This window comes from Zingiber officinale, chromosome 8A (genome assembly GCF_018446385.1).
Source record: "Zingiber officinale cultivar Zhangliang chromosome 8A, Zo_v1.1, whole genome shotgun sequence".
NCBI lineage: Eukaryota > Viridiplantae > Streptophyta > Magnoliopsida > Zingiberales > Zingiberaceae > Zingiber > Zingiber officinale.
In genome coordinates, this window is record NC_056000.1 from 138,214,429 (window position 1) to 138,286,517 (window position 72,089).

The 72,089-nt window shown below is 37.1% G+C and overlaps 1 protein-coding gene and 1 long non-coding RNA gene across 11 annotated transcripts; both read left to right on the top strand.

Moving 5' to 3' along the window:
• Positions 1 to 28,170: 28,170 nt before the first annotated feature.
• On the top strand, positions 28,171 to 31,606 carry LOC122010400. 10 transcript variants are annotated; one of them, XR_006119877.1, is made up of 8 exons: positions 28,181 to 28,727; positions 29,543 to 29,614; positions 29,719 to 29,787; positions 29,864 to 29,927; positions 30,053 to 30,121; positions 30,333 to 30,574; positions 30,748 to 30,874; positions 31,578 to 31,606. It is a non-coding gene; the product is annotated as an uncharacterized LOC122010400 (long non-coding RNA). The 10 variants fall into 10 exon arrangements; XR_006119873.1 differs by having other exon boundaries at positions 28,176 to 28,727; positions 30,053 to 30,574; XR_006119870.1 differs by lacking the exon at positions 29,864 to 29,927 and having other exon boundaries at positions 28,183 to 28,727.
• Positions 31,607 to 48,962: 17,356 nt separating this feature from the next.
• On the top strand, positions 48,963 to 49,298 carry LOC122011336. The gene has a single exon (XM_042567721.1). The coding sequence runs from the start codon at positions 48,963 to 48,965 to the stop codon at positions 49,296 to 49,298; it is 336 nt and encodes a 111-aa protein (XP_042423655.1).
• The last annotated feature ends 22,791 nt before the right edge of the window (positions 49,299 to 72,089 follow it).

Below are 72,089 nucleotides of genomic sequence, written 5' to 3' on the forward strand. Positions count from 1 at the left end.
TACTACCTTCCGTAGCGGCTGGCGTGTCTTCGTGCAAAAACCGTACAAGGTTTAGCGTTGTTAGATAAAACCACATCTTTTGCTGCCATCTTTTGAAGTCGGTTCCGGTGAATTTCTCCGGCTTTTCTCGGTGTGGAATGGTTGTCGGAATGGCGGTCGGAACGACGGTCAGAACGGCCGTTGGAATGTCGTTGGTAGCCATATCAGTTTGCATGGAATATCGTTTACGACTGTTGTTTGTGGTAGCTTCTGGAGTATGCAAACTGATCGTCGAGGCTAGTGTTCGACACTATCTCCGTAAACGATATTTCTCCGCTACGGTGCTTAACGGATTGTTGCAATTCGTTCCCAAGATACAACGACGACGAACGTCTCAGAATCGTAGCACTCCGACTTCCGAGACCAGCGAACCTTTTAGTAGACTTCTTGGACTCTTGAATGCACAAGATGAAATGAATGCTTGAGGAAGTGCTAGAGGAAGTGTGTGTCGTCGCTTCCACGGACACACTATCACTGACGAGCCGCCGACCTCCACCTCTAACCTCCGACCTCCGCCTCCTTCCAGTTACACAGCCAGGAGAACCTCCGTCTCCTCCCAGGTACATAGCTACCATAACCTCCTCCTCCTTCAAGGTACACTATTTGACCTTGCTATCGTCGCCAATTCCTTTTGTCACTATTTCCAAGTTTTTATTTATTCTGTTGCTTATTGATTTTGGAAGCCTTCTACAGAGGATTTGACCTATTTCCGATTCCGATATGCTGTTAGGGTTTTTATCCTGCAACCTCTCTTGGCCCTATCTTGATCCTTCAACCTCTTTGTGCAGGTAAAAGCTTTTATTTTTGGAATTTGTTTAGGGTTTTTTACTTTGCCCTGTCTTGATCCTTCGACCCTAGGCAGTTCAAGGCAAAGGATGTTTGATTTAGAAGCAATGTCAAGACAAATTCGCTATCAATGTTTTTGATACTTTTTTATGGAATTTGAGAAGTATACAAATATTCCTGTACCATGGAATACAAATATATCCTGTTGGAATTAACATGGTCCGATTCTCTCTTATTATCACTGTTAGTTAAAAAAAACATTTGGTGACATGCATCAAAGTTAAAAAAAAAAAACAATGTAGTTAGCTCATGCAGAGAATTTGTGATGGTTTAGCTCAAAGTCAGTCCTATCTGACATTTTGTTCCTAAACCTATTGATCTAAATAAGATGTCTGATAAATTCACAGATAATATAATAACAACCCAATCTTATCCCACTATTTGCTTTTACAGATATTAGATTCCATTTTTGATACTTTTTAGTGAATAGAATAACTATTGAGAATTCACTAGCAATGTTTCCTTTTCCATTATCTTTATTTATAATTAAATCGAAGCTAAGCCGCATACTTTAAGACAGTAAGAGTTTGGCGTGAAAGAAGAGAACAAATCTAAAGCTTAATTACCTCCCTTTTTACTTTTGACATGCTGCATTTATAATTAAATCGAAGCTAAGCCGCATACTTTAAGACAGTAAGAGTTTGGCGTGAAAGAAGAGAAAACAAATCTAAAGCTTAATTACCTCCCTTTTCACTTTTGACATGCTGCATGCTAAAGAAAAAGAGAGAATAAATGTGTTTGTAATTCAATATAAGAATTAATGTGTTGGTGTAGAAGAGTAACAATCATACAACTGGATTTCTTCTGTAGTTTTATGATTAATTAGTTTTAGTTCATTCATCTTACTTGTTTACTTCCGGCAGAGTTGCAACTCATGACTACTTCTAGTTTATTCATCTAGAAGTTGTTAGTTGATCTTATGTGCATTGAATTTAAATCTCTAATTTAAAAGAGAGTGGTTAAAATTCTTATTTGAGTTGGTCGAGCATGATTTACCTTCTAGATTGCTTATCTTTTTTAGCAAAAAGTGATGGATAAAATGTGATTATTATGCTTGAACATTCTATGACAGTTTCAGATTTTACACTTCAAAGTTCATTCATATTTCTATATTGTGTTTTGTAGGTAACTTTCGAAAATGGCAAACAAAAGAATGCGAAAACTAATTGAAAATAGTGAAAGACGATCTAGGAGAGAAGAATCAAGTAACAGAGGAGTTGATGATGAAAATGAATCATAATACACAACATCTCATTCACCATTGGAGATACAAAATGAGGAGGTTAATGAGCAAGGTGAAAAATGTTTTTGGATATGAACAGTAAATTATTTTTGCAACACTAACTAATAATTTTTTTTTTTTTTTGTTGAAAATGAGGTCATGTCTTCATCCCAAAGTCAGCAAAGAAAACGTGGCAAGACTATCATGAGAGATATTCATGCATTACATCCCGATCATGTGCTCATAGTGGAATTCAATGAAAGGGGGCAACCTTACGGTGATCTACAACCGACGTTTGCAAATTTTATTGAGACAATTGCACAGAATGGACTTGTATCGCCCCTACACAATTTAGATTGGAGAAAAATGCCGACAAATTGCTTGAATGATGCATGGAAACTTGTTACCGTAAGTTTACAAGTGTTTAGCTTCCATTTTAAATTTAAAGCATGAACATATTTCATTTTATGTTTATAGGCACGTTTCTATATCCCCAATTACCATAGAAAAGTTATAATGCAAATGATGGGGGCCGCATGGAGATGGTGGAGAACTAGAGTGAAAGCTACATCTTATGATTCAAATACTCCACTAGAAGAGCTTGTTGCAATACAACCCATTCCTCATGGATTGACAGCTCAAACTTGGGAAGTTTTATATAACTATTGGAAGTCTATTGAGGTATAACTAATATGAATTATTTTTGACATATGTTTATAAATGTTATAATTTCATTATAAATTTTTGTGCCAGCAAACTTCAAAAATCAATAGAGAAAATGAAAACAAAAAGAAAGGGACTCATGCACAGGGACACACTAATATTCTGTCATTGGAATATAAATTTGTAAGAATCAAAATTATTTCTTTTCTTCCTTATAGTTAGTTTCTCACTGTTCATATATTGTTTTACACTTTAATGCTCTTATCCTTGAATTCCAAGGTTTTATGAGATTCTAAATATTGATTACAAGCAATGTAATGTATATTAGTTAGCTTTTAATGAAATGTGTAAATTATCAATATAAGTTGTTGCACATATAGAATAATTTATACTATTAATATTTGGTGTTAAATGTGGATTTCTTATCTTGGTAGTTTCAAGAGAATGGTAGAAAACCAAGTCGTATTGAAATACAACAATTGAGTCGGAGAAGTAGAAAGAAAGGAGGTGCCGCTATTGACAATGAGGCAATACAAATTGAGGTAATAATATTTTACTTTTTAAGTTAATTTTTAAATATTTTTTAATTATATTAACAATTTATTTTCTTGTTAGAATTTACTTAAAGAGGCTGTAGTCCATGTGGAGGTATTTCAGTAACAATTTACTTATAATTTCATTTCATTTTTGTAAAGGTGGTTACATATGGTTCGACTTTAATTATATTCTTTATATAGTGAGGTTTTTGGACCTGAGCATTCTGGTCAGGTACGATGTTTAGGAGCTGGTGCGCAGCCTATCCAATTGTTCCTAGAGCAATGTAAACACAGTTCAATGTATTGACAAGATTATCACTCTAATTCAGATTTGAAAGACAAAATAAGGAAATGAGAGATAAAATTAAAGATATGGAGTTGTGAGAAGCACAAGCACAACGACAAACGGAAATAGAGCAGATGAAAAAACAAATAAGTATGATGTCGAGAAGTGTTGGGGGCCCTCATGGACCTGAATTATTACCGGCATAAGAAATAACATTTCTCACTAAAAAAAATAATTGTTTAAAATTATTTGTATAGTTAAGTACATTAATAGCAAATTTATTTATTTTTGTAGATGATAGCTATATTTGCAAATTTTATGCAACAACAAGTTCCATCAACTGTGGAAGAAGATAGGTGTAGATCCTCCCCATCACCAAAATTAGATAATAACTAGAGAGGATGGTTTTTAATTACAAATATTTTTATTAGAGTATTTCTGACTTTCTATTTTTTAAAAAAATTGATGTTTAAAATAAGTTAATTCATAATCCTAGTCATATGAGTTGTTTTATACTATTCTTGCACACTTGTTCCTCTGAAATTTACATTTCAATAATCCTATTGATTTAAATTGATTGGTTTAGTGGTTTGTAAATGAGTTGAAAGTAATTAGTAGTTTGTAATTATATATATATATATATATATATATATAGAGGAATGATATTTGCCGCGACAACTCGCAGCGACACATATCCGCGACTCTGTTGTCAGCCCTCGTGGCCACCTCCACCTCAGCGCTCTCTCTCCGCGACGCGAATGAAATCCACTCGGCCAAAACTTGTTCCTCGCGTGCCCTAACAAGCCCTCCCCTGCCGTTTTCATTCGCCCTCCCCAGCCCTAACTTCTTCGAAAGCGCCGCAGCCCCTTCTTCCCCCTCGCTGAAGCAGCAACGGCACCCTCCCCAGCCCCAACTCCTTCGAAAGCGCCGCAGCCCCTTCTTCTCCCTCACTGAAGCAGCAACGACACCCTCCCCTGCCGTTTTCTCTTCTCCCTCCCCTGCCCTAACTTCTTCTAAAGCGCCTCAGCCCCTTCTTCCCCTTCGCTGAAGCAACAACTGTTCTTCCTCAGCGAGGCTTGTCTCCCTCAGCGTTCGAAGAAGCAGTAGCAACAAAGAGCAGTAGTTTTGAGTACACTTTGAGGTAATTAACTTCTTCTTCTACATCTTTTCTTTCTTCAATTCGTGGTAACCAAATCTTGAGGGATTATCCAAGCAACTAGCAAGCAAATGAATTTTAGTTAACAGGTGGCACTCAACAGAATATTTAGGACAAGAATCAGACAATCAATATAGTAAAAAGGACATGTAGAATAACAAATAAAAGGTCTTACTTGCATAAATTTCAAGAGTATCAAATCCTCTTGCATATGATCTTAGTGGTTCAACGTCCTTAGAGTATCAGATCCTCAACAGAGGCACTAGAAATGGATAGTTCATATTTTTAGTGCTATTTCATAGTCAATTTCTGTTCTTTATGGGTGGGAAACACAACATGATCCTTTAGAATAATATGAACCAAAATAAATTATTTTGTTAGTAGAAAGAAACTGATGATCTTGGATGTACATCATCTTCTGTTATTTGCTTGTATAACATAATAATGCAGTAGGAAAATATGTGCAATGCTATTTCTTAGATCTCTGCTAAGATGTATGTGCAGTGCTATTAAGATGATCCCTCCTAAGTTGTATGTTCAGTTTCTAAGTTGCATACTATTTTTCTCTTAATAAATGTAGGTGAAGAAATTATCATGGAAGAAGAAAAATTTGATTCAAATGAGATGAAGGATAACATCGACCCATCTCCATCTACCGTCGAAAAAGTCAAGATACCTGAGATTGGAATGATATTTTCCTCTGAAGAAGAAGTTCGTACTTTTTATAATTCCTATGCTACCAATGCTGGTTTTGGTATTTCAAAATTAGGTGGTAGGAATGGAGATGATGGAAAACAAAAATATTTTTCTATAGGATGTGCCAAAAATCGTAAGAAAGTATCTCAAGCTAAAAATGTTTTACATCCTCTACCTTCTAGTAAGACAAATTGCAAAGCTAAGATTAATGTAACTGTTCGAAATGATGGAAACTTTGTGATAACTAGTGTAGACCTTGAACATAATCATCTCTTGAGCCCTGGAAAGTCACGACATTTTAGATGTAATAAAGTATTGGATTCTTCTACGAAGAGAAAATTGGAATTAAATGATCAAGCTGGAATTACTTTAAGCAAAAGTTTTCACTCTTGAGTAGTTGAGGCTGGAGGTTGTGAGAATTTATCATTTGATGAGAGAAAATGTAGAAATTATATTTCAGAAGCTAGAAGGTTGAGGCTAGGGGAAGGAGATGCTGAAGCTTTGAGTAATTATTTTTGCCGCATGCAAAGTAGGAACCCAAACTTTTTTTATGTGCTGGATTTAGACGGTGAATCTCGAATAAAGAATATTTTTTGGGCAGATGCAAGATGTAGGGCTGCGTATGATTATTTTTGTGATGTCGTGACTTTTGATACAACTTATTTGACTAATAGTTATGACATGCCTTTTGCTCCATTTGTTGGGGTGAATCATCATGGGCAATCTATTCTGTTGGGATGTGGATTAATATCAAGTGAAGACTCAGTAACATTCACATGGTTGTTCAACTCGTGGTTGACATGTATGCACGGATGTGCTCCAAAGGCTATAATCACAGACCAATGTCGTGCAATGACAATCGCAATTGAAGAGGTATTTCCGAATTCTCATCATCGTCTATGTCTTTGGCATATTATGAAAAAACTACCAGTGAAGTTAGGCGGTCATGCTCAATACAAAATGATAAAAAAACAATTGAACACCATTGTTTATAACTCTCTTACAGTTGATGAATGTGATGAGAATTGGTTAAAAATGATTGAGGAGTTTAAGCTGGAGAACAATGATTGGTTGAAATCTTTATATGAGGAACGGAATAGATGGGTACCAGTGTATGTTAAAGATCACTTTTGGGTTGGTATGTCCACAACTCAAAGAAGTGAAAGTATGAATGCATTTTTTGATGACTATGTTCATTCTAAAACATCTTTGAAGCAATTTGTTGAAGAGTATGATAGTGCATTGAAGAAGAATATTGAGAATGAAAAAAAATTGGATTTTGTTTCTTTTAATTCCATCATGCCAGTTATTCTTGGTCATTCTATTGAAAGACAATTCCAAAACGCCTACACTAACAATATATTTAAGTTGTTCCAAGATGAAATAAGAGGGTTGATGTTTTGCGATGCCTCTTTGTTGAGGGAAGAAGGGACAACTTTAATATTTGAAGTAGTAGAAAATATGTTGGGAAATAATGGACATCCTGGAAGAGAAGTTTCCTTTAGGGTACATTATACCGAGTTAGATTGCCAATTGAAGTGTGTGTGTCGTTTGTTTGAGTTCCGGGGAATTTTATGTAGGCATGTGATCAAAGTGTTAATGAGAATGAAGGTTATTGAGGTTCCTATGCGTTATATTATGGACCGATGGCGCAAAGATATTAAACGTGGGTATCAAAGCATCAGTAACATATATGATGATTATGGTTGTGATGGAAAAAGACTTCGGTATAATACTCTCACCCCATTAATGCAAGAGGTTCAACAACTGGGAGCTGAAAATGACGACATTTGTTCTGTTTTGGTGAAAATCATGAAAGACACTAAGGAAAAACTTATTATTGCTATGGAGAATGGGCAATCAATGGTTGAACAACTTGAAGAAGCATCTACATCTGGGGCAAAAGTGATACACTCTCCATTGAAAGTAAGAACCAAAGGTCGTCCACCCATAAAGAGGAAGCAATCTAAGGTTGAACAAATAGTGAAGAAATCAATTGCAAAGGCCCAAAAGAAGGTATGTGATGCATATAATAGTTACCTAAAATAATTGTGTTATGGTTTTGTACAAGTATATTCATGTGGTTTTAGATAGTTTAAAGTTTGTTTATAATCTATCTTGCAGCTATGAGTAACCTAAACAAGTTTCTTACTGGCTGGACCACATGATTCATTTTTGCTGTAACTCACAGGTAATTATAACTTGTCTTCTAACGTTATTTTGTATTCTTCTAGTTTATTGTTAAACACACCTTCAGTACAATTAATGCCATCATCATTTGAATTCCTTATCTGTAGTAAAAAAATCTGTAGACAAAACTGATATCACCTTGGTAAAATGGGTTGTGTTTCGATACTAGTGTGGGTTCATTTTCTTTAATCGACTATTGATATCACCTTGGTAAGCTATTGGTTCATTGAATTTTCTAAATCTTTCTTGTGTTTGTGTTCGTGAGCAGGAGCCATTCAAAAGGAGATAGCCGCAAAACTACAGAATGCACACCCTTGTGGTTTCAAGCCTCAGCACAAGCCTCAACTCTCTGTTTTGCAGTTTCATGCTTTCTATGCCTTTGAATACAGATTTTTGATGTATGCCAGTTTGTGAATCAAGAACCAATTGTTGATGTACTGTTGAATTTGTATTCAGGCAATCTGTTGTTTAATTTCTGTTGTTTAATTTGTATGCCAGTTTGTGAATCAAGAACCATCAAAGCCATCGTGCACTGTTTCTGTTCTTTCTTCACTTATGTTATTTCTTGAATACAGATTTGTGATGTATGCCAGTTTGTGAATCAAGAGTCAATTGTTGATGTATTGTTGAATTTGTATTCAACCAATTTTTGAGTGTTTCTTTCTTCTAGCCACTACATAAGAAGTGCTTCACTGAGAATTTGTAGTGGCCACGCAGGCTGTGATGGACAATATGTATGACAGAGATGAAATTCAATGCAGCCAATGCAATGCATATACAATAATCATGCCAATGCTTAAGTATTAAATGGACAAATTTAATGCACAACACTGACACTATTATAAGGAGAGGAAGGAAAATGAAATTTAAAACAATAATTAAGTATATGTAATAGATCAATAACTAGAAATTCAAATTTTGAATCAAAATAATAGTTACAAATCAGAGGCAATGAAATTCTTCCAAATTAGATAATAGTTGAGCCCCGTCAATTTCTCTGTCGAAATTTTTTTTGAGTCCTTAGATGAATCAACACAGTACCAATTAAACATTCCAAATAAACACTCAAAAATTTCTATTCGAACAGTGTTTAATAATATAACTAACAAACCAAGTTTGTGTTCAGAATTACAAACATTTAACCATTTATATTACAACATCAACATGACATAACACTAACTAACCAAATGAACTAACAACACAATTAAGATTACGGCTAAAAGAATCAAGTTCACCAACATTGATATCCAAATGAATTTTGGTATATTGATTATTGTCGGATTATGTCCATGAGAAGCATTCTCTTCACTTTTAATTTTGCCAGATGAACTAGTATCAGTCGTCACCCACTTTTGCCATCCATGTTGCCGACACCTATAATAGTGTCTTCCAGGATTCTTGGTTGACTTAGAAATGCACACCGATGTTATTTGTCCGCAGTCTCTGCATGTTACAGGTTGAGATCTCGTATTTTCGATGCTGCTATAACTTGATGATGCCATGAAATAGCAACCTAATAATTAAATTTTCATTATTAGATTAAAAAAAATAATGTCATTCTTCACAAAAATAAAGCTATAACAGGGCATGCCTTTTATGTTCTTGTGCTAAGGAATTAGACATGAAACAAAACGAAGCCTATATGAAACATGAAACATGCAAGAAATAATTGAAACAAAGATAATATGCAAGAAATAACTGAAACAAATATTTGTGTCTCTTCCAATAAATAACATGAAGAATGTAGAGATAATGTTTCTTTTGATTTTCTTTTAAAAGTATCTATCATATTGGAACTAAGCCAAGCAAATGTCCATTTGCATTTGCTGCATCGGCTGTTGGTGAAAGAACTCTACTTGAATCTAAAATAACAAAAGCTTTCCATGTACAGTTTTAAAATAACAAAAGAACTCTACTGCATTATTATGTTATACAAGCAAATAACAGAAGTTGATGTACATCCAAGATCATCAATTTCTTTCTACTAACAAAATAATTTCTTTTGGTTCATATTGTTCTAAAGGATCATGTTGTGTTTCCCACCCATAAAGAACAGGAATTGACTATGAAATAGCACTAAAAATATGAACTATCCATTTCTAGTGCCTCTATTGAGGATCTGATACTCTAAGGACACTGAACCACTAAGATCATATGCAAGAGGATTTGATACTCTTGAAATTTATGCAAGTAAGACCTTTTATTTGTTATTCTACGTGTCCTTTTTACTATATTGATTGTCTAATTCTTGTCCTAAATATTCCGTTGAGTGCCACCTGTTAACTAAAATTCATTTGCTTGCTAGTTGCTTGGATAATCCCTCAAGATTTGGTTACCATGAATTGAAGAAAGAAAAGATGTAGAAGAAGAAGTTAATTACCTCAAAGTGTACTCAAAACTACTGCTCTTTGTTGCTACTGCTTCTTCGAACGCTGAGGGAGACGAGCCTCGCTGAGGAAGAACAGTTGTTGCTTCAGCGAAGGGGAAGAAGGGGCTGCGGCGCTTTAGAAGAAGTTAGGGCAGGGGAGGGAGAAGAGAAAACGGCAGGGGAGGGTGTCGTTGCTGCTTCAGCGAGGGGGAAGAAGGGGCTACGGCGCTTTCGAAGGAGTTGGGGCTGGGGAGGGTGCCGTTGCTGCTTCAGCGAGGGGGAAGAAGGGGTTGCGGCGCTTTCGAAGAAGTTAGGGCTGGGGAGGGCGAATGAAAACGGCAGGGGAGGGCTTGTTAGGGCACGCGAGGAACAAGTTTTGGCCGAGTGGATTTCATTCGCGTCGCGGAGAGAGAGCGCTGAGGTGGAGGTGGCCATGAGGGCTGCCAACAGAGTCACGGATATGTGTCGCGGCGAATTGTCGCGGCAAATATCATTCCTCATATATATATATATGTGTGTGTGTGTGTGTGTGAAGAGCAAGTCAAACTTGTCACAACCATAATCCTTAAGAATTAATTGTACATGTACTACTTGATCTACATCTATCTAATAATTAATTCTTTTTATTTTCTCTTCTGATAACTATTATAAAACTGTATCGCTACTCCTTGGAGCTAACTTTGGTTATAAATCACTGTCACAGAAGGACCAATATAATAGAAAATGATGGCAAATAAGAAAGAATTTAAGATCTGATCAGGCAAATAGCAACACTACTAAAAGATATTGTGGTCATCAAAATCAGTTTCAGCATACTACATACAGCTTGAGACTGAACCCAATGGTGGTTTTGCTCAAACTTAAAAGTTGACAGACACAACTTGCAAAGCCCTACTGTTTTAACTAAAAACATGTGCACTCTGCTATCAATTACATTGATGCATTGACACCTCACTCATCACTTTTTATGTTGCATAACTAAAAAGTCATGCCCCACAGAGTAAACAAGAAGGAACAAAATCAAGCCTAGATATAGTTCATGAGCATTATGAAAAGAAGTACTACCTGGATTGCTATACCAGTATGGTCCATTCCTGTCACCCATAGGACATTATAGCCAGACATTCTCCGCCAACGAATAATTGTATCCTAAGATTGCACAACAAGCCATATAAATGCCAAATAAAGCAAAGAAATAAAAGGGCAGATACAGACACACTAACACGAGATAGAAAGTAACAAGGAAAACGTAATATAAAAGTCACCTGTATAGCAACAGTAAGATCATGACCTATGTGAAGAGCACCTGTCACGTTTGGAGGTGGGAGGACCTATAGGAAATATATGATTGCTAAAGTAACTTATGTTATGACTAAAATGGATAGAATGAATATCAATTTTTTCTTGAAAAACAATGATAGTCATATCAGCTTGCTACCACCTAAGAACCCATATTAGCAAGAGCTTCATTTGTTTGTGTCCACTTTTTGTTTTCTCAAACTTCTCATTCAGACAACAGTTAATATCCTCTCAACCTCATGAATTTCCAAATGACGAATCTATGGGAAAGGAAAAAAAATAGAAAACAAAAAAAAATATTGTAGTCAAAGATAGAAAAGGAGCCATGATTCCCTGTCTTCTGGTAATTTAGACTGCATATCTTGTAGAATATTATAGGATTAAATGAGCTTATTCTATATCAAGACAACTAATTTCTTAACTTAAAAATGTTGTATTTCACCAAAAAGATCCATAGATTTCAATTTTTCTGCTTTAACTTTTCCTACACGTAAAAGATTTGAAACTCACTTCACTAGAGTAGTAGATTTTCAGCTAATCATTCATAAGTTATCCATGATAATTGATACTAGAAAATATCTGTGTAGAGTTAGATATTATAACTGGGTTAGTTATTTTGTAAAGCACATACAATTAAAGTTGTTGTTGATTGTAATTCTTTCTTTTCATTTTTCTGATTAAAGTTGGACTTGGTACATCCATATCAATTCTAATTAGGCACAAGCTGTTGTTAAATTTAAAATACAATCCGTTTCTTGATTCATGCAAATTCATGCATTTTTTCATATCTCTCACATTGAATTCAACCTTTTTAATTTGGCACAAGCTTTTATTAAATATTTTTTTCATTATATATTGAAATATGTTGATAGAATATAGTTTGGTTGTTCTATTGAAGGTTGGAGCAAATGTCTTTTGTCGCTTGAAACAAATGCCTTTTGTCGTTTGGAGCACATGCCTCTTGTCATTTGAAGCATATGCCTTTTGATACTTTTTTAGTGGAGAAAACTTGTTATTGAAGGTGGTATATATTTTGGAGATTGAAAAAAAGTATTATGTTAGTGTTATAGCATGGAGTTACTATTATGTGTTATGAATATTTTGAAATGAATTATAAATATTATGTGTTGATTTGGTAATCCAATTTATATTTGTGTTATGAAAATAAATTAGGTTTGTGAAGGTTCTCTTATATGTGTTGATTCATTATTTCTAGATTTTACACATTTTGGATCCTTCATTACAACTGAATATGAATTTCAGTTATAAATATTGTCAATTGATTTAATTTGAGCATTCGGATTGGAATTCTACCGGTACAATAGGAAATAGAATCTTTTTTAAATTGGTGATTCAATAATAGCAACGGTTTTAACCGCTCCTATAACTAGACTTCTAGAAGTGGTTTAAACTGATTCTAAACATCGATTTTCTGAGTTGGAAAAATCTATAGGGTTGGTCATGACCGCTTCTAAAAGGTATCCTTTGCAACGGTTATTAATTGCTTCTATAGGTATACATCAGAATTGGTTATTAACCGCTTCTATAGGTATTCATCAGAATCGATTATTAACCGCTTCTATAGATATCCATCAGAATCGACTCTAAGTCATGAACCACCGATTAACTTTACCACTTTAATTGGCTTTAGAGTCGCCAACTGTAGTCAAATGTTGACTTATTTGAGAACGAATACTACTCTGTTTTGAGCCAATAGACCTCGACTAATATTTATGTTTGAATTTGAAATTGACCAAGAACGACCATATATATAACTTTATCTATGGAGGATAAGCTCATGGCAGAGAATAGGAGTAGACTTAAACCATTTGCAATTGATTAAACCCTTATTAACGATAAAAACAAGTCAAAAGTTTATCTAAGATAATCAAAGGATGACATAGAAAGATTGGGTCCAAATTAAAGGTTAAACTAGAGGAGTCAATAAGAACGCGGTTAAGTTGACTAATAGGAAAAATAATTAACTGATAGTAGGTTTTGTTGGTCCGTTGGTGGCTAGTTAGAGGGAGGTGAATAACCCTGCACAAATTAAAAACAAAAACAACTTCCTCATGATGGTTCTCGTAAAACCTAAGCTGCATGAATTCTAAACAACCGAAATAAGAATTCAAATAGGAAAAACAAGAATATATAAGCATGGATCTTGGTTTCATTGAGAAAATGGCATAAGGAAATAATAACACATAAACATATGACAAAGAACCTGATTGAAGAGTCATATCTTTGTCTCTAGCGTCGTCTAGAAGATCCTGTGGAAGAAGAAGCAGTGGAAAAAAAAGGTAGGTCTTCCAAGGGACTTAGGGGATGACAGCGCCAAAAAACTTTAGGTCAATGGGGAACCAAAAGCTATGTCAAGATGATACCCTAAGCCCTTGAGGACCAACCCTATATATAGTGAACATCTATTATCAGCCCATCGATGATAATAGATGCGGGACTAAAGGTTCTACACATACATGGTCTACATCAAATAATCAAACCCAATAAGCATAAGTTAAATCACTTTAAAGGGTTCAGATCGTATTCACATATGTAACTTACAAATAAGCCCACCTAATAGGGATAATTATATCCAACAATCTCCCACTTGGGCTATTTGTGAGTTGTGTGTGGAATACAAATAAAACTTTAGCTGATATCAAACTTTATGGGTATAAGATACCCCTGCAAACAATCTGGTTCATTAACTTCATTAGTATAGGACTAAAGTGGTCATAGCTACTGTATATGATCGTAACAAGCTCCAACAGTAATCACAATACCAATGTCATTAATGACATAGATCAAGATGTAGATGTGTAGAGTGAAAATTACATGAAATGTGATCAGTACATGTCAATTTTTAACTGGTCCTAAGATGACCTCAAAAGAGGTCAGATCATATTTGTAAAATACTTTATGCTAAACTGCAATAGCAAATCATGATCCAAACTATATGATTCTAAAAGGAATCTATATCATATTTACAAACACCAAATGCTAAATAACAGTAGTAAATGATGATATTATAGTTAGAGTGTCAAACAAACATATAAATTCCCATCAATGTTTTGAACTTTAAGTACGTACAATAATCAAAACCAATGTTTATCTTTATTAATCAACATAGAGTAATAAAAATAAATACAGATTCCTACTAGATGAGTTGCCAACATGGAATCTGTTCTGATGTGCTCTACCATAATCTGACAACTCTGAACTCTTTCTTTAACCGCTAGAAACTGGATGTCGATGTATTTAGACTTCGACGAATTACAGTTGTTCTTGGCATAAAGCTCTGCAGCTTTATTATCACAGTAGATCCTCAGCAGTCTGTCAATGCCATCAACAATCTGTAATGCTGTGATAAAGTTCTGCAGCTAAATCCCGTGATTGGATGCTTCATAGAATGCTACTAACTCTGCCTCCATAATAGAAGTGGCTACTAGCTTCTGCTTGACGCTCTTCCAAGATATAGCCCCTCTAGCAAGCATGAAGATACAACCCGAAGTGGACCTCCTGCTATCCAAGCATCCAACAAAATCGGAGTTTGAATATCCAATCACCTCCAGATGATCTAATCTCCGATACGTGAGCATATGTCCTTTAGTTCTTTTCAAATACCGCATCACTCTCTTTACTGCTTTCCAGTGTGATGGTCCTGGGTTATTAACATATCTGCCTAACATCCCCACTATAAATGCTATATCTGGTCGAGTACAAACTTGTGCATACATGAGACTTCCCACTGCTGACGCATATGGGAATTGTTCTATCTCCTTTATTTCAAGTTCAAGCCGTGGACACTGCTGCAAGCTGAACTTGTCAGCTCTTGACACAGGTGTGTCACAAGGTGTACAATTTTGCATCCCATACCTTATAAGCACCTTTTCAATATAGGTCTATTGTGAAAGTCCAAGAATGCCTCTTGAACGATCACGATAAATCTGTATGCCTAAAATAAAGGATGTTTCACCAAGATTTTTTATTTCAAAATTACCAGATAGAAATGACTTGGTTTGTTGTAACATACCCTTATTATTGCTCGCAAGCAATATATCATCCACATACAAAACAAGTATAACAAACTTGCTCCCCCTGAACTTGACATATATGCACTGATCAACGGAGTTCTCTTTAAATCCAAATGAGGTAACCACTTGATCAAATTTCTAGTACCACTGACGGGGTGCCTGTTTCAAACCATAAATGGACTTCTTTAATTTACATACTAGGTGCTTTGAGCTGTTAGACTCAAAGTTCTCTGGTTGTACCATATATATAGACTCCTCTATGTCTCCATTGAGGAATGCAATCTTTAAGTCTATTTGATGTAGCTCTAAATCATAATGAGCTACAAGTGCCATGATTACCCTAAGGGAGTCTTTCGTCAACACTGGTGAGAAAGTCTCCTTGTAATCAATGTTTTCTTTTTGAGTGAATCCCTTGGCAACAAGACGAGCCTTATACTTTTCGACATTGCCCCTTGAATCCCGCTTAGTTTTAAATATTCATTTACAGCCAACGGGCTTCTTTCCTTTAGGCAATTCGACAAGTTCTCAAATGTCATTGCCCGCCATAGACTTCAACTCTTCTTGCATGGCGTTAATCCACCTTTCAGGGTTAGAACATTGTTTGACTTCTTGGAAAGATGCAGGATCACTCTCCAACCTTATGTGAAAATCATGCTCTTGGAGATAAACATAATCACGAGAATTCATGGTTCTCTGTTCCCTTATGGATCGCCTTAAAGGCACTTATGTTTAAGGTGGTTGAGGTACTTGCTCATCAATATGAGGCAATACTTCAATTTTAGTGGCAGGTTCCTCCAATTGCATTAGAGATGTCATGGGAATATCTTGGTTTACTATGCTCACTGGATGTGTGATACCCATAATGTGCAGTATGGTAACCATACCGCTACAGATCGCACTAATAGTAACTATAGGAGGATCGCCAATACTTTCCTCAAAAGATACTTCCCTTATTTTATTACTCCCATTGTCCTCAATGAACTTGGCATTTCCCATTTCGAAGAAGGATCTATTAGAGTGATCATAAAATTTATACCCTCTTGACTTCTCAGAGTATCCTATAAAATTACAGCTAACTGTTCTTGAGTCCAGTTTCCTTTCATTAGGCTTGTAAAGCCTAGCTTCAGTTGGGCAACCCCAACGTGTAAGTGTCTAATGCTAGGCTTTTTACCCGTCCACATCTCAAATAGGGTTTTAGTTACTACCTTACTAGGTATTCTATTGAGTAGGTAAACTGCAGTCTTGAGTGCTTCACCCCACAAGGACTCTGGTAAAGAAGTGAAAGCCATCATACTTCTTACCATGTCTTTTAGGGTTCAATTGCGACGCTCAGCTACACCATTCTGACTGGGCATACCAAGCATGGTATACTGAGGTACAATTCCACACTCAGTAAGGTAATTCGTAAAAGGTCTTGGACGTTGTTCACCTGATCCATCATATAAACCGTAATATTCACCTCCACGATAGGATCGAACAACTTTAATTTTCTTACCTAGTTGAAGTTCAACTTTGGCTTTGAAAATTTTAAACATGCCCAAAGATTGCGATTTCTCATGAATAAGGTACAGATAGCCAAATCTGGAATAGTCGTCTATGAAGCTAATAAAATATGTGTGTCCATTCCAAGATGCCTTAGGGAATGGTCAACAAATATCCGTATGTATTAGTTCCAAAACATCACTATAACAGCTGGCCCCCTTATTTCTTTTGTTAGTTGTCTTCCCCTTGATACACTCTATGCAGACATCAAAGTCTAACATATCAAGGGAATTGAGAATTCCATGTGACATTAACCATTCTAAGCGTTGTTTGGATATATGTCCTAAACGCCTATGCCACAACATGGAAGAATTCTCGTTAGTCAATTTACGTTTCGTACCTATACTATGCATTATCATGTTGTCAACTGTAGGAGTAAAGGTGTTCAATTTATAAAGCTTATCAACCAAGGAATCATTGCCAACCAACACTAAATTAAAGAAAATACTGAAAATTCCATTTCTAAATGAACAAGAATAACTTGATTTGTCCAAACAAGAAATTGAAATTAAATTCCATCGAAAAGATGGTACAATAAATGTATTTTCTAAATCTAGAAAGATATTGGTTCCTAAACAAAGCATAAAAACATCAATCGACTCGACTTTAGCCTTATTTCCATTTCCTGTATAGATGTATCTTTCACCATCAAGTGGAAGTCGGCTCCTGAGACAACTCTGCATAGTGACACTTATATGAGTAGTAGCACCGGTATCTATCCACCAAGTGTCAGTGGGTACAATAGCTAGATTGACTTCCGAACTAACAAAGTTGAGAAGTTTACCTTTCTTTACACGCCAGTTAGTGTACTTGAGGCAGTCTTTCTTCATATGACCTTTCTTCTTACAAAAGAAACAAGTAGATTTCTTATCCTGCTTCTTGTGCTCCTTATGGTCATTGCCTCCAGAATCTGGAGTCTGTTTTCCTTTTCCTTTCTTATTGATCCTCTTTCGTTTCTTGCTCGCACTTTGAGAACCAGATGCTAAGTGAGCACTCTCAGATGTCTCAATCTTTAGTCTCCCCTCCTCTTGCACGCATGAGGCAATGAGCTCATTCAATGTCCACTTTTCCTTTTGAGTGTTATATGATATCTTAAAAGGAGTGAACTATGCAGACAGAGACATCAAGATGAAATGCACTAACATACCCTTTGGCATATCGAGTTTTAGTGCTTTCAGACTTGTCGCTATATTAGACATCTTCATAATGTACTCCCTTATGTTTCCTTTACCATTGTACCACATAGTTACCAACTTCATAAGAAGTGTGGTAGTCTCGACCTTTTCATTAAGGTGAATCGGTCTGCTAATTGGTCCAGGAAACTCCTAGCATCTCCTCCCTCTGTTATTGAGCCCTTTATTGGTGCCGATATAGAAAGCTTCATGATACTCAGACACATGCGATTTGATTTCTCCCACAACTGAAATTCAGCCCTCTACTCTATAGTGCTAGCACTGGTCAGAGGTGCGGGGCGATCATTCCTTAACGCATAGTCTAAGTCTATGCAGCCTAAGACTACGGTCACATATTCTTTCCATTTAGCAAAATTCGAACCAGTTAGTGTTGAAAGGTTATTAATGCTGGCAGTTATAGATTGCATTGAAATTAAAAAGAAAAATTTATTTAAGCTCATGATTTAACTAAAGCCAAAACATATAAATAATATAAAATTATACAAATAAAATAAAATTTTAAATGCATATAAATGTGCTCTTTATGAGATACCAAGTACAACATAATGTGTCTTCCTTTGGGCCGACATATTATTTGTTAGCGATACTCTCTAATATAACTCAAACTTTAATTGACCACACAATGTGCCTTCCTTTGGGCACCCCATTGTGCGCATAATATGATACTCTATATGAGTTATATTTTGGTCCATAGCTACAACAACCTTAATGGGCCACATAATATGTCTTCATTTAAGCCTGTTGGTTAGTCCTAGGAAGATCGTACCGATTCCACTGTACAAAAATTTTGTACAAGTGCCAAACTTTTCCTAATAACCTATTGTGTTCTTTAGAAGTTAAATTAGGAATCACAGACGGAACTTAACATCATTGATTCCAAATTTAACTTATCTGTTCTTGATGGTTTAGATTTGGATCGCAAGCGGAACTTAACACTATTGATCCAAATCCACCTATGTTATTAATTCCATTAAATATTAATTTCCAAAATTGGCTTCCAGGACTGCATGGCGAGGCACATGGCCTTCTTGGATATGGGAGCAACCATCACCGCCTAGACAAAGCCTTTTAAGGAAAGCTAATATTTAATTTCCTTAAATAACTCTAGGTTAACCAAAAAGAACAATCGAATCACAAATTCGACAAAGTAAAAAAAACAAATTCGAAAACTAGATCTAATGCCTCTTGTGTTTGGAATTCATACAAAAGAAAAACAACTAGTATGATGCGGAAATTAATTACTAATTATACCTTCCTTTGTATGCAATGACCTCTTGATCTTCTACCGTATTCCTCTTCTTATCCCGGACGTTGTGTGGACAATGATCTACCAAGATGAGAACCACCAAAACTCCTTCCTTCTAGGTTTTTGCCACCAAGAGCTCCTCCAAAGATGAAGAGGTTCGGCCACCACCAATGCTCCAAGGGATGTTAGAAAAAGGCTTCCTTTCTCTCCTTCTTCTCCTTGCTTGATCCGGCCACCAAAGCAACTCCACCAATGAAGAGGTTTCGGCCACAAGAAGGAGAAGAGAGAAAGAGGAGGGGCCGGCCACACCCAAGGAGAAAAAGAGAGGAGAAAATAGAATAGAGTTGTTAGCCATGAATGCACCTCTACCCCCTCTTTTATAATCCTTGGTCTTGGTAAATAAGGAAATTTAAATAAAAACTTCCTTAATTCCTTTGCCATGAAAAGGAAAATTTAATTGATTTAAAATCAATTTCCTTTTCACAAATCATATGGCTGGCCATTATTCTAATCCTAATCAAGGAAAATTTAATTCACACAAGAATTAAAACTTCCTAATTTGTTTCCAGAAATTTATAAAAAAATTCTCCAATAATTTTTCCCTTCATGGTGGTTAATAAAAGGAAATTTTATAAATTAAAATCTTTCTTTTAAACATGTGGATGATTTCCAAAAAGGAAAGTTATCTTTAAAATTAAAATCTCCTTTCAAGCTACAAATAAGGAAAAATATGTAACGACCCGCCTTCTAACTACTAGGCTGTAAGGCCGATCGTTATGTGTTGCTATGCTAAACTAATCCTTGACCATCAATATAACTGGATGCGGAAGCTGTACTAATTAAAATTTCGCCAATCTGTTGGCATTTCATGATTCTATACCTGTTAGGGGTTGTAATCTAAGCTATTCACGTCGTTATGACTTCCCCCTGTGGTCAAGGAACCTAAATGAAGGTTTCTGGTGGCTGTCAGGTGTCCCAATCGATCCATTGATCGATTGGAATGGTTGTATCGATCCAGTGATCGATCCAGCCTTTCACTGTTCTATGAGCTTGGGTTGGATCGATCCAGTGATCGATCCAGCGTGCTTCTGTGCACAGGCATTTAATTGGATCGATCGACCGATCGATCCAACTTGAGTCAATCGATCCAGCGATCGATTCAGAGCCCTACTGTTCGCGCAAGCAAAACTTGGATCGATCGACCGATCGATCCAGAGGCTCACTGTGCGAAACAGAAGGAGACTGGATCAATCGGATGATCGACCCAGAGGCCCTCTGTACGCGGAACCAGCCTGCAATCGATCCGTGGATCGATCCAGGACCTCCAATCGATCCATGGATCGATCGGAGTTTCTGATTTCGCCCGGGAGCTCTGATTTCAGCACTTTGGCGTGCCAAAACCTCACACAACAGTTCTAACAGGATGAGGAACACTCTAACAATGGCAACTAACATTCTCACATCATGAGAGAAGGGTTCTAAGCATAATAGAGTGCATAGCTAACTAATTCATAGTGATTAACAACTCTACAAATGCTAATAACTATTCTTATCATGCATTGGGCAACCTTCAAGACATAATATAATGCATGTTCACTAGTTCATACCATTAACCATACTAGAATGCGAAGCATAAGGAAAAGAGAACAAGACTTTAATAACTAGACTTGCGACAAGTTCTAATGCGTAGTAAAATAAAACTAGATCCCTATGATCTTTTATTCCAGTTCCTTCCACACACATCTTGATCTGCATTGACCTCCAGCCTCCACTGCTAGTCCATTTTCCTTTTACCTGTATCTGCAGTATAAGGAAAATAGTATCTGTAAGCTAAAAAGCTTAGTAAGAAACCATCTACCTCACAAAAACATGCAACGATGCAAATATGATTTTAAATCATGCTGTTTAAAACATATGCTGGATATACTGAATAAACTAAGCATGGCATGGCATATAAGCATACAATCATGGCATATCTAAAGCTGAACATAAAGTCATCATGCATATTCACAGGGAAAAATTAAGCTGATACTAAGAACTGAGCTACGCTAATACTGAGCTACTGCTAGGACTGTACTGAATTCACGAACTAATTTATGAAAGGTTGAAAACCATATACATATAGTAAGTGAAAATACTAAACATGCTGCTGATGGGCCCGGCAACTGTACGTGCTATGCGCGCATCTCTAACTAGACCCGGGGTTGCAAGTCCCGAATTTAGTAGAGCTACTAGGTTATCTAAACCTAGGGACCGACTGTGGGAGCTCAGTCCAATGGATATCTAATCCAGTACAGTGCCAACTGAAAAATAAAATACTGAGTATAACTAAACTGTTCTAAATTGTTGTTTCTAGGTTATCTGAACCTAGAGCTAGGTTGTCTGAACCTAGAGGCGACTGTGGGAGCCCACCCATTGGACCGTAGTCCCATATAAGCTAGAATAAGGCTAACTAAGCTATTTTAAATGCTTCTATTGCATTTACTGAACTATTGAAAATGCCTAAGTTGCATTTTTCTAAGCTAGTCATTTAATCGAACACCTAGTGTGCCTAAACTCCCCTCTCCACTAGGGAGATTACCTTTAGGCACCCAACATCATCTAAACCTCCAACTGAAGGGGAGAAGACGTGTCCGACCCATCTAAAGGTACTCATTAAATCCCTAAACCTGCGAGGAGAGTTAAATACACCCTATGTGTTGACAATTCTACATATAACTAAACTAAGGCGTAGAAAATCCAAATGGAGCTACTTATACTGCAGGTGAGGGGTTTCTTACCTCCTGTTCGTAATTTCTTACGATTCTATTCGCTAGAATTCCGGTGGAGATGACCTTCTCGACGATCCGCTCATGTCTTCGCGTTCCTCTCGCGAAGAAGAACCTTTTTCGTGTTGGAGTCATCGCCGGAAGGTGGCCTTGGGACCCTAGGGATGAAACCCTAAGCTTGGTTGGGAGTTGGCGTCGAGGAAAGGAAGAAGAAGAGGGAGAGGTGGCGTGAGGGTTTGGAGGAGAAGGTTGCCGAACCCAAAAATAAACCAAACCCCACTTAAATTTTAAATTTATATTAAGTGGTTTATCTAACCAACTCTAATATAAATTTAACTAATCCCCTTTCCTTTCAGCACGGCCCTGCTGGGTTCACCGGTTACTAAGGCTAACTAAAGGTTTAGCGGACCCGAGAGGTCCCGGGTTCGATCCCCGCCTAGGCCGTTTTGTTCCTCTAATTATTTTTGCTACTTCCGCTACTCGGAAAATTCCAGAAAAATATCTAAAAATTTCAAAAAAATCGTAGAATAATTCTAATGCAAGTTTGAGAATTTTTGGGCGTTACAATCCCCCATACCTTATAAAAAGTTCGTCCTCGAACTTAGAACAATTCTGGGTACTTCTGTCTCATGCTGGCCTTTGTCTCCCAAGTTGCCTCTTCTGCTGTGTGACTGTGCCAAATGACTTTGACTAATGGTACTTCCTTGTTCCGCAATTTCTTAACTGCTCGGTCTATTATCTGAATAGGCCGACTATCATAGCTGAGGTCTTCGCGGATCTGTACCGACTGGGGCTCAATCACCTGGGTGGCATCTGGGGTATGCTTCTTCAGCATAGAGACATGAAATACGTTGTGGACAACTGACATTTCCTGAGGTAGCTCTAACTCATATGCTACCTTGCCCACTCTTCTGCTGATAAGGTATGGTCCCACATATCTGGGACTTAGCTTGCCCTTCTTCCCAAAACGCATTACTCCCTTCATGGGAGCTACTCTGAGGAACACTGAATCCCCAACTGAAAACTCTAAGGGTCTGGCCGCGTATCGGCATAACTTTTCTGGCGGCTCTGAGCTGTCTCTATCCTCTGGCGGATCTGCTGTATAGCTGCTGTGGTATCTGCTACTAGATCTGTCTGAAGCTCTAGTTCTTTCTGTTCACCACTCTCATACCAGCAGATTGGAGATCTACACCTCCGCCCATAGAGAGCCTCATAAGGTGTCATACCGATAGTGGCCTGATAGCTGTTGTTGTATGCAAATTCTGCTAAGCTCAGATATTTGCACCAACTTCCCTTGAAATCTAGGGCACAAGTTCGGAGCATATCTTCGAGTACCTGATTTACTCGCTCCGTCTGACCATCTGTCTGAGGATGGAATGCTGTGCTGAATTTTAGCTTCGTGCCCAAAGCTGACTGCACACACTCCCAGAAGTGTGATGTGAACCTACTGTCTCTGTCTGAAATGATGGTTTGTGGGACTCCATGTAGTCTGACGATCTCCTGGAGATACAACTGAGCTAGCTTCTCCATGGAGTAGGATATCTTGATAGCTAAGAAGTGGGCTGATTTAGTCAACCTGTCGACTATTACCCAGATGGCGTCAAAACCATTCGTGGTTCTGGGCAGTCCCACTATGAAGTCCATAGAGATATCCTCCCACTTCCATTCTGGAATCTGAATAGGCTGCAGAACTCCTCCTGGTTTCTGATGTTCTGCCTTGACCCTATGACAGGTGAGGCAGATGCTAACATATCTGGCGATGTCTCGCTTCATCCCGGGCCACCAGAAACGCTTCCTCAGGTCTTGATACATTTTGGTGGAACCTGGATGCATCGCATAGGGAGTCCTGTGAGCCTCATTTAGGATCTGCCTCCGTAGTTCCTCCTGATCTGGAACACAGAGTCTGTCACCAAAATACAACACCCCGCTATCGGACACTCTGAATTCTCTACTTTCTGATTCTGCTAGCCCTTGCTTGATTTTCTGAATTTCAGGGTCCTGCTCCTGAGCTGACTGAATATCACCAAGCAAGGTAGACTCTAAGGTCATAGTAGAGAGCTGTCCAACGATGAGTTCGAGACCGAAATCTACGATCTCCTTCTGTAGGGGTGGTGACACGGCTGTAAGAGATAATAAGGTAGCACTGGATTTTCTGCTAAGTGCGTCGGCTACCTTATTGGCTTTCCCTGGGTGGTAGAGGATGTCTATGTCGTAGTCTTTGACCAACTCTAGCCACCTGCGCTGTCGCATATTCAGATCCTTCTGAGTGAAGAAGTACTTCAGACTCTGATGATCTATATACACTCTGCACTGAGCTCCATATAAGTAATGTCTCCAAATTTTGAGAGCGAACACTACTGCTGCAAGCTCAAGGTCATGAGTAGGGTAGTTCTTCTCATAATCCTTGAGTTGTCTGGAGGCATAGGCGATTACCTTGCCATCTTGCATCAGCACTGCTCCTAGTCCCAGTTTAGAGGCGTCACTGTATATATCAAAGCTGTCTGTATTTCCTGGCAGTGTCAGAATGGGTGCACTGGTCAATCTCCTCTTGAGCTCGCTAAAGCTGTTCTCATAGTCCTCTGTCCACTGAAATTTTCTGTTCTTCCTGGTGAGAGCTGTCAGTGGGGAGGCTATCCTGGAGAAATCCTCTACGAATCTTCTGTAGTAACCCGCTAATCCCAGAAAGCTTCTGATTTCACTGGCGTTCTTGGGTCTCTTCCAGTTGCTCACAACTTCTATTTTGCTGGGGTCTACCATGATACCATCCTTTGAGATGATATGACCCAGGAAGGACACCTGATCTAACCAAAATTCACACTTCGTAAACTTGGCTTATAGCTGGTTCTGCTGAAGGGTCTGCAATACTATTCTCAGGTGCTCTGCGTGTTCTTCCTGAGTTCCTGAATAGATAAGAATGTCATCAATGAATACGATGACAAACTTATATAAGTATTCTCTGAATACTCTATTCATAAGATCCATGAATGTAGCTGGAGCATTGGTCACGCCAAAGGGCATGACCAAGAACTCGTAGTGTCCGTATCTGGTCCTGAAAGCTGTCTTAGGTATATCCCCTGCTTTAACCTTCACCTGATGATAACCTGATCTGAGATCTATCTTAGAGAACACTGCTGCTCCCTTCAGCTGGTCGAACAGGTCATCGATTCTGGGAAGGGGATACCTGTTCTTGATCGTGACTTGGTTTAGTGATCTGTAGTCTATGCACAGTCGCATGCTTCCATCCTTCTTCTTCACGAACAATATAGGCGCTCCCCATGGTGAGTGACTCGGGCGTATGAAACCCTTGTCGAGCAGCTCCTGTAGTTGCTCCTGAAGTTCCTTAAGTTCTGCTGGAGCCATGCGATAAGGCGCTTTGGAGATAGGATTTGTACCGGGAATGAGCTCTATCTCAAATTCAATCTCCCTGTCCGGTGCTAAGCCTGATAACTCCTCAGGGAAGACTGCTGGGTAGTCACATACGACTCGAACCTCTGCTAGCTGTTGGTTCTTGTCCTGGCTGGCGTTGACTACGTGTGCTAGGAACCCTGTACATCCTGAATCCAGTAGCTTCTGTGCTTTCATAGCTGAGAGAAACTTCTTGGCCTTTCTCTTTGGTTCCCCGCTATATTCAAATTGCACTGCCGCTTCAGGTTGGAAGATGACTTTCTGTTTACGGCACTCTATGGTAGCACCGTATCTGATCAGAAAGTCCATTCCAAAGATCATGTCATAGTCGGTCATCTCTAGCACTATCAGATCACAAAAGAGCTCCCTGTCTGCTATAATGACCGGCACTGCTCGGAGCCAGTGCATGGATGCCATGATCTCTCCTGAAGGTAGTGCTGTTAAAAAATGTCCACTAAGTACCTCTGAGGGTATTTCTAACCTTTCGGAGAACATTCGGGCTATATACGAATGGGTTGCCCCAGTATCAAATAGAACAGTAGCACTATACTGTAAAATGATAATCTGACCTGTGACAACTGTCGAGGCATTGGCTACGTCTTCTCTGGTGAGTGAGTAGATCCTCGCATTCGCCATAGCTGGAGGGGCTTCTAATCTGCCCTGACTGATGTGTGGACCTTCTAAAGCGACCTGCATCTGATATAATTGAGCTGGCTGGCATGCATACTGAATCTGCTGTGGCTGAGGAAGACCGGCCTTGTTCGGGCACTGCTTGGCCATGTGCCCTTCTTGTCCACATTCAAAGCATCCTCGTGTGCCCTTGCGACAAACCCCTGGGTGGAATTTCCCACAAGTAGCACACTTTGGATAATTGGGTCGCTTGCTAGATGGTCCTCCTTTTGGGTCACTCCCTGATTTGCGCTTGCTGTTGGAGTTCCCTTTCCAGTTAGAGCTGTGGCCTTGCTGTTTTTGAGTGTGAGAGCTTCCTTGGCCTTTGGACTTTGCGGAGACTTGCTTCTGCTGCTTTATGCTGTTCTGGTAATGCTCCGTGGTCAGGGCACTGCTCACTAACTCCTCTGTGGTTTGTGGCCTATGTATGCCACCGGCCACGTTCATTGCTATCTCTGGTCTCAGCATCTTGAGCATCAACCGGATTCGTTCCTTCTCTGTGCTGACTAGCTCTGGGCATAAACGAGCCAACCTGTTGAATTTCTTCATGGCTTCCTCCACTGAAAGGTTGCCCTGGCGAAATTCAATGAACTCGTCGTAGCAGCGGTCTGTGACCCGCATGTGAAAGAATTCCTCGAAGAATTCTTTCTCGAAGTCAACCCATGACATCTGGTTCACTGGGCGCTTCGCTCTGATTCTCTCCCACCACATACTGGCATCCCATGTTAGGCAGAAGGAGGCACACTTCACCTTCTCCTGTTCAGGCCAGTCCAAAAGCTCCATCGTCCTCTCCAGTGTTTTGAACCATGCTTGAGCATCCCATGGTTCGCCAGTGCCTGAGAAATTCTCTGGCTTGACTCTCTGCCACTGGATCAGATAGGCTTCCTTTCTTGGCTCAGCTGCTGGGACTACTGGTGCTGCAAGCTGGACTGGTGGAACCTCTATAAATGCTGGGGTCGCTAAGTTCGGTTCCGGGGTGACGGTAGGAGTATTCTGCTGGTTAGCCTTTAAGGTGGCTATCTCCTGTTGCTGTTCAGTTAGCTGCTGCTGTAACTGAGCCACTAATGCTGCAAGGTCTGGAGGAGGCACTGAACTGCCTGCCTCATGCTGGGGCTCAGTAGCTGGTGCCCTCTTAGCTGGGCGTCCTCGTGTCATTTCTAAAGACATAGAGGATACATACAACTAAGCATTCATGTTTGTAGAATTATTACTATCATGTTTAACTAACTACTATAAACATGTTAAAGCTATCATATACAAGCATGCTATAATTATCCTTAAACATGAAAGCAAGACATAATTAAAGTAGAGGTATTCTTACTTGGAAGCTGCAGGTTCAATGCTGATGTGTGTGTAGGAAGTATGGAACACTGCTCTGATACCACTCTGTAACGACCCGCCTTCTAACTACTAGGCTGTAAGGCCGATCGTTACGTGTTGCTATGCTAAACTAATCCCTGACCATCAATATAACTGGATGCGGAAGCTGTACTAATTAAAATTTCGCCAATCTGTTGGCATTTCATGATTCTATACCTGTTAGGGGTTGTAATCTAAGCTATTCACGTCGTTATGACTTCCCCCTGTGGTCAAGGAACCTAAATGAAGGTTTCTAGTGGCTGTCAGGTGTCCCAATCACTACAAGAAAATTCTCATTCAACAACACTCAAACGACAACGGTTTTATGCCAAACTGTTGTCTTTTTGCCTTTTAACAACGGTTTTAACAAAAACCGTTGTCTTTGAGCAGTTTTTTTGGCTTACGACAACGGTTTTTAAAAACCGTTGTCTATTTATGCTTTTTTGGGGCTACGACAATGGTTTTTAAAGGCTACGACAACAGTTTTTAAAAACTGTTGTCTATGTACGTATTTTTTTGAGATTACGACAACGGTTTTTGAAAACTATTGTCTATTAAGTGTTGTTGAATATAGTTATTTTTTTCCTTCGCCTGTTTTCTCCCTTCGCCAATTTTTACCGCCTCGTTTTTTCTTTCCCAAATTGTTGCCGCCGCATTCCCCCCAAATTTTGGTCGATTTCTTCACCTACTTCACGTTTTTTTTCTCCTTTCCTCTCCAAGCCCTAAACCTGCCTCCCCTTCTCCTTTCCTCTCCAAGCCCTAAACCCATCGCCCCTTCACGACTCGTAGCGAACCAGTCGCAGGGAGGGAGAGAGATGGGCAACAGAGGCCACAAGCATAGGAGCAACCAAGGAGGATTAGCAACGGAGGTCGCATGATCCAGAGGACGACTCCAGGAACGAACGGTGTGGCCAAGCATCATGGCCATGGAGGCGCGGTCATCGCAGCAATGACGGCAGCGATGTGAGGTGGGAGGGTTGCATGGAGTTCGAGGAAGGGTCGGATGGGGGATCTGATGGAGGAGAGAGCCTTGCGACTGCCATTTCTATCTGATGGAGTTCGAGGAAGGGTCGGCGGGCAGCTTCTCTTCTTCCAACCGAACAAGAATCCCTTCACTAGTACCCTCCCCGCGACTGCCATTTCTATCGTAGCCAAGGCCACCACCCGGAGAGAGAACCGTACCGCTCGACATGAACGCATCCGCAAGAAGGTACACGCACTCTCGCTTCCCTGGCGCCGCCGCGCGGCCGAGATTTGATGATCTTTTTGCTTGCTCTAGTATCAAAATGGACATTTTTTGCTTTTCCTGGTTGGATCGATCTTACCATTCTTCAATTTTCATCCTTCTATTATGTGAAAAATAAGTAATTAGGGTTCGAGCAGCTGGCATGTCCTCTACGTGTTCGGTAAAATGCCTGAACGAAACAAGCAGCAATTTTTGTCGCTACATTCTCTCTCTGAGAGCTCTTGTTCTCACTCAACCTGAGCTCTCACACGCCTTCATTACATGTGTTTGTGTAGGCATTCATGCACACTCATTCATGATGAAACTAAATGTGCAACATTGTGAATGGTAATCTGAATTATACTTTTGCCAACTAGAGTTCAATCTGAATACTTAAATCTACATGTTTTGATTGTTACCTTTTGCTATCTTATGATGTTTGTGTATTGCAATCTGATTTATCAGGACTTTGATACTGTAGAATAAAGTATATTTATCATTTTTCGATGTTATGTAGCTTGCTCATGTGTGCCTCTGTGGAACAGTTCTACTAAGTATGCAACATTGTGAATAGTAATCTGAATTATACCAAGTGTGATAGTGGTGTATACTTTCTAGCATTGAATAATTGTTGAGGTCTACATGGTAACTTTGTTGTTCTTGCAGGTATTCTCTGATGGGTGTGCTTTCCCATGCATGATTTCCAGTTTCTCTAGCTGACTTATGAATTGTTGCTAATGTACAAATTTTAGCTATCTTCTCACCGCGTGAACTAATGAATAGATTCGTATAATGAACAGTAGACTATCAGGGAGAAATTTGACGGGGAATATACCTGCAGAGCTTGCTAGTTTAACTGGCCTAGTCGAATTGTAAGTTAGAATCTACTTCTGTTCCAAGTCAATTTATTTCATTCGGCACAACTGTTGATGGATTTAATGATTCCTTGTCACTGTGTCAAATTCAAATATTTCAGATGGCTTGATGGAAACGTGCTTAGTGGCCATATACCTACTCTCGGTGCATGCTTAAGTCTCAGAAACATGTAATATATAAATATTGCTGGTTTATATATCAAACACTTAATCATTCGCTAGACTTTTTGAATTGTTTTTTTGCAGTCACCTTGAGAACAATAAGTTAACTAGTGATCTATCATTTTGGCCTATCAAATTTACAAGAACTGTATGTCCTTTCTTGCCATTATATTGTCATTTAACGAACATCAATGTTTGCCCAAATTTGTTCTCTTTTAACGTTTGGCTTTGTCTAGCACCAACTCCAGCATGAAGTAACTATTGAGCTTGCAGGTACGTGCAGAATAATATGCTTTCCGGAACAGTACCTGGTCATCTTCTTGGCAAAAATATAGTTTTCACGTGGGTATTTCTTATTAGATTGTGTTGAATATCTCTTTAAGTCCTACTTTCCAATGAAATTACAATTATCAAACTTGGGTATGCTATTTTGAGGCGTATCCCCAAGAAACTTAGACTATTTTCAAGAGAAGGTAGGTACGACTCAATACAACTGACTAACTTTTGTCTGAAACATGTATATGAATTAAAGATATTGTTTTTTCATTTGCAGATGATCTTCCACCTCCCCAACCATTCCAAGAGTTAAGTGCTTCTTTCGGAGGATTTGCCATTGAAACAGCACATAGATATTGGTTATCTGAAATCAACGATGCCACAGAAAACTTTGCTAAAAAAGTTGGTTCTGGGGGCTATGGGATAGTGTATTATGGAAAGTTGAAAAACGGAAAAGACATTGCCGTCAAAGTTCAAACCAATGATTCTTGTCAGGGAAACAGGCAGTTCTCAAGTGAGGTAGCCGTTTACATAGCTTTGGGTAAAAGGGTTACTCTTAATTGCTTAGATGATTGCTTAGCCAAACCAAAAAGATATGCTTAAGGTTCTTCATAAAGTGTGTTTATGGTAGCTTGCTGAAGGATTGCACTAAGTTATTATTGCACCAGTTTGACCAATAAAATTTGTTCCAGGTTTCTCTACTTTCAAGAATACATCACAGAAATCTGGTTGAATTTCTCGGTTACTGCCAGCAAGAAGGCAAAAGCATTCTTGTATATGAGTTTATGCATAATGGAGCACTGAAAGAGCATCTTCATGGTAAGCATCATTCTGTTATGTTTCATATTTATCTAAGTTAAGAGTAATTAGTTGGTTCTGGGTATTCGCAGGCTCCTTGTCTCAGGAAAGTCCCATCAGTTGGATAAACAAACTTAACTCTTTGTATAAATCCTTTCACACTTGATACGCATATTGGTGTAATAAGCAAACTTAACTCTTTGTATAAACATGTCAAAGGTCCAGTAGCACTTGACATATTACAACCTCTAATGTTGGTGATAAAAATATATACTGGAGACTAGCTAGACTTGTTGTTGAATTGGATTAAAATCATGTGATTTTTATTTTCACAGGAAGTAAAAGGGTGTTATATACTTAGCCAGTTTTGGTACTTTAATCACAGGAATTACACAAGTAGAGAAGATTTGATCCAACAAAACAATATACTTTGGCATATATATGTGTGATATATTGTTATGGGTACTATTTAGTTTTGTAAAGTTTGGTGATGTTTGGATGTTGATGTTTGGTACTTTAATGATGTTTGGATTGTAGGTTCTTGATCAATGATATTTTGTAGATAACTTGAACTGAAAGTGAGTTATGCAGTAATTTTAATTTGTGCCTAGAAAGAAGTATTGTTATCATATTCAATTGTGTACAACGTCTTTGTCATTATCATCTTTATGCCATTTACTCCTGGGAAATGACTTAACTTGCAATCATATGCTATTTACCTCAGGGAAAAGATAATGATCCCGTACCCAGAAAGGAGAAGAAAAGAGAAGCTAGGAGGGAGGAGAAACTAGAAAAGGCTGCAGTTATTGATATGGTGTTTAGAAGATGCACAGGCTGTTTAGAAGATGCACAGGTAGAGAAGACTTCATCCAACAAAATAAGATATTTTGGATTTTATATATATGTGTGATGTATTGTTATGGGTACTATTTTGTTTTGTAAACTTTTGTGATGTTTGAATGTTGATGTTTTGTACTTTAATGATGTTTGGATGATGATGTTTGGTACTTTAATGAAATTTGCATTGTAAATATTGATTATGTTTGGATTGTAGGTTTTTTATCAATGAAATTTGCACTAGATGATTTGCACTGGATGAAATTTGCACTGGATGATGATGTTTTTTATAAACTGTTGAGTAGGAAAAGATTAATAAATTTTTTATTTATTGTCAACATGTTGTATATTGTACCCAAAGACATCAGTTTAAATAAGTCAAACTATTGTCAATGGCGTTAAAAGACAATAGTGACAAACTGATGTTATTTAACATCGTTGCCTAAAAAGACAACGGTTTTTAACCGTTGTCAAACCGATGTCATTGGTTAAAAAGACAACGCTTTTTAGCCGTTGTCGTAGACAGTTCAAAACTGTTGTTGAAGAGCCTAGGCATACGCTCGAAGACAACGGTGAAAAACCGTTGTCTTTGTAGGAAAAGACAACAGTTTTTCACCGTTGTTAAAATGTTGTCTTTGCCTACAAAGACAACGGTTAAAAACTGTTGTCGTTTGCCACCCCTTTTAACAACACAGCCTTTAACAACAGTTAAAAATGGCCTACGACAACGGTTAAAAACCGTTGTTGTATGTCTTTTTTCTTGTAGTGAATCGATCCATTGATAGATTGGAATGGTTAGATCGATCCAGTGATCGATCCAGCCTTGCATTGTTCTATGAGCTTGGGTTGGATCGATCTAGTGATCGATCCAGCGTGCTTCTGTGCACAGGCGTTTAATTGGATCGATCGACCGATCGATCCAACTTGTGTCAATCGATCCAGCGATCGATTCAGAGCCCTACTGTTCGCGCGAGCAAAACTTGGATCGATCGACCGATCGATCCAGAGGCTCACTGTGCGAAACAGAAGGAGACTGGATCGATCAGCTGATCGACCCAGAGGCCCTCTGTACGCGGAACCAGCCTGCAATCGATCCGTGGATCGATCCAGGACCTCCAATCGATCCATGGATCGATCAGAGTTTCTGATTTCGCCCGGGAGCTCTGATTTCAGCACTTTGGCGTACCAAAACCTCACACAACAGTTCTAACAGGATGAGGAACACTCTAACAATGGCAACTAACATTCTCATATCATGAGAGAAGGGTTCTAAGCATAATAGAGTGCATAGCTAACTAATTCATAGTGATTAACAACTCTACAAATGCTAATAACTATTCTTATCATGCATTGGGCAACATTCAAGACATAATATAATGCATGTTCACTAGTTCATACCATTAACCATACTAGAATGCGAAGCATAAGGAAAAGAGAACAAGACTTTAATAACTAGACTTGCGATAAGTTCTAATGCGTAGTAAAATAAAACTAGATCCCTATGATCTTTTATTCCAGTTCCTTCCACACACATCTTGATCTGCATTGACCTCCAGCCTCCACTGCTAGTCCATTTTCCTTTTACCTGTATCTGCAGTATAAGGAAAATAGTATCTATAAGCTAAAAAGCTTAGTAAGAAACCATCTACCTCACAAAAACATGCAACGATGCAAATATGATTTTAAATCATGCTGTTTAAAACATATGGTGGATATACTGAATAAACTAAGCATGGCATGGCATATAAGCATACAATCATGGCATATCTAAACCTGAACATAAAGTCATCATGCATATTCACAGGGAAAAACTAAGCTGAAACTAAGAACTGAGCTACGCTAATACTGAGCTACTGCTAGGACTGTACTGAATTCACGAACTAATTTATGAAAGGTTGAAAACCATATACATATAGTAAGTGAAAATACTAAACATGCTGCTGATGGGCCCGGCAACTGTACGTGCTATGCGCGCATCTCTAACTAGACCCGGGGTTGCAAGTCCCGAATTTAGTAGCTAAACCTAGGGACCGACTGTGGGAGCCCAGCCCAATGGATATCTAATCCAGTACAGTGCCAACTGAAAAGTAAAATACTGAGTATAGCTAAACTGTTCTAAATTGCTGTTTCTAGGTTATCTGAACCTAGAGCTAGGTTGTCTGAACCTAGAGGCGACTGTGGGAGCCCACCCATTGGACCGTAGTCCCATATAAGCTAGAATAAGGCTAACTAAGCTATTTTAAATGCTTCTATTGCATTTACTGAACTATTGAAAATGCCTAAGTTGCATTTTTCTAAGCTAGTCATTTAATCGAACACCTAGTGTGCCTAAACTCCCCTCTCCACTAGGGAGATTACCTTTAGGCACCCAACATCATCTAAACCTCCAACTGAAGGGGAGAAGACGTGTCCGGCCCATCTAAAGGTACTCACTAAATCCCTAAACCTGCGAGGAGAGTTAAATACACCCTATGTGTTGACAATTCTGCATATAACTAAACTAAGGCGTAGAAAATCCAAACGGAGCTACTTATACTGCAGGTGAGGGGTTTCTTACCTCCTGTTCGTAATTTCTTACGATTCTATTCGTTAGAATTCCAGTGGAGATGACCTTCTCGACGATCCGCTCACGTCTTCGCATTCCTCTCGCGGAGAAGAACCTTTTTCGTGTTGGAGTCATCGCCGGAAGGTGACCTTGGGACCCTAGGGATGAAACCCTAAGCTTGGTTGGGAGTTGGCGCCGAGGAAAGGAAGAAGAAGAGGGAGAGGTGGCGTGAGGGTTTGGAGGAGAAGGTTGCCGAACCCAAAAATAAACCAAACCCCACTTAAATTTTAAATTTATATTAAGTGGTTTATCTAACCAACTCTAATATAAATTTAACTAATCCCCTTTCCTTTCAGCACGGCCCTGCTGGGTTCACCGGTTACTAAGGCTAACTAAAGGTTTAGCGGACCCGAGAGGTCCCGGGTTCGATCCCCGCCTAGGCCGTTTTGTTCCTCTAATTATTTTTGCTACTTCCGCTACTCGGAAAATTCCGGAAAAATATCTAAAAATTCCAGAAAAATCGTAGAATAATTCTAATGCAAGTTTGAGAATTTTCGGCGTTACAAAATATCTTATATTTTCTTAATCTTTTGTAGAAACTTATAAAAGGAAATATTTAATTTTTAAAACTCTCTTTTAAATCATGAACATGGTTAAAAAAGGAAAGTTTTCTTAAAATTAAAATCCACCTTTCAATCTACAAATAAGGAAAGATTTCAAATCTTTTCTTAATCTTTTGTAGAAGGCTATAAAAGGAAAGATTTAAATTTTAAACTTTCTTTTAAAACCATGATATCCACATTAAGAAAAGATTAAAATAAAATCCCTTTTAATATGATGTGGCCGGCCACACCAAGCTTGGGTTCAAGCTAGGGTCGGCCACACCAATTCAACTCATCTTATTTACTTGGCCGACCCAAGCTTGGGTTCCAAGCTTGCTTGGCCGGCCCCAATAGGATGGGTATAAAGGTGGGTAAGAAGTGGGTATGTGGTGGGTATAAATCTCTATATACAAGAGGCTGTGATAGGGACCGAGAGGAGGAATTGGTTATGGTCTCCTGATGAAATTAAGCTTCCCTTGTTCACCCCGAACACACAACTTAACTTCATCAATAATAATTCATTCCACTAAAGAATTATTATTGAACTACCGCACCAATCCCAAATTACGTTTTGGGCTCCTTCTTATTATGAGTGTGTTAGTCTCCCTGTGTTTAAGATAACGAACGTCCACTAATTAAGTAAGTTACTGACAACTCACTTAATTAATATCTAAGTTCAAGAGTAGTACCACTCAACTTCATTGTCATGTCGGACTCAGTCCACCTGCAGGGTTTAACGTGACAATCCTTATGAGCTCCTCTTGGGGACATTCTCAACCTAGATAACTAGGACACAGTTTTCCTCTATAATCAACAAGACACACTATAAGTAATATTATTTCCTAACTTATCGAGCTTGTTGATTTATCGAGCTAAATCTCACCCTTTGATAAGTCAAAGAAATAAATTCTAAATATATATGCTTGTTATTATATTAGGATTAAGAGCACACACTTCCATAATAACTAAGGTCTAGTTCTTTTATCAAGTTAGTATTAAAAGAACTTACCTTAAATGGTCTTACTCAATATACTTAGAGTGTACTAGTGTAATTTATTAGTCAAGATAAACTAATACCCAATTACACTACGACTATTACTAATGGTTTGCTCCTTTCCATCTTAGTCGTGAGCAACTGTTTATAATTTATAAAGAACCGACAACTTGATCTTCTGTGTGTGACACCACACACCATGTTATCTACTATATAAATTAATTGAACAATTACATTTAACAAATAAATGTAGATATTGACCAATGTGATTCTTTTATTTCTAAATAAATGTTTACAAAAGCTAGGCTTTTAGTATACACTCTAACAATCTTCCACTTATACTAAAAGACTATGCTGCCATATATCCTGCCATACATCTAATTCCTAAACCTTCAACATGACCATCAAAAGCTCTTGCCTTAAGGGCCCGAGTGAAAGGATCTTCCAGGTTATCACTTGATGCAATCTAGGCGACAACAACTTCTCCTCTTTATACGATTTCTCGTATTGGGTGGTACTTGCGCTCTATTATGTTTACTTGTCTTATGGACTTATGGTTTCTTCGAGTTTGCTACTGCACCACTATTATTACAATAAATTGTAATAATTTTGGGCAAACCAGAAATCATGTCTAAGTCCATCATGAAGTTTCTGTGGCTGCCATATACTCAGCTTCTATGGTGGAGTCATATGCTTAACACTCCTCCATAGTTATGGCTTTACTTTCTAAAGTAAACACAAAACCTCGAGGTCGACATACTATTGTCCCTATCTGATTGGAAGTCAAAAATCCATGTAACCCACAGGGATCAAATTATCTACCTTGTAAACTAGCATATAATCGCTAGTCCCACAAAGGTACTTTTTGTAGTATCGAAAAGAATTTAGATATCTCCACAATGACATGATATTGTCCACTTTGGGCCTAAGCCCTCATGGTTTTGCTCTTGGGCTCTCCCCAAAAGGCCTCATGCCAATGGAGATATCTTTTCTCTTTATAAACCCATGATCTTTTCCATGTGTTTCCAATATGGGACTATGTTTGCAACCTTGCAACCCCAACAATCCCCCCCTCAAACAAAGGACCATAGGCTTCCCATATTCGATCATCGACCCACCAGGTCTTCCTGCCCCTCGGTCCACCCGACCTACTAGGACTTCCTGCCTAGCCGCAACTAGGACTTCCTGCCTGGTGTCTGGTCCTCTTGATCCGAACATAGGAGCCCCCACTTTCTTTGTTCGAGGTTAATATTGTACCCACATGGCTCAATCAGACCATAGCTCTTGTGCACAGTCGGCGGTTAAACCTTCTGGCAGTCCGGGCTCTGATACCAATTGTAGGATCGAAAAGAATTTAGATATCTCCACAATGACATGATATTGTCCACTTTGGGCCTAAGCCCTCATGGATTTGCTCTTGGGCTCTCCCCAAAAGGCCTCATGCCAATGGAGATATCTTTTCTCTTTATAAACCCATGATCTTTTCCATGTGTTTCCAATATGGGACTATGCTTGCAACCTTGCAACCCCAACACTTTTAATATATGTTTTACTGCAGCCTAGTGTCCCGTTCCTGAGTTACTTCGATATCTGCTAACTATGCCCTGGGCAAAATAGATATCCGGTCTCATACAAAGCATTGCATACATTAAGCTTTCTACAGCTGAAGTATAAGGAACTGTCTTCATGTCCTCTATCTCATTTGATGTCTACAAAGCATTTTATGTCCTCTATCCATGCCAAAAAGGTAAGAACCTTTCTTGGAGTTTTGTATACTAAAACGAGGAAGGATTATATTGATATATGAAGCTTGGGATAAGCATAATATTTTTTTCTTGCGATCCTTGATCACGAGAATATGTGCGCGTTCTCCCAAGTCCTTCATATCGAATTACTCGGACAATCATACCCTTACTTTTGACAACACTTTGATATTGCTTCCAACTACCAAAAATGTCATCTACGTATAGTACAAGAAATACCACCATGTTTCCATCACACTTATACACAAGACTTTATCCGGTTACTAAATAAAACCATAGGTCTTTATTAAACCGGATGTTCCAAGACCTTGAAGCTTTGTTTCAGTCCATAGACTGGTAGAGCTTGCTCATAAGATGCTCTTTTCCCTTTGCAATGAACCCTTCTGGTTGCTTTGTATGGATGTTTTCTTCAAGACTTCCATTAAGGAAAGCTGTCTTGACATCCACTTGCCAAATCTCATAGTCCATATGTGCTGCAATAGATAAAAGAATCCGGATAGACTTAAGCATGGCTACTGGTAAAAAAGTTTCCTTTTTCAATAAACCTTGCTTTGAAAGTTTTCACCTTCTCGTCTGTCCTTCCTTTTCTATTGTGGATATATTTAAACCTAATGGCTTTTACACCATTTGGTAGTTCTACAAGCTCCCAGACTTTGTTAGAATACATATATTCTAATTCTATATTCATTGCTTTTTTGCATAGATGTTGCATCTTTACCTTGGAGCGCTTCGTCATATGTCCGGGAATCAGGTTTATGTCCACTAGGGATCAAGTCCAAAGACTTTCCCAAAACATCAACCCTCCCACTACGACGAGGCACTTTCTGCAATTGTGTTTCATTTGTGATACGTGTTACAGTTTCTTGTGATATTTCATCTTGTATAGTTGGTACTAGATTAGACATGTCCTTTAATTTCTTTAACACCAATTTTTACTCATGGGCTTGTGGTTCATACTATAGTCCTTTTCTAAAATCAGGCATTGGTGCTAACAATGGCCTTCCGATTTTGAGGACTATAAACCTCCTTTCGTTTTTCTTAGGATAACGCATAAACAAGTGAACTCCTGTCCAACTTATCAGTGTCTCTCATGTACTAGACCACCCAAATCCGAATATGCTTCAGACTAAGCTTACGCGCATTCTACAATTCTATAGGAGTAGAGAGTTCTGACTTAGAAGGTACTATGTTCACTTCCGTTTCCAGTGTATATCCTTAAAACGAATTTGGTAATTTTCTGAATAACTCATCATCGATCTAATTATTCCATAAGAGCCTCATATCTTCCCTCTACTACACCATTCTATTGGGGTGTACCAGGTGAAGTTAGTTGGGATTAAATCCTTACTTCTGATAAGTGACTCATAAATTCTCCCAAGAGGTACTCGTCACTACGATCTTACCATAGTGACTTGATACTTTTACTTTGACGTTTCTCCGCATCAGCCTTGTACTCTTCGAACTAATCAAAGCACTTAGTCTTGCGGTGCATCAAGTAAATGTATCTATATCTCGAATAGTTATCTATAAAATAGATGAAATATTTGAACCTACCTCTTGTCTGGATAATCATAGGACCACACAAATCAGAATGAACCAATTCCAACATATCTTCGGCTCTATACCCCTTAGACTTAAAAGCTTCTTGGTTATTTTTCCTTCCAAGTAAGACCCGCAGGATTGGAAAGATTTCCACTACCAATGAGCCCAAGAGTTCATTGGTTATTATCCTTTGAATCCTACTCAAGTTAATATAACCTAGCCTTAGATGCCAAAAATATGATTGGTTCATTTTCGAAGGTTGCTTTCTCTTATTAAAGTTAGAAGATGTGTTATTAATTTCCATTTATTGCATCATGGGAGTTATTGGATTATAAATTATCAACTAACGTACCAGAACATATAATTTTCCTATTTTTCTTGATAACAAGTTTGTTATCAAAATAGACAAAATATCTATTCTTTAATAGTTTAGAAACTGACATCAGGTCCTTCCTAAACTTAGTACATAAAGATAATTTCTGAAAATCCATACTTTATTCTTATCATAGGATAAGCATCTCCCACTGCAACAACTACTACTTTTGTAGCAGTGCCCATGTAGACGATAACTTCCCCTTCATATAGTTATCGGGTTTCCTGAAACCACTACAATAAATTACAGATATGATCAGTGGCTCCCGTATCTACACACCAGGTACCGGTAGATAACACCACTAAACATGTATTAACTAATGAATGAAATACACCTATATTGTTCTCAGTTCTAAGAGGGCAGTCTACCTTAATGTCCAAGTCCTATTTCCAAACATTACAATTGGGATTACTAAGTCTATTCTATGGTATAACAGTTAGGGGATTGACTAACACATGAAATCCTAAGAATCACAAAATATTTGGTCAAGACCAATACTTTAAAATCCCCATGAATTTTGTATGTCACGATAGTGTGGACATATACAAAATCAAAGAGGAGATTTTATCCATTAATTTTATTATCTCATCATCCTAACTTTATGACAAATAAAATAAATAGTTGGTCTATCAAATATTTGGTCAAAACTTTGAATTTGAAATAATATGAATTCCTTAAAATAATATCATTTAAATTCACCAACACCTCAAACACCGTGAATTTTGCATGCCACGATAGTGTGGACGTATACAAATTCAAACATTTGTAAGAGGAGGGTTTTACCCATTAATTATCTTGTCAATAAGTCTTTATTACAAATAAAATTACCTCAAATACCGTGAATTTTGTATGCCACTATTGTGTGGACGTATACAAAACCAAACATTTGTTAGAGAGGTTTTTCCCATTAATTTAATTTCCTTGTCAAACTGACAAATAAAATTACCTCATACACCATGAATTTTTGTATGCTACTATAGTGTGGATGTATACAAAATCTCAACATTTGTAAGAGGGGGTTTTAATTTTATTATCTTATCAACCTATCTTTATGAAAAATTAATAGTTGGTTTTCTTCGGTCACACAAATAATAGCAATGACTTCGATGGGGGGGGATATTATTAGACATGCCTAAGTGTATACCATTACTTGACACTAAGTCCATTAATAAGATTGTGCCCCTTCCGATGGGGAAGATCACACGCTCTTAATTAATTTCCTATAGTCATCCAAAATGAAAGTTTGATCTAGTGATCCGCAAACAAACTCATCCGATATGGAGGAAGGCACTCAGAGCCAACACGCAAATTTGTTTACATCACTTACAAACCAGTAATGGAGACCGTGGAATTTATTAAAATAAATCCCTCTCCCACTTAGTTATTTAAAGTGAGGAATTTTAAACTATCCTAGCATACATCACATGCATACACACACATCACAGTAAATAAAAGTAATAAATATGGAAATTATTTTTCCAACTATTATGGCCTTTTTCTGTCACTGTTCTCTACGTGCTCCAACCCTAGCTGCTGCCTTCTTTAGCCACCGCCACCGGGTCAAGTCGTCGCATCTATCTTGCTTGTTATTCTGTTGCGCTTCTGGTGCTCCAAAAGTACCACGCCTCTCAAGCATCCAATCCGCGACAAAAATAGAATTTTACATATATCGATCCTATATTCCACGAGGGAATGCACATGAAATCTAGATCGAAAATAAAATTCTAAAATCCTAGGGAAAATACAGCTCCTACTGTATTAGTTACATACAATCATGCACACACAAAATAATGCCCTTGACATGTCCAAGGGTCCAATCACACACAACACCTATAAGCCATAATAGTTGGAGCCTGCAACCATAAAGCTAGCACATCCTACTATTATCCTGCCTAAATTATGTATGACATGTGCATAACCTAATTTGAAAACCAAACACACAGAGGCAAACCCTAGCTTTGATACCAATTGTTGGTTAGTCCTAGGAAGATCGTACCGGTTCCACTGTACAAAAATTTTGTACAAGTGTCGAACCTTTCCTAATAACCTATTGTGTTCTTTAGAAGTTAAATTAGGAATCACGGACGGAACTTAACATCATTGATTCCAAATTTAACTTATCTGTTCTTGATGGTTTAGATTTAGATCACAAGCGGAACTTAACACTATTGATCTAAATCCACCTATGTTATTAATTCCATTAAATATTAATTTCCAAAATTGGCTTCTAGGACTGCATGGTGAGGCACATGTCCTTCTTGGATATGGGAGCAACCACCACCGCCTAGACAAAGCCTTTTAAGGAAAGCTAATATTTAATTTCCTTAAATAACTCTAGGTTAACCAAAAAGAATAATCGAATCACAAATTCGACAAAGTAAAAAAAACAAACTCGAAAACTAATTAGAAAACTAGATCTAATGCCTCTTGTGTTTGGAATTCATACAAAAGAAAAACAACTAGTATGATGCAGAAATTAATTACTAATTATACCTTCCTTTGTATGCAATGACCTCTTGATCTTCTACCGTATTCCTCTTCTTATCCATGATGTTGTGTGGGCAACGATCTACCGAGATGAGAATCACCAAAATATTGGCGCAGCGGGGGCCAGCAAGAGGGGGGTGAATTGCCTGCAATAAAAACTATACCCTCCTCGAAATTTTCAACTCAAATAGCGCAATAGTAAAATAATAAAATTAAAAGCAGAAACTAAAAAGGGACTCAGCAATTAACCTGGTTACAACCAAGAAGGTTGTTAATCCAGGGCGATGAAAGGTGCACTAGAAAGATCTCCTTCTCTAAAGGTGGAGAAGCCTTTTACACTTTGGAAGCTTAGAACTATTGCTAGAAATCACTACACTGATCATTGCTTAAGTTGCTTGAATGAATTGAATGATATGGACCAAGGCTATATTTATAGCCTTGGTCGGGGCACCTCAAAGAGTTCCAGGCGCCCTGGGAGGATAAAATTTTATCCCCCAATGAATAGATCGTGGTTTGACCGCGATCCAGATAAGAAGGCATCCCGGGCACCCGGACTGTGAAGTCAACCAGATTGACTTTTCGTCCAGGCCTTCTGCTCCGTTTCAGCTCACCTCTGTCCGGGTTTCTTCTGCTCCGGCTCCGTTTGCTTGGGTGATCTCGGCCAACCGGAATAGGGCTCACCCGAACCCAATTCCTGGCCTTCCTCGAGCAGCCTTCCTTCCCGGTTTTACGTCCCTCGAACGCCGTGCACATTCTTCACGCCCACCGGTGTACTCTTCCGCAGCTTTCTCGTCCTTCGGAAGCACCAAGCTCGTCAGCTCCCTTCCCTTGCTGTCCTTCTCGCTAGCTACATCTTCCGCTCGACTTCCTACGCTCCTAAGCTCCTGCACACTTAGACACAGGGATCAGACAAACAAGACCTAACCTAAAGTTGGTTGATCACATTAAAACAACCACGGGGTCCAACAATCTCCCCCTTTTTGATGTGCATCAACCCAAGTTTAAGTTAGGGTTAAAACAAACAAATAGTAATTTACTAAACTAACATTTTTGGCGCAAAAATAATAAAATTTGCAACATTAGTTAGAAAGAATATTAAAAAAAAAAATCAATTATCCTAACTCCCCCTAAACTTGTTACTTAATTCTCCCCCTTTGATCACAGCAAAAACGGGGTAAAAATAGTTATCCAAGTCATTTCAAAAATCCAAAGATTTTCTAAGTTTAAAAGTGATTTCAAAATGTTTTCTAAGTTGAAAACATTACTAGGTTAGGAGAAAGAAAGTCTAACTTAAGAAGTAATTTAAGTTAGAAAAACAATTGTAAGAAATTTTTTCTAAGTTCAGAAATATTTTTCAAAATCCAAGCGAAGCATTTTCAGAAAAACTTAGTTAAGTTAGTTTAAAAAAAATCAACTTAAACCAAAAAGCTTTCTAATTTTTTTTTAAATTTAAATTATTAACATAGTTTTAAATATTTTTCAAGTGTAAATAAAATAATTCCTAATTTCAGAATAGATTTAAAAAATACTATTTAAAAAAATTTCTAAGTATTTTTCAAAATTCATGTGCAGTATAAAAAAAATATTTAAGTAACTTTTTAAAGCATTGTTTTATTCTAATTTTAATGCTTTTACCAGAAAGTTAATTAAACACTTTATTTCGATATTTTGGCTTCCAGGTCGTGGCGAGGCACTAGGCCTTCTTAGTTATTGTAGCAACAACCACTTCCTTAGACAAAGCTTCATAAAGAAATTCATTGTTTAATTTACTCGTTGTAAGCTCTAGCTTATATAGTTCTAATTTAGCAAAGATTTTGGAATCCAATATAGATTCCTTCCTACTATGTTACTCAAAAATTTAGGGGAAACATAATTTCTGGGAACTTTCCTAAGTTGCCCCTAATATTTTTTGATATACCAGTTTAATTTTCCATAAATTCTTAATTTTGAATTTGGAAATTTATTTAAGCATGCATCATGTTTTTTCAATTTCTCAATTTCAACTTTTAATTTTTCATTTTCTAATTTTAAGTTATCAAACATTTCTAGTGGGCATGCTTTTGCTAAGTTCAATTTCAATTCAGTATTTTCTTTTTCTAATTTAGCTAAGTCTTTAGAAAGAGCTATAATAAATTGAAACGACTGTTTAGGATTTAGTGCACGTACCTCACTTACCCTACTTGGTGAGGCTCCCCCTTCATCGTAGCTTTCCTCTTCTGATGATCCTCCCCCTTCATCTATGCTCATCTCTGAGTCCGAGTCATCTTCAAAGAGATGGTTGGCCACCAGTGCTAGTCCCGAGAAAGCTTCAGCTTCTGACTCGGAGGATAAAGAATCGTCCCATGTAGCATTCATGCTCTTGCGTGTAGAGGACATCGATTTTTTAGGCTTTTCCTTGTTCTTTTTCTTCAGTTTGGGGCAGTCATCCTTGATGTGCCCTTCCTCATTGCAATTATAGCATCGGACTATCCTTCTGTTGTATTGATGCTTCCTCGACTTCGATTTAAATTTATTAGCTTTAAGAAATTTATTGAAACGTCTTACCAATAGTGCTGCTTCAGTTTTGTCGATCGATGCTTTGGAGTCGAGATCGTCCTTTTCAGCTTGTAGGGCAATGTTGAGGTTCGACTTCTCTACTGGTTTCTCTACAAGTCGAGACTTGTGAAGTTCGAAAGTAGAAAATAAGTTTTCTAAACTACTTACCTCAAAATCCTTAGAGATATAGTATGCATCTACTAAGGATGCCCATTCAGTGGTTCTAGGGAAGGCGTTGAGCGCGTATCAGATGGAATCTCGATTTGTTACCAATTCGTTGAGATTCGTTAGTTGCATAATCAGGTCCTTGATTCTCGCTTGGAGTTGCGCTACCTTCTCGCCAGTATTCATCCGGAGATTCATTAGTTGAGTTCGACGAATGTCACGCCTCACTAGCTTTGCTTCCGAGGTACCTTCGTGGAGCTCTAGGAATTTCTCCCAGAGATCTTTTGCGGAGTCGTAGCTTCTGATCCGGCTTACCTCCTGGGGTGGCAGAACGCTGAGTAGGTGGAATGCCACCTTTCCATTAGCCACGAAATCGGCCTGCTCCCTCTTTGTCCAGTTGTACTCTTCTTTATCTTTTGGTACTTCATATCCATATTTCATTATTAATAATATATCAAATTCAGTTTTAAAAAATACCTCTATTTTTCGCTTCCATGTGGTGAAATCTCCGTCGAACTTTGGGGGATGAATGTTCACGCCGGCCATTGTCCTGATCTTTGTGCTTCAGACAGCGGTTAGTCCTTCTGAGGTTGTCATGCTCTAATACCACTTGTTGGCGCAGCGGGAGCCAGCAAGAGGGGGTTGAATTGCCTACAATAAAAACTATACCCTCCTCGGAATTTTCAACTCAAATAGTGCAATAGTAAAATAATAAAATTAAAGGCAGAAACTAAAAAGGGACTCAGCAATTAACCTGGTTACAACCAAGAAGGTTGTTAATCCAGGACGATGAAAAGCGCGCTAGAAAGATCTTCTTCTCTGACGGCGGAGAAGCCTTTTACACTTTGGAAACTTAGAACTATTGCTAGAAATGACTTCACTGATCATTGCTTGAGTTGCCTGAATGAATTGAATGATCTGTACCAAGGCTATATTTATAGCCTTGGTCGGAGCGCCCCGAAGAGTTCTAGGCGCCCTGGGGGATAAAATTTTATCCCCCAATGAATAGATCACGGTTTGACCGCGATCCAGATAAGAAGGCATCCCGGGCGCCCGGAATGGTTCCGAGCACCTGGAGGTCCGAGCGCCCTGAATGGATCCGGGCCCCCGGACTGTGAAGTCAACCAGATTGACTTTTCATCCAGGCCTTCTACTCCATTTTAGCTCACCTCGGTTTGAGTCTCTTCTGCTCCGGCTCCGTTTGCTTGGGGTGATCTCGGCCAATCAGAATAGGGCTCACTGAACCCAATTCCCGGCCTTCCTCGAGCAGCCTTCCTTCCCGGCTTTACGTCCCTTGAACACCGCACACATTCTTCACGCCCACTGGTGTACTCTTCCATAACTTTCTCGTCCTTCGGATGCACTGAGCTCGTCAGCTCCCTTCCCGTGTCGTCCTTCTCGCTAGCTGCGTCTTCCGCTCGACTTCCTACGCTCCTAAGCTCCTGCACACTTAGACACAGGGATCACACAAACAGGAACTAACCTAAACTTGGTTGATCACATCAAAATAACCACGGGGTCCAACACAAAACTCCTTCTTCTTCCTTCTAGGTTTCGGCCACCAAGAGCTCCTCCAAAGATGAAGAGGTTCGAACACCACCAATGCTCCAAGGGATGTTAGAAACAAGGCTTCCTTTCTCTCCTTCTTCTCCTTGCTTGATCCGGCCACCAAAGCAACTCCACCAATGAAGAGGTTTCAGCCACAAGAAGGAGAAGAGAGAAAGAGGAGGGGCCGGCCACACCCAAGGAGAAAAAGGGAGGAGAAAATAGAATAGAGTTGTTAGCCATGAAGGCACCTCTACCCCATCTTTTATAATCCTTGGTCTTGGCAAATAAGGAAATTTAAATAAAAACTTCCTTAATTCCTTTGCCATGAAAAGGAAAATTTAATTGATTTAAAATAAATTTCCTTTTCTCAAATCATATGGCCGGCCACTATTCTAATCCTAATCAAGGAAAATTTAATTCACACAAGAATTAAAACTTCCTAATTTGTTTCCGAAAATTTATGAAAAAATTTTCCAATAATTTTTCCCTTCATGGTGGTTAATAAAAGGAAATTTTATAAATTAAAATCTTTCTTTTAAACATGTAGATGATTTCCAAAAAGGAAAGTTATCTTTAAAATTAAAATCTCCTTTCAATCTACAAATAAGGAAAGATATCTTATCTTTTCTTAATCTTTTGTAGAAACTTATAAAAAGAAATATTTAATTTTTAAAACTCTCTTTTAAATCATGAACATGGTTAAAAAAAGGAAAGTTTTCTTAAAATTAAAATCCACCTTTCAATCTACAAATAAGGAAAGATTTCAAATCTTTTCTTAATCTTTTGTAAAAGGCTATAAAAGGAAAGATTTACATTTTAAAACCATGATATCCACATTAAGAAAAGATTAAAATAAAATCTCTTTTAATATGATGTGGCTGGCCACACCAAGCTTGGGTTCAAGCTAGGGTCGGCCACACCAACTCAACTCATCTTATTTACTTGGCCGACCCAAGCTTGGGTTCCAAGCTTGCTTGGCCGGCCCCAATAGGATGGGTATAAAGGTGGGTAAGAAGTGGGTATGTGGTGGGTATAAATCTCTATATACAAGAGGCTGTGATAGGGACCGAGAGGAGGATTTGGTTATGGTCTCCTGATGAAATTAAGCTTCCCTTGTTCACCCCGAACACACAACTTAACTTCATCAATAATAATTCATTCCACTAAAGAATTATTATTGAACTACCGCACCAATCCCAAATTACGTTTTGGGCTCCTTCTTATTATGAGTGGGTTAGTCTCCCTGTGTTTAAGATAACGAACGTCCACTAATTAAGTAAGTTACTGACAACTCACTTAATTAATATCTAAGTCCAAGAGTAGTACCACTCAACTTCATTGTCATGTTGGACTCAGTCCACCTGCAAGGTTTAACATGACAATCCTTTTGAGCTCCTCTTGGGGACATTCTCAACCTAGATAACTAGGACACAGTTTCCCTCTATAATCAACAAGACACACTATAAGTAATATCATTTCCCAACTTATCGGTCTTGTTGATTTATCGAGCTAAATCTCACCATTTGATAAGTCAAAGAAATAAATACTAAATATATATGCTTGTTATTATATTAGGATTAAGAGCACACACTTTCATAATAACTAAGGTCTAGTTCTTTTATCAAGTCAGTATAAAAAGAACTTACCTTAAATGGTCCTACTCAATACACTTTGAGTGTACTAGTGTAATTTATTAGTCAAGATAAACTAATACCCAATTATACTAAAACTATTACTAATGGTTTGTTCCTTTCCATCTTAGTCGTGAGCAACTGTTTATAATTTATAAAGAACCGATAACATGATCTTCTGTGTGTGACACCACACACCATGTTATGTACTATATAAATTAATTGAACAATTATATTTAACAAATAAATATAGATATTGACCAATGTGATTCTTTTATTTCTAAATAAATGTTTACAAAAGCTAGGCTTTTAGTATACACTCTAACAAAGCCGACATATTTGTGCATGATTTGAACAAAATAGTATTTTTGTTCTATAGTTGTAAACTACCTTATACATATATCTGGCATAAAAGTAATCTTCCTTTGGGCCGATTACTTTTAGCATAGATATACATCTATCAACACAAAATGCACTAAACCTACTTAAGGTGTCTTCCTTTGAGCCGACACATTAATTCAACTTAGTAGCACGTTGTGTGGATAGACTCAAGAAAATTTTTAGGAACTTAATTTGAACATAAATTACTTAATCAGCATTAACTACATAAAATTAGGCTTATTAATCGATTGATACCTTATGGTAATTGATTGGTATGATCCAATTGATTATCCCAATCGATCCGAAAGCTTACTATATACGACTATATAATTATACATAGAATCCTTCCTTAAGAAATTAAAATTTTCTTTAGTTCTATAATTAAATAGTATTATTTAATACTATTTAATTAATTAATTAATTTTACTATTCATATTGGAACATTCAAGTTGAAACACGTGTTTCAAAAAAACATATATATATATATATATATATATATATATATATATATATATATATATATATATATATATATATACACACATAGACACGGACTCTATCTTGCAGATTGCTACGGACAAATTGCCATGTCATATTATTTTATTTTTTTAATATAACATTTCCTTTTTCTATTTTCTTCTTCTTTATTTTTTTAATACAATATTTCCTTTTTCTATTTTCTTCTTCTTCTTCGTTCTCTCGCTGCATGCTCGCCGCCTCATCACCGCACCTCGTCACCGTCCACGACACCATCACTTGCATCTACCGCACTGTCCTTTCCTCCGGCAAGAAGTTGTTCACCCAAGTCGTTTGGTCCGCCAACCAAGTCGGTGGCGCTTTCCTCTCCGTCACCGTAAAGTATGGAATTTTACCCTCGAAACCCCATGCCCATTTGTTGAGGAAAAAGAAGGGCAGGAGGTCCTTCACTGCTGGCGATTCCGCCATCAGCCTCCACTGGGATACCTCTGCCGCCGCCTACGAGTCAGGGCTCGAGCTGAGCAAGGCCTTCTACCTCTCCATGGTCGCCGACGAGAGCAAGTGAGCCGGCGTTTTCGATGGTGAGCCGGCGAGAGCAGGTGAGCCAGCGGGAGCATGTGCCCAGCGAAACTCTCTACTCCACCAAATTGGCGTTAGTCGACAGCGGGAAGGAGCACGAGATTATGATCCGGTGCAAAGGGGATGAGCTCAACGCTAAGGAGTCGGAGCTATACGTAGAGGTCAACAAGAAGGAGGTGGTCAGCGTGCGGAGATTGAGGTGGAATTTCAAGGGGAACCAGGCCATCTTCATCTACGGTTCGTCGCGTTTGGAATCCGTCGTGATCGTCGCATGCCCAACACGGTTGCGATCACGTCAGATCGCGGCTGGAATCGAGGCGTGGCCTAGCGGGTGGCCGGCGGCCGAGCGGGTGGCCAGCGGTGACGAGGCCCGGTGAGGCACGGTGACGAGGCAGCGAGCATGCAGCAAGAGAACGACGAAGAAGAAGAAAATAGAAAGAGGAAATGTTGTATTAAAAAAAATAAAATAATATGGCATGGCAATTGGTCCGTAGCAATTTGCAGGATAGAGTCCGTAGCATAACAATTCTCTCTCTCTCTCTCTCTCTCTCTCTCTCTCTATATATATATATATATATATATATATATATATATATATATATATTGTTTTAAATTTTTTTCCTTTTTTTTAATTGAAACTTGTGTTTTGAAATCAATTTTTTTTAATCTATTAACAGCAACTTAATCGAATCGATTAAAAAAACTTAATTGAAACAGTAAATAATCAATCGATTAAAAAATAATTTTAATCGATTGATAATTAACATAGTCACAAGTTTAAGGTTGTTAATTATTTAAAATTTTAATTATTTCTGTTCAAAATTTTAGACTCAACTATCAATTGCTCGACCAAAGCAATTGATTAAACCATCACAATTTTACCTAAAATTAGGTTAAACAGTAACGATTTTCATCTTTCTTCGTATTCTTCATAGAAATACAAAAAACTCGAAAAACAAGCTAGTCTATCCTAGTTTTCTCTTATATGATTTTCGACGATTAAAATTTTGTATTAACTAGGAAACACTTAATCTAGCATACAAATAACAAATCAATGAAAAACCTAAACTTTATTGCCAATGAAAAATGACGAAACAGAACCTTGCCTCTGATACCAATTGATGGTTCTCGTAAAACCTAAGTCGTATGAATTCTAAACAATCGAAATAAGAATTCAAATAGGAAAAACAAGAATATATGAGCATGGATCTTGGTTTCGTTGAGAACATGGCATAAGGAAATAATAATACATAAACATAATGACAAAGAACCTGATTGAAGAGTCATATCTTTGTTCTTTAGCGTCGTTCAGAAGATCTTGTGGAAGAAGAAACAGCGAAAAGAAAAGGTAGATCTTCCAAGGGACTTAGGGGATGACGGCGCCGAAAAACTTTAGGTTAATGGGGAACCAAAAGCTATGTCAAAATGATATCCTAAGCCCTTGAGGACCAACCCTATATATAGTGAACATCTATTATCAGCCCATTGATGATAATAGATGCGGGACTAAAGGTTCTACACATACATGATCTACATCCAATAACCAAACCCAATAAGCATAAGTTAGATCACTTTAAAGGGTTCAGATCGTATTCACATATGCAACTTACAAATAAGATCACCTAATAGGGATAATTATATCCAACACCTCGAACTTACACCTTTATAAAAATAAACACTAGCATAAAGATAATAAACAATAAACTAAAAGACAGAGACGTACAGAAATTTCTTAGTTACAACCGGGAAGGTTGTTAATTCAAGGATGATAGAGAGCGTACTAAAATCTCATCTGGGTGGAGAAGCCTCTTACAGCAATCAAAGCTCACAATCACAAAGCTAGACAGAAAAGAAAATGACTACAAGTGTTGTTTCTCTAATTTATTATTCTGTTAAGCTTCTGGGAGCAGGGCTACTTATATAGCCCTACTCGGGGCGTCTGGAAGGGTTCCAGGTGCCTGGAATGAGATAAAAATTTATCCTTGACACAATAACATGTGCCATGTCAAAAATGGCTAACGTTTCCGGGTGCTCGAAGTTCGAGCGCCCAAACTAGGTCCAAGCGCCCAGACGGTTTGGGCGCCTGGACTTGGTTTGGGCGCCTGGAATTGGTCCGGGCCTCTTGCTCCAGTTCTTCCACTCCGACTCTGCTTGTTTGGGTGATTTCGGCCATCTAGAATAGGGCTCACCCTAACCCAACTTCCGACCTTCTCGAGCAAGCTTCCGCTCCTGCTTCTCGTCCTTCGAAAACGCCATGTGCCTCCTTCTCGTCCTCCTACATACTATTCCATAGCACTTCGTCTCTCAGACGCACCGAGCCCATTGACTCTCTCTCGTGCCATCCTTCTCATTAACTGTGTCTTTTGCTCGACTTCCTGTACTCCTAAGTTCCTACACACTTAGACACAGGGTTAAAAACCAACATGACCTAACTTAACTTGGTTGAACACATCAAAACTATCAGGGGGTAGCAACAATCTCCCCCTTTTTGATGTGCAACAACCCAAGTTCAAGTTAGGGTAAAAAAAATAAATTGTAATAACATAAGTATTGTCAAGAAATTGAAAAATAACATTATGAATGTCTAAGCATAATGTTGCAATGGATTTAAACAAGTTAGTTGTAAAATTGATAAAAATCCTAACTCCCCCTAAAGTTGTACTTATTCCTCCCACTTTGATCACATCAAAAAATAGGAATAATATAAAAAAAAAATGTTTTAAATAAATTTTAAGCTAATTTGAACAATAATAAAAAGTTAGCTACTAAAAAAATTTAAACATGTTAAAAATTATAACATTTAACTGTTCAATAGTTAGTCAATTAAACATTAAATTCAATAATTGGCTTCCAAACTGTGGCAATGCACTAAGTCTTCTTAAATATTGGAACAACAACTACTTCTAGAAAAAGCCTTTTAAAAAAATAATATTTAATTTCCTTTCTGGCATTTCTAGGTTTTAACTTTTAAAACAATTATAAGGATTTAATCTAAGTATGTTCTTGTAATCCAATATAAGTTCCTACCGACTAGTTTAATTAGAAAATTTGGAGGTACATAACTTCTGGGGATCTTTCTAATTTGATCATTGTGAAATCATAAATACCAGTTTAGCCTATGGATAGATTTAACATTTGAATATTTAGAGATATTTGTGCATGCAGAATTTTGTTTGAGTAATTTTACTTTTTCTTTTAATTTTTTATTTTCTAATTTTTAACTATCAAATAATTCTAGTGAGCATGCTTTGGCTAATTATCTTTTTTAATCAATATTTAATTTTTCTAATTTGCATAAGTTTTTAGAAAGTATTTTAATAAATTGAAAAGATTGTTTAGGTGAGAGAGCGTGTACCTCACTTACCTCGTGAATTGATGCTCCCCCTTTATCGTAGCTTTCCTCTGATAATCCTCCCCCTTCATCAATGCTCATCTCTGAGCTACTTTCATCTTTTTCTTGGTGGTCGGCCAATAATGCTAGTCCAGCATAAGCTTCAATCTCAGACTCGAAGGATGACGATTCATCCCATGTGGCTTTCAAGTTTTTGTGCTTTGTTCTGTTACCCTTGTCTTTCTCCTTCTTTTTTAGTTTACAGTAGGCATTCTTGATGTGCCCTTCTTCATTGCAGTTATAGTATCGGACATTCCTTTTGCTCTAAAAGTGATTTTTAGCTTACAACTTATTAAATTTATTAGATTTAATGAACTTATTGAATTTTCTTACCATTAACGCTGCTTCATCTTCGTTGATGGATGCTTCGGAGTCTTGATCATCTATTCTTGCTTTCAGGGCAATGTTCTGACTTGATCCCTTTCTTTGTCATGCACACCGAGATTCGTGTAATTCGAAAGTGGAGAAGAGATTGTTTAATGTACTTACCTCTAGATCTTTGGAGATATAGTAGGAGTCTACTATAGATGTCCATTATGGTGTTCTTGGGAACTCATTAAAGCATACCTTTGTGTGTCCCAATTAGTTATCGTTTCTTTAAGCTTTGTTAATCCAGTGATTAGCTCCTTGAATTTTCTGTATAGATGTGCTATTGATTCTACTTCTTCCAGCCGCAAGTTGGTTAACTGGTTGCGGAGTAGATCCCGTTTTATGAGCTTGGCTATGGATGTACATTCGTGTAGCTCCAAGAACTTTTCCCAAAGTTCTTTTGTTGACTCGTAGGTGTCGATTCTGCTAACTTCTTGCGGATGTAGCACGCTCAGCAGATGGAATTCGGCTCGTTCATTTGCTATGAAGTTCACCTGCTCCTTCTTAGTTCATGTATACTCTCCTTTTTCTTCTCCTTGCAGGTTTTTAGGGGCTACAAAACCATATTTAATTATTAAAATAATTTCAAAATCAGTTTTAAAAAATACCTCCGTGCATTTTTTCCACGAGGTGAAATCCCCTTCGAACTTTGACGGAAAGATTATCGGTCCGACCATCATCTTGGTGCTTAAGTTAGTGGTTAGTCCTTTTGAGACGGTCTGGCTCTGATACCACTTGTTGGACCCTTGGCGATCGACTAGAGGGTGGTGAAATCATGGCCAGGAGGTCACTTGACCACTATGATATATGCCGCAACAAAGTTAGTTAAGCAAACATTTGATCGTGATTTTTGCTAACTTCTAAGTGCGGTGGCTTGGTTGCAATTTCACAGCAAGTCCGCCCCACTTAAGGCTTCTTGGGTCATCACTTGTTGGACAAATCTAAGATAGAAAAATATGATTCATTAAGTCAAGTAATGTTGAATTTAGCATGATCGGTTCGATTCTTTAAAAATTTTCTACCGGTTGCTAAGGTAAATCAGAAAGTGCTCGCAATGGACGGCTCAAAAGCCTAGCATCGCTTGGTTGCACATTCTATTTGGAAGAAAAAATTCTTACAAATATACTTAAACTGAGAATTGAACTGTAAATATTTATGTGACAACTTAACACCTTCTATTGCACCATAGTCCCGGGACAGGACAAATCGAAGATAGAGAAGGTAGATGTGAAGGACCAAGGGATATATTTTTGAAAACCTAATATGCATTCATAAGAAAAAAACAAAAAGAGTAGAGTATATAATTTTGAATATTTGGGAGCACTAGTAAGGATGTGCACAGAAAAACATCTTATTAATTTAAGACAAAATTTACATGCACTTCCCGAATCAAATATGATGGATATCAATTTATCTAATTGTCCCTTATATTTTTTTTAGGTACATAAAGTTTAAAAATAAGTATAATTTCTCATAAATTTAGCATATTAAAATATAATACAGTATATTTTCTATCAAACTAAGCATTACTCTTTTTCCAACTCAATTAGATGAAAAAATATACTAGATTCTTTTTTAAATGGTGCTCAATTAGATGGAAAATATACTATATTCTCTTTAAATGATGTTGAATTTGGGAGGAATTATATTTAGCGGGAAAAAAGTCATACTTAATTTGATAGAAAATATACTCGATTCTATTTTAATGTGTTGAATTTAACAGGAATTATACTCATTTTTGGACTTTTTGTACATACAAAAATATGAGGGAGAATTTTGATAGAAAATATATTTGATTTTAGTTTAAAGTGATGAATTTAAGAGAAATTACACTCATTTTGGGACTTTTTTACTCATTTTTTGAACTTTTAATATTCATTTTAAAAACTCCGCCCATGATGACCGGTCATGGCCGGTCCCAAGCCCGGATAAAGGAGGAGGGTTGCGTTGGTTGCCAGCCAGCGTCAAACTATGACAAATATTTCATGAATGAATCCATTAAACTATTGTGCTAATGCTAGGTTGTTCCCCGGAAGGAACGCGTTGCAGGGTCCAACTGTAACGTCTCGGCAAGGACCGCTACATCTCCAGAACTCAGGTGTAGTGATAAATATGCAAGAGTTCGTGTTACAGGGTCCGACTGTAACGTCTCAGCAAGGACCGCTACATCTCCATGAGAACTTGGGTGTAGTGTTAAATAGGCAAGAGTTCTCACACCATAGGTTAGATAAGAACAAATATGATAGGAAGACTAATAATCTAAGATTTGGAACATGGAACATAGGAACTCTCACTGGTAAATCAATGGAGGTATTAGATATGACGATTAGGAGAAAAATTAATATTTTATGTGTACAAGAGACAAAATGGACAGGTGAGAAGGCAAAGATTATAGAGAACTCGGGTTTTAAGTTATGGTATACTGGAAAGAGTAAAGCAAGAAATGGAGTGGGTATTATTGTAGATAGTTCGTTAAAGGATGAAGTTGTAGGAGTAGTTAGAAAAGGGGATAGAATTATAACTCTTAAGATAATAGTGGCGAAAGAAACTATGAACATAATTAGCGTATATGCACCACAAGTAGGATTAGATGAAGCTACTAAATTAAGGTTTTGGGAGGACTTAGATGAAATATTACAAAATATTCCACCAAATGAAAGGATTTTAATAGGAGGTGATCTAAATGGACATGTCGGAGTGAAAAATGAGGAATATGAGAGAGTACATGGGAGTTATGGGTTTGGAACAAGAAATGAGGAAGGGAAAACTATATTAGATTTTGCGATAGCATATGATCTTATATTAGCTAATACATTTTTTAAGAAAAGAGAAGAACACTTAGTCACATTCAAAAGTGGAAATAATAAATCGCAAATTGACTTTCTTATGGTTAGGAAGAAGGATAGAAAGATTTGTAAAGATTGCAAAGTCATCCCTGGAGAAAGCTTAACTACTCAACATAGGGTAGTAGTGTTGGATATACGCCTCAAACATAGTATCAATCGAAAGAAAATATATACAATTCCTAGAATTAAGTGGTGGAAGTTAAAGGATGGGAAGCAACATATATTTAAGGAGAAGGTAGAAGTACAAGCATTAGATGAAATATACGATGACTCAAATACAACATGGGATAAGATGGTATCAAAGTTGAAAATAGTAGCTAAGAGTGTCCTCGGTGAGTCAAAGGGGCATGCACCGCTAAATAAAGAATCTTGGTGGTGGAATGAGAAAGTACAAGAGAAAGTGAAGGAAAAATGAATAGCTTATAAGGAATTATATATTTGTAAGAACGAGGAAAACTTAAAAAAATATACAATAGCCAAGAAAGAAGCTAAGAAAGTAGTGAGTGAAGCAAAAAATGAAACTTTTGAACGGTTATATCAAAAATTGGATACAAAAGAAGGGGAAAGAGATATCTATAGAATAGCTAAAGTGAGAGAAAGAAAAACAAGAAATCTTAGCCAAATAAAATGTATTAAAGATGAATGTAATAGGGTATTAGTAAGGGATGGAGAAATAAAAGAGCGGTGGAAGAGGTATTTTCATCAACTTTTTAATGAAGGTTTAGAAGACCAACTTAACTTAGGTAATTTAATTAGGTCAAATGAGCATCGAAATTTTAATTTTTATCATAGAATTCAAACTTCAGAAGTAAAACAAACTTTAAATGAGATGCACAATGGAAAAGCCGTTGGACCAGATAATATTCCAATAGAGGTATGGAAGTGCTTAGGGAAACAAGGTATTGAATGGCTTACAAAATTATTTAACATGATATTGAAAACGAAAAAAATGCCTGATCAATGGAGGATAAGTACTCTAGTTCCCTTATATAAGAATAAGGGAGACGTACAAAATTGTGCAAACTATAGGGGTATTAAACTAATGAGTCATACTATGAAACTTTGGGAAAAAGTAATAGAAAAAAGATTAAGGAAAGAGACCACAGTGACAGAAAATCAATTTGGGTTCATGCCTGGAAGGTCGACAATAGAAGCTATACATCTTCTTAGACAATTAATTGAAAAATATCGGGAGCAAAAACAAGATCTACACATGGTATTCATTGACCTAGAAAAGGCGTATGATAGAGTTCCAAGAGAAATTATATGGAGAATTTTAGAAAAGAGAGGTGTTAGCGTAACATATATTGAACTAGTTAAGGATATGTATAAGGATGTAACGACCAGAGTAAAGACTTCAGGCGGAGTAAATGAAGCATTTCCAATAAAGATAGGGTTACATCAAGGATCAGCACTAAGTCCTTATCTTTTTACATTAATTATGGACGAACTCACTGCGCACATTCAAGACACAGTACCGTGGTGCATGCTGTTTGCAGATGATATTATTTTGGTAGATGAGACACGTGAAGGAGTAAATGCTAAGCTAGAATCTTAGAGGGAAACACTAGAAGGGAAAGGTTTTAAGCTTAATAGATTAAAGACAGAATATATGGAATTTAAGTTTAGTAATATTAGAAGTAATGAAACAATTGTTAAGATAGGAGAGGACGAGTTGCCTGGAACCGAGAGATTTAAATATTTAGGATCATTTTTACAAAATGATGGAGGGATTGAGAGAGATGTCTTACATAGAATACAAGCAGGATGAGTGAAATGGAGGGGAGTGTCGAGTGTTTTATGTGACTGTAAAGTACCTCTTAAACTTAAAGGTAAATTCTATAAAATCGCAGTTAGACCTGCTATGTTATATGGAGCTGAATGTTGGGCTATGACTCGAGCACATGAGCAGAAGATGAGAGTTGCAGAGATGAGGATGTTAAGGTGGATGTGTGGACATACGAGGATGGACAAAATAAGAAATGAGTGTATTAGAGAGAAAGTCGGAGTTGCATCTATTGAGGAAAAACCCCGAGAGACACGTTTAAGATGGTACGGGCATGTACTTAGACGACCAATAAATGCTCCAGTTAGGCGATGTGAAACTATGATAAACATGCATATTAAACGAGGAAGAGGAAGACCAAAAAAAACTTGGTTAGCAACAATAAAACAAGATAAAATTTATTTAAATATAGATGATGATATAATAGGAGATAGAGCTCAATGGCGTAAAAGGATTCATACAGCCGACCCCACCTAGTGGGAAAAGGCTTGGTTGTTGTTGTTGTTGTAATATTCATTTTAAAACTTTTGTATCTAAAAAAATATGAGAGGCAATTAGATAATAATATCTACATGAGAAAGTTGAAATAAATAAAACTTTACATGCAATGAGTGAGAACAAATTTTTTAGACATAGAAATTGCATGTAAAATTAAAATTATGGTTGAGGAATTTTCTGTTATTAACCCTTAATTAATTTAAATCCTATTAGTAATGATGAGCACAGAAAAACATCCTATTAATTTAAAAATTGGACAATCATATTTCTTTTTTTTTATCCATTTAATAGATTACGTTTGAAAAATGGCAATCTTTCTAATATACTAATTTCTCTAAGACCCCTTTAATGTTTTTCTCCCTTCAAACTTTTCTAAACCAAGTTTAATATATTTCACATGCTATATAATTATATAATTTACAAGATATTTATTATAATTTTTATATAAAAATAAATTTATAATTATATTTTAGATAGATAAATTAATAAATAATTTGTTTATGAGCATTAATGAAGCTATAGACAATTATGTGGTAAGAAAGGTGATTCGTTCACTCCAATACCCCTGCCAATCCGTCCTTAGACGAATACGAATGAGATAAATCACGGGAGACTATAGACAATTATGCTTCTTGTAATTGTAGATTTATCTCATCTAATTTTTAAGTATATTTATTAAGTTAATTGAGTTTTACTTTTTTATATATATATATATATATATATATATATCCTATTAAATTAAATCATTAGGCACTAAACATTCGTGTTGAGATCCCTAACTACACTATATGTACAGAGATTTTTCTTCCAAATGAGATATGCAAGATGCTCGATTTTTGAGCCGGCCGCCACGAACGCTTCCCAATTTACCCTAACGGTCGATGGAAAACTTCTATAGGATCACATCGATCGTTCTAGATTCAATGTTACCGGTTCATTATTTTTTATTGTTAAATTAAATCATGGATTCATAAAACTTATATGGCCACTCATTTTTAATCTATTGTAAATAATCTAAACAATATAGTATTTCTTTATGTATTTAAATTTAAAATAAATTAACAAAATAATAATTATGTTACATGTTTAAAAAAAAAAGTAGACAATAAATTCATGTAACTAAATAAAGATAAAATATAGAGTTGAGAAGTCTCAAATAACATTCTAATCTCGCCTGAGTTGGCTCAAATAGATTAACAGGCTAGTTTACAAAGAAAAAGAGAAAGATGCACTTATTGTTATTGTAATAGTTCATCTAATAGGCTTACTTTATCTATTATTTATCAATTAAATAAATAATAAAATAATTTAAGATAATATCAACTTTAAAACATCCAACAGATCAAGTAACTTTCTAAGTTCATAGACATCGTTAACTATATGCATGAGTTTTGTATTGTTGATAAACATTAGTAAATCCATTGCATTAGTTGCATAAATTCTCAAGAGTGAGAAAGTTCACAAGCCATAATTTGTATCTAATTAATGATGCATGAAAAATAAAGGGTTTCAATAAACACACATTAATTTCACAAAGTAAAAAAATAAACTAAGCATATCAACATCAATTAGGATCTTCTATTCTTCTAATTATGCCGCCGGTCGAAGTCTGACTATTGCTTGCCACATGTCCAGCAAATCATTCAATTTGGCGAAGAGATCGAACTACTTGCATTGTCATATTTAATTTTTCATCTTTTTCTTTTTCTTTTTCTTTTTCTTTTTCTTTTGTCCATCGTTTCTTTTCTTCACCTTCTTCTGTCCGTCATCCTAGTAGTAGTAGTCGTCGTCGTCGTCGTTTCTCTTCTTTTTTCTTCCAGACATCATGATAACTAAAATGCTAAGCAATTATTAGTCATGCAATTATAATTAGCTTGGATAACATTAAATTGATCTAGGATATGAATCTTGGTTTGAGTTTCCAACCTTTGCACTACACTTTATAGTCAAACATCCAAGTACAATGAATAAAAGTACAAATAAATTTCATAATTTCCCTTTTTTTTTCTTTCAATATGTCTAATGGCTAAGAAAATGGTACATGGATTAATCTTCCATGTACCATTTTTCAAGTTTTGTTGACAAACACTTTATATTACTAATCATACAAGTCAGTTAATTTTTGTTTAATTATATATGCAGTGATGGTATATAACATCTAATAGTTAGAACAAATAAGGAATAAGAGAATAAATAACTACTTTGATTGAAGCAATAATTAATTCAGCAGTTATCGTTGGTACGAATAGAAGCATATGAGGAGTAATTAAATGAAATCTACTAGGAGATGAAGATCACACTCACATTTGCATCTTTGGGCAACCTTTAATTGTAAGCCTCTCAAGTTCTGTAAATGCTTCTAGGTTGAATGCTAGCACTGGGCAAGCATATATCTTCAATTCTTCAAGTGAATCCAACGCTACCAAAGTCGTCAAATTGTTGCAGCTGTTAATTGTCATCTCAGATAGATAATTCAAGCTTTGCATACCCTGTGGCAGACATCTCAACTCTTGGCACCCGACTATCTCTAGTTTTTGAATGTATCGGAGGTTGTCCCAACAGCAAAATTTAGCAGACCATATTGTCTCATTGTTCAACCATATACTCATTCTTGTAGCATATGTATCCATTTCCTTGAGTTTTGGGCACTGAATTAGTGTCAATTGTTCAAGCACGACAAAAAAATGAACATATTTTCTTTCCGGCACAGACCATTTCTCTAGGGCAAGCATTTCTGAAAAAGTGAGCTGTCTCAACATAGAAAATGTGTCGCCGTCACCATAAAATGTATTGTCTATGTGTTTTATTAAATCCATGCCACTTATCTCAAGCTTCTCAAGACAAGGAAGTTGACCGAGTGATGGTAATGTAGCACACCTCCTGAGATTAATGAGTCTCACTTCAACCAAAGAATCGAAACGAACAAGTTGTTGTTTACTCATCCAAGTAGGAAATTCCACTCCCTTATAAGAAATGATCTCTAGCCTTTTCAAATGCACATTTGGTCGGAGATCTTCGAGTACCTGCAGTGGTGTAGCTAATTCAGAACTCTCATCTGCTTCTTCACCACCCCAATGCAATGACAAGTCGCGAAGACTTTGTTGACCCATCAGCAACTCAGTTTGAGTCTTCTCTACTCGTTCTAGGTTTCGTAATCTTATTTCCTGAAGATTTGTTAAAGCTTGCAACTGTGTGAGCACAAATCCTCCATTGACACCGATAAATATTCCTGACAACTTACGAAGGTCAATTGATTGCTCGATCCCATGAGGAATTTGAGACAAGGATGCACATCTTGTGACGTTGAGGATTCTCAGTGATTTAAAAATGACCAAATCCTCGGGGAGCTTACTGAGCCAACAACAACCTTCCACGTCAATCACTTCCAAGTTTTTAAGCCTTGTTATAGATTTTGGTAACCGCTGAAGCTTTGTGCAATAAGCTAGTTTCAAAATTTGCAACTTCTTAAGCTGATGGATTCGTTCAGATATCTTTTGAAGCTTTTGGCAGCGAAGCAAACTTAAAATTCGCAAATTAGGTAGGTCAAAAAGTGATTTCGGAAGTAATTCCATCTTAATCTTTGAAAGGTGGAGGTATCTCAAGTTAACCAACTTGCTAACTTCATTGGGCAGTCTTTGGATCATACTAGTTTCTACAACTAATATACGCAAATGTATAAGTCTTACCAACATCTTGTCGAGGAACTTTGATATTGCAGTTGTTGCTTTCATGCATCTTTTTTTGTATACTTGAAGAGTTATTTCCTTAACATCTTCTTGTGTTGCTTCCTCATGTTCTCGTAGAATCAGTGTTATCAATTTATTGCTCACCTCAACTGGCATGGTCAGTAGTCGAAATGGTATAGCTCTATGATTAATTTTCAAACACAAATAGCGACAGTACCTTGGAATAATAGTTGAATCTTCGGGAACCTTCATATGCAAGTAGACCATCCTTGAAAACAGTAATGCTAGTACTTCCTTGTTTATATATCTTAAAGATCTTGCATAGAGCTGAATCCAACCTCGTTCGAGGCCTTCAGTTGGTATGAGGTATTCAGCGGTCAACATGTGTAAGATGATATCATAATCATTATCAACATCAAGTAGCTGATGGTATTGGTGTAATCGTTTGATGACAAGTGGAAAATTCCTAACCATATAAATATCATTGAGTAAGTGAGTTGCAAATGGTGCCGGAATATTATGGCTTAACGATCCAAAAACCTTCGCCCCAAAAGTTTGACTAGGAAAGTAATATCGGAAGAGCCATGCATCCTTCTCTGATTTGTCCTTCGCCCCAAAACTTTGACTAGGAAAGTAATTTTGGAAGAGCCATGCATCCTTCTCTGATTTGTCTTGCTTCGATGAGGGGATTGTTGTTGCTGCCTGTCTCTTGAATAATTCCACCCATGCATCCATCGATAAGGGATTCAAGTAGTATGTTATAATATCCTTCATCCCATTTAGAAAACTCATATCTCTTAAAGTTGATTTTGTTGATGATTTGTAGATAATCAAGACTCCACTCCCCGGCCCGCCCACACGCAACAAGATGTTCTTCAATTCACTCCACTCTGGTTGCATCAAACTATCCAAATCTTCACAATGAAGCACCAACAAGTATCTACTTCCATAGAGTTGTTCATTAACATATTCCCACATGGTTGGCAGCGGTAGGTCTAGGTGTAATTTATGATCACAATATTCTTCCTTGTTTATGGACCTTACAAATTCATTTCCAATTATATTAATCATCTTGAATGCCGAAACAAGGGGTAGATCCACCCAAATACGATGATGAAATTGTTGGCGAACCCAAGTGTGGTGGTAGATCATATGTGCCAAAGTCGTCTTCCCAGCCCCTTTTTCGCCATCTATGACAATTGCAAACGGGTTGTTATCATCGCCATCATTGTTGGATGATATTAGTTGTTGTTCGAAGATTGCAATGACTTTCTCTAGATCTTCCTCTCTACCCACCATCTCATTTTTTAGGACAATTGAGTAGTCTTCTCGGAGTGGGTTCATAGAACCCATAGGGTCCCTCCGAAGACCCATTGAAGATCCTCTCAGCACAATAGAATTCAAGTTGCACAACATCTCTTTCAGCTCTACTAAAATAACATGGCGAAAGTTCACCTGTTGGGTGTTGCCCACAATGGAACGATGGAAACTTGCTTCCCAATCCATGATTCTACTGAGCAACTCTCCCACATCTATAACTGATGCAGCCACATCTCTCTCCCAATCTTCAAATTCTGGAGGCACATATAACACCTTGCCAAAGTTCATCCACCTTTTTGAACTATTACTATACAACAGTCTCATCTCAGGGATAACGATCATTGAATTGATAGCCCAAAGGCTATCACAAACCATCGCCAAGTGGTTTTGGATACACAACAAGCGCCCTTGTGCCACCATGACAGGCGATGGTAGCACCTGCAACAATAGATGTTTCAATTCGTGAAACACCGTCATAATTTCTTCAACCTCTTATTTTCTTTGCTAGTGAATGGGTTTATCAAATGGTGGAGAGAATGGTAGTGAACCATGCAAATTAGTTTTGATATGTACACCATCGTGAAGCAAACTTTCTTACCATCATCTGCATCTTTCATTTGCCATCGCCACAAGCAAACCAAAGTATTCTTTTGCTCATGGAGTAGAATAAACATCATGCTTTACCCCGGCCCGCAACATAAAATATCCTTAATATACATCTCACGCAATGGAAAATTTAATTTTCTTCGGAATTAAAGGCTTGTGACCAACTAAAATCCTTGTCAGCTTTAATTTAATTTATGTATTTAATTTCTTTTCTTTACTTTTTCTTTTAAGAAAGTAAAAAAAAAAAAATCTTTAAGGCTTGTAAGATACTTATATCCTTAACAGCTTTAGTTTATATTCTTTTCTTTCTTTTTCTATTTCTTTTACTAAAGTAAAAAAAAAAAAAAGTAAGAATCGTCTAACCTAAATATGAAATTCTCCATTGAATTTCGACCACGGATCATTATAGTCATTATCTCATGTATTTATGAACAAAGCCAATACTAAGGGCCACAAATTGATATTTCAGAATGGATATATAGTTAGTTTAATTAGAATTAATTATTTATTGATTAAACTGCTCGCTCACCATTAATTATGTTAACTAATTAAGAAGAACATAGATTGATTAATTGTGTAGAGAAGGTAAAGAGGTTTAGCATCCTTTATATAAGCGGAAAAGAGGATTAATGTGTGGAGAAGCTGATGAAGTTTAGCGTCCCATGCATGTATAGACTCTGATTAGTTCTGATAAGTTTAATTAAGAGGAAATTGAGTTTCATTTAGAAAATTAAAGGATTAGGGATTAAATTGTTGGAAATTGGTTTTTGCTAACTAATTAGTCAAAAAATATGGACATGAACAACTATGTAGTTATATTTTGCGAATGAAAAATTAATATTTTTTTATTATTTGAGTGATAAAAGATTCATTCGATATGATTTGATAAAAGTGTTGGTTTGCACGTGAGTAATTAAGGTTTATGAACACCCCTTGTTCCACGTAAAAATTACCTCTCCATGCCTGAATTCCTGAATCCGCCACTGAATGTTAACTAAAATATGCGTGTCAATTCTCGTAGGACTATACTTAATCAATTATACTTAATAATACTTAATCATTGGAAATTAATTATACTTAATCAATAATACTTAATCATTGGAAATTAATTAATTAATAAATAAAATAATGTTATTGAAAATTTCAATGATTGGGAACACATACGAAACAATCAATTAACAATTGATTAATAATAATAATAATTCCTGTCAAAAGAAATCCTTATTCTATAAACGGAAGCTACGAGGTCACTTATTCAATACTCAAGTTGGAAGTTTATAAACTCTTGAATGCTTATGCCTCTCACTAAAAAGTTTTAAAGAGAAGGTTTATCATGACTTATAATTATAATTTATAGTGCTTCTATTTTTTTTTTTTTTTTATAACTTAGATGTCTCATTCTTACGACCCAACTAATTTTAAAGGTGACTAATCTGATCCTATAGAAGTTTTTCATCGATCTTCATGATAAATTATGGAAGAACTTTAGTAAATTATCTACCGTAGACCCCATAAATTTTTGTCATCCTTGTACGACCATCCAATACCAAATCAATATTTCATTCTTGGAGAAATATTGAGCATCAAATTTTCAAATTAATTCGTTTAATTATTTTAATTGAATCAAATTTTATTGAGCATTCACGTCAACTTTTCTGAATATAGAATTTACCTTAAATTTTATATTTTACATAAAAAATATTTAAAAGGAATGTATTAGGTAATGAAAAGTGGATCTTATATAGAGAGAGAAAAATAAAAAAATGAAAGAAAGAGAAGAAAATAATAAAAAAATAAAAGATAATGAAAATTTTACGGTAGTTGATATTGTGTGCAGTAAAAATTGATTGTTTAAATTTAATAAAATTGATAATTTAATCTAAATTTTAGAAATATTATTGATACTCTTACGTCAAGTGAATTTTGAGGTGTTAATTGAATGAGTCAATACTAAAAAACTAGGCTTTTGAGATAAAAATTTTAAGACAATGACAATATTCTCGTCTCAAATACTAAGTAATTAAGACAATTATAATAATAGATGTCTCAAAATTTTAAATGGAGACATTAAATTTAAGACCGCATTTAAGATTGTGTATCAAATTCAACTAAATAAGATACTTAATAAAGACGGTTAAAAATATATTATGTGAAAAATCTTTAATAGACTTTGTCACTATTTACTTCTGTAATTAGTAATTATGAAGTAATATATGATAATCATCTTCGGTAATAAATTTGATACAGTAAATATGATTTTTAACTTTGTAGATTATCTGATATTTAGTTCGTAATATATATTTGATGAAGTTAATAAGTTAAATAAAATTGATATGTCTAAGTGATAAGTAATAACTTTGAATCAGTTAAAAGTTTTCCCCTATTCTCTGCTAAAACCCTAAGTCCTTTTGTTTTTCATTGAAAGCACTTCACAGCCTCCGTGTGTTTCCCTGACGCAAGCCTTCGCATTTTTTCCCTAACGCAAACCTTCACGTTTTCCCCGACGACAGCCTTCTCATTTTTTCCCCGACGCACAACCTTCGTGTTGAGACATCTCCACTTCCGTTCCACTCTACATTTGATTGGAACCCGGGGGCCTATCACGTGGAAAACTCGAAAGAGAAAAATAAAAAGGAGATAAGGTGATCACTTCGAGGGGATCAGCCTCCAATAATCAAATGAAATTAATTAACTAAAAAGGATATTACTTGTCCTCCAAAATTACATAACGTCTCTTTAAATAAAAACCTGAACTACCTTTTCAAAAGAAACGGTCTAAAAGGAAAATAAAATTAAAATGCATTTTCAAGAGAAAATGTCTTATTAAAACTTATCTTAGAAAAGGAAAAGGTCTAAAACTTATTTAGAAAAGGAAATAAAGTTAAAGGATTTAAATGAATAGATCCATTAAATGATTCTATCATTCCACCGCCCTTCAAAACAACCTTATCCTCAAGGTTGTTTATCAATTAACTCTGGAAATTTTCTTGAATGGTATCATATAATTCCCATGTTGCATCATCGATAGATAAATTGTCCCACTGAATTATTAGCTTAATCGTCGTTGGATTGTTCTTCTTCACAAGTTTCCTTTCCAAAATAGCATAAGGTTGAAATTTAACTTCACCATATGAATTCACTCCAGTAAGGTGTTGTTGAGGAGATAGTGCTTTGCTAGTAAAAGCTAATGGTTGCCCTTCTTGCCTAAGTACTACTCCGATTCTAACTCCAAATGCATCGGCTTCAATGATAAATTACTTATTGAAATTAGGTAGTGCAAGAACTTGTGTTGTCATCATAGCCTCCTTTAAATTCTGAAATGTCTTTTCTACTTCAGGACACCATCTAAATGCATCTGTGAGATCCAGAAAACCATGTAATGCCTTGATATTATTTGGGGTGAGCCAGTCCTTCATAACTAGCACCTTTGAGAGGTTAGTAGCTACTCCTTTTTGTATTGCAATATGACCAAGGTATTCCACCTTAGTTGTCCCAAAGTTGCACTTAGATCTTTTCACAGAAAGAGAAAGCTCACGCAAGAGAGTGAGTACTTTATAAAGGTGATGCAAATGATCTTCGAATGATGAACTATAAACAATGATATCATCAAAGAAAATCAAAACAAACTTGCGGAGGTAAGGCCTGAAGATATCGTTCATCAAACTTTGGAATGTAGAAGGTGCATTAGTTAAACCGAAAGGCATGACTAAAAATTCATAATGCCCATCATGAGTCTGAAAAACTATTTTTGGAATGTCTGACTGATAGATCCTTATCTGATGAAAGCCTGAGCGAAGATCCGACTTTGAGAAGAATGAGGAACTCCTAATTTATCAAGTAATTCATCAATGATGGGGATGGGGTACTTATCCTTCACTGTAATTTTATTGAGTGTCCGGTAATCTACACACATTCGCCAACCCTTCACTGTAATTTTATTGAGTGCCCGGTAGCCTACACACATTCGCCAACTTCCGTCTTTCTTTCGCACAAGCAGTACTGGAGAAGAATTTGGACTTACACTTGGGCAAACAATACTAGCTTAAAGCATCTCTTGTACAATCTTCTCAATTACCTCCTTCTGTATGTAAGGGTAGCGATAAGGCCTAACATTTGCTGGTGCACTCTTCGATATTAGATGTATACGATGATCATTTGAACGTGATGGAGGAAGTCCCTTTGGCTCAGTAAATATCATAGAAAATTTTGAAAGAAATGTCTCTAATTCTTGAGGGGTATGTGAGGTACCTTTAGGATCCTTTTTGATGGAGAGTTGCATGAGAAAAATGGAGCAATCCTTCTTTAATAACCTCTCTATCTTATAACTACTAATTGATGTGATAATATCTTGTCTCTTGCCTTTGATGCAAACTTCTTTTCCTTGATCTTGGAAGTGTATTGTTAGTTGAGAGAAATTCCATATTATATCTCCTAATGTTCTCAACCATTGTGCCCCAAGTACAACATCACATCCATCTAGGGATAAAAGATAGAGATATATGATTAATTCATAATTTGGTAAGAAAATTTTAATACCATCGCACTTTCCTGAACTTGTAAGTGATCTTCCATCCGCCACCTTAACATCAAATGTAGATGCTTGCTCTATTTTTTGTTTAAGCCTTCTTGCCAAGGTTGAGCCTAGAAAATTATTGGTGCTTCCTGAATCTATAGGTATCATTACTGGCTTCTTTTTAATGAATCCTTTTACCTTCATCGTTTGCGGAGTTTGTAGTCCTTCTAAGGCATGAACTGATATTGCCATAGAGTCATCTTGTACTTTGTTGGTATTATCTTGTGTTTCACCTTCATCAAAATCATCTTCTTCCTCAGAGTTCTCTATTGGTTCAATCATCAGTATCCTCTTTTGCTTGCATTGATGACCACGGTGCCACTTTTCATCGCAATGCCAGCATAATCCCTTTGCCATCCTTTCCTTGATCTCTTCTTTTGTCAATCTACGGGGTGTTGAATAATGCGATGTGTTTTCACGAATTATCTTGTTATTTCTTCTTTCCTCCCCATTTATCTTCTCTTCTTGTAGTCGTGCAAAGGATAAGGCAGCCTTCATGGTGCGGGGTTGATTCATTTTTACTTCTCGTCGTATATCAAGGCGAAGCCCTTCAATAAAAGTGCCCAGTAGTTGCTTTTTTGACCAATCACGAGTTCTATTAAAGAGTCGCTCGAATCGTCCTTGGTACTCTAATACAGTTGTAGTCTGTCAAATTTTGACCAATTCTCCATCAACATTCTCATAACCGGAGGGTCCAAATTTATTGATGAGTTCTTCTTTGAACTCCTCCCATTTTGGAGGCTCATGGCATGCTTCAAGCCAATCATACCATTGGATGGCATCGCCTCCGAGGTTATAGATGCTAGTTCTACCTTCGCATTGTCCAATATGTTGTGGAAGTGAAAATATTTTTCAGCCCTTGAAATCCATCCAATCGGGTCATTGTTCTCCCAGCGAGGAAATTCCACCTTCATACGTGGAAGGTTGTGCTCTCGATCTTTATTTGAGTTCGCTCCTTGGTCATATTGTTGTTGTCGAGACTGCTGATTTATTCCCTTTTTTATTAGTATGCTTGAGCTGGAATCTGCTTCTAAACAATCCTTCAATTCTTGCACTATTGTGACCAATGATGCCATAGTTTTTTTGAGTTTATCCATCCTTGTCTCGTGCTTAGCTTCAAATTCCAGAGCCCATTTGGCGTCAGGATGAGATCCTCCGATTGTCATGTCAGAGTGGATTTTCTGCTCTTGAAGTCGGGTTAAGACCATGCGCTTGTTGAAGTTGCTGCGAGATACTATAGGGCAATGATGAAGTGAACGTGCTCTGATACCAAGTTGATAGGAACCCGAGGGCCTATCACGTGGAAAAATCGAAAGCGAAAAATAAAAAGGGGATAGGGTGCCCTCTTCGAGGGGATCAACCTCAAATAATCAAATAAAATTGATTAACTAAAAGGAAAATTACTTGTCCTCCAAAATTACATAACGTCTCTTTAAATAGAGACCTGAACTACCTTTTCAAAAGAAAAGGTCTAAAAGAAAAATAAAATAAAATTACATTTTCAAGAGAAAATATCTTATTAAGACTTATCTTAGAAAAGTAAAAGGTTTAAAACTTATTTTAGAAAAGGAAATAAAGTTAAAGGATTTAAATGAATAGATCCATTAAAGGATCCTATCAACACTCTAGGTTTCTTCTCTCTCCCACCCTCGTCTTTCCTCTCCTTTTTGCTGCACCATTAGGGTTTTTCCTCTATGTAGTGTCACCGGGGGAGTTAACCTTCGATAGGTCTTTGAGGTTTCCTGGCCACAAGAAGAAGAGGCAATATGAGAAATTTCTGCAATTTCTTCCACAAGCACAAGGACACTGAATATCCACAAGAGAAAAAAAGTTGACTCCGACGAGGAAGTCTCTATTGATGATATTTTGTCTTTCGGCCAGCGACGAAGAAGTCCACCGAGCTTTCCTTCTCTTCGTCCTTCTCCGAGGTTGGCTCCTTGTCCTAGTTCGATTAATCCAAGGAGATCCAGGTCAAGCATGACAATCGTGCCATGGCTGCGCTCAAGACGAAGACTGAGTTCTCTAAGGACACCTGCGCCATCAGCGAGTGGGTGCTGAAGAGGGCATAGGAGGCTGAAGAGCAAGTCCAAGCTTGGCGGAGGGGGAGATGATAAGATATACAAGGGGATCCCCAGGTACACTGATTACATTTTGCTCTAAAAGTATGTGATGTTTATAATGCATCTGTTGGCATGTGTTTTTTTTTATAATGATTTCCTTGAGCTTGTATACTATTCACATGCGTTGTTTAATTAAGTCATTATACAAAGGGTTCGATCATTTAATCTGCATAATTTGTTTATTAGTTGAGCTTACTGTGTGAAGATTGCAGTATGTGATTTCTCATGTATTTTAACCAGTTGTGTTAGCATCTTTTCTTCTGCTACTGAGTAAAGCACTTACATAATTAGAAAGGATATTTGCTATACAAAATTTATGCATTTCAATTTATCATAAATAGTCATATCGTTCTTGTAAGGTTCCAGTATAGGTTGCACGTTTCTAGTGGCTAGATTTATTAAACGCAAACCTAAAGATCATGATATAAAGTTAAATTATTTAAATATTGCTTTACTTTGTATTTGGACATCCAAGCTTAACAGGGATGACATAATGCCTGTTTGTTCATATCTCAATGACAATCTCTTTATTGCTTTATAGTTTATATATCATTAAAAGCTAGTATGTTTGGTCCCAATGGATTTGAAACCTTTCATTATAAGATTAGTCCCATAACTTTGGTTCAATAAGCTATCTGTGTTCTTACACTAACACAAGACTCTTTATCGATGACAAGACTCATTGTCCATACAAGTGCACTCAGATAAGGAGCTAGCGAGGATGCTTCATATGATGTGCCCGAATGTTTACAAGGACCCAAACAGAGATGGATATATATTATGGTTGCAGTGGGCTATAGCACACTCCAAATTTATGATTAATTACCAATAACTATTACAATTACCGTGAGGGCTCACACATCAAGACATTGAAATGAGATTCATTTCCTTACATGGTAGCTTACTATCACACCAATCAAATGGAAACAAATCAAGTGACACAATATAAATTATGGGGGAAATCATTCCTAAAAAATAATCTATCACCGGTCTAAATCATATAATAATTTTATTACATAAATAATAAATACATATATAATTTGGATGAATAAATTTGTCAAATTTGACGTAACATTAATGTGATGTGTTAACGTATGAATGAATGCAACTGATCGCGTATGCTTATAGGCATGTTGGTGGGTCTGTCACGTTTTTCCATCGTATATCTCGGTACCAATATCATATAAGGATTTCATCTAATGTAATGGACTCAATTTTATAGACCCAATATATTAAATGATATAAATTCTATCATAGATAATTTTATAATTCTAAATTTCGTATGCACAATCTCGTTAAATAATATCATATACGGACTATATCTTTAGTTTTTTTATTTTTATTTTTTTCTAGCTCTCGATTATGTAAATTAAATTTTACCTTTAGATTTAGGGGTTGAGTTATGGTATTAAAAAAAAAAAAAGGTTATATATATATATATATATATATATATATATATATATATATATATATATATATATATATATATATATATATATATAATTTAAGCCCAATCCATCTCTTATTTCTGGATATGTCCCTGGACCAAACCATATGCCAGGGATGACAATTGCTTTGACAA

Coding starts and splice junctions, on each gene's coding strand:
- LOC122011336 (XM_042567721.1), top strand. CDS start 48,963: ATGCTCGCCGCCTCATCACCGCACCTCGTCACCGTCCACGACACCATC.